General features: G+C 47.5%; 1 protein-coding gene across 6 annotated transcripts; it reads left to right on the top strand.

The window, feature by feature from the left end:
* Positions 1-29,567: 29,567 nt before the first annotated feature.
* On the top strand, positions 29,568-67,482 carry FAM107A (family with sequence similarity 107 member A). 6 transcript variants are annotated; one of them, XM_055414210.2, is made up of 4 exons: positions 29,568-29,756; positions 62,377-62,551; positions 64,472-64,628; positions 65,122-67,482. In XM_055414210.2, the coding sequence occupies exons 1-4, from the start codon at positions 29,678-29,680 to the stop codon at positions 65,227-65,229; spliced, it is 519 nt and encodes a 172-aa protein (XP_055270185.1). In that variant the 5' UTR covers positions 29,568-29,677; the 3' UTR covers positions 65,230-67,482. The 6 variants fall into 6 exon arrangements, with proteins under 6 accessions (XP_055270185.1, XP_055270187.1, XP_055270186.2 ...); XM_055414212.2 differs by lacking the exon at positions 29,568-29,756 and adding an exon at positions 44,808-44,958; XM_055414211.2 differs by lacking the exon at positions 29,568-29,756 and adding an exon at positions 45,022-45,733 and having other exon boundaries at positions 66,360-67,482.
* Positions 67,483-71,472: the final 3,990 nt, after the last annotated feature.

The raw sequence follows: 71,472 nt of genomic DNA, 5'->3' as shown, positions 1-71,472 counted from the left end.
TCCAATACAGGCTACTCAATTTAATGAAAAATAAGAAAACTTCATACCCGCCATGGCACTGGTCACATTTCAAGGTCTGAACAGCCACATGTGACTTGTGGCTGCTGTATGATCAGCACAGATATGGAGCATTCCCACCGCCATACAAGGTTCTCCTGGATAGCACTGCCTCATCATGGGTTTACAGCCAGGCAGACCTGGACTCAGCGTGCTCTTCCACTTACGAACAGAGTCAGCTGAGAAAGTTATGTAACTTTCGAGCCCCTGTATTATCTGTAGCAGAGGATGGCACTATAGCTACTTCTTAGTTCTTATGGGCTTCCCAGGTGGCTCAGTGGTAAAGAATCCACTGCCGATGTGGGTTCAATCCCTGGGTCGGGAAGATCCTTTGGAAAAGGAAATGGCAGCCCACTCTGGTTTTCTTGCCTGGAGAATCCCATAGACCAAGGAGCCTGGTGGACTGCAGCCCATGGAGTCACAGAGTCAGACACACATATACACATAGCTACTTCACCGGCTGTTGCAGGGACTGAGATCATGCCTGTTGCGTGGTTAGCCAAGGCCTGTCACAGTTCAGTTCAGTTCAGTTCAGTCGCTCAGTAGTGTCCGACTCTCCGCGACCCCATGAATCACAGCACGCCAGGCCTCCCTGTCCATCACCAACTCCCGGAGTTCACTCAAACTCATGTCCACAGAGTCGGTGATGCCATCCAGCCATCTCATTCTCCGTCGTCCCCTTCTCCTCCCGCCCCCAACCTTTCCCAGCATCAGAGTCTTTTCCAGTGAGTCAACTCGTCGCATGAGGTGGCCAAAGTATTGCAGTTTCAGCTTTAGCATCAGTCCCTCCAATGAACATCCAGGATTGATCTCCTCTAGAATGGACTGGTTGGATCTCCTTGCAGTATAAGGGACTCTCAAGAGTCTTCTCCAACACCACAGTTCAAAAGCATCGATTCTTCGGCGGTCAGCCTTCTTCACAGTCCAACTCTCACATCCATACATGACCACGGGAAAAACCATTGCCTTGACTAGACGGACCTTGGTTGGCAAAGTAATGTCTCTGCTTTTTAATATACTATCAAGGTTGGTCATAACTTTCCTTCCAAGGAGCAAGCGTCTTTTAATTTCATGGCTGCAATCAGCATCTGCAGTGATTTTGGAGCCCAAAAAAACAAAGTCTGACACTGTTTCCACTGTTTTTCCATCTATTTCCCATGAAGTGATGGGACCAGATGCCATGATCTTTGTTTTCTGAATGTTGAGCTTCAAGCCAACCTTTTCACTCTCCTCTTTCACTTTCATCAAGAGGCTTTTGAGTTCCTCTTCACTTTCTGCCATAAGGGTAGTGTCATCTGCATATCTGAGGTTATTGGCCTGTCACAGGAGCAGCTTAAATGGTAGCAAGGAAGGCAGAGCTCTGCAGTCAGACAATTTCCTGACCTTGGGCAGGTCCCCGCGCTGCTCCCAGCCCCTGCCTCCTAAACTATAAAACAGGGTGGACGTCACCTACCCTGAAAGGCTGCAGGTAGTTGTGCCCAGGGAAAGCCAAGGTCCTTCTCTCCTCTGTCTGAGAAAAGGCAGCTTCTGTCAGGTAAAGCGTTCTCATGAGCCTTGGGAATAAAGGATTCCAGAAGAAGGAATCCAGAAGACCAATGTGCCAACAAAGGAAGGCTCTACCTTCAAAATAAAACAATCACGGGATGCTGTTTTGTCACTCATCATATTAGGGAGGAGAGGAAATAGTTCGAACTTTTCATTAAAAGATAACATATAGAAACTGCAACCCTCATAAGTATACCACTCAATGAACTTTGAGAAACTGCAAGTATCTGTTTAACCACTCCTCAGATCAAGAAACAGGACATCAACAACACCCCAAAGCTCCCATTGTGCCCCTCCCAATCACTGTCACCCAGCTGCTACCCTAACTTCCAATACCGCAGATGAGTGTTTATTTATTTATATTTAAATATTGGGCTTCCATTGTGGCTCAGCTGGTAAAGAATCCGCCGGCAATGCAGGAGACCTGGGTTTGATAAAATAAATATTTTATTTATTTACATTTAAATATTTGTTTTTATTTGGCTGTACCGGATCTTGGTTGCGACACACGAGATTTTTAGTTGTGGCACGCAGACTCTTTAGTTGTGGCATGTGGGATCTAGTTCCCCAACCAGGGATCGAACTGGGGCCCCTGGCATTGGGAGCGTGAAGTCTTAGTTGCTGGACCACCGGGGAAGTTCCCATAGATTAGATTAGTTTTTAGTAGACAGACTTAGATCCCTAACACCCAGAGTTAGGGTGCAGACCGTCCAGTGGTCTCAGACAGCAACAGTGGGCATTTGAAATGGTACACACGTGCTGGAGGTGTTACCAAACCAAAACTTGGGTCCACTTGCTCACAGTAAAGCCAATCAACTGATGCTGGGGTGGTGAAGGAAAGTTCTGTGTTTATTGTAAGGCACCATACCAAGAGTCTGGAACAGCTAATACTCAGAAAGCCCCAGCTCTTCTGATGGGTTTCAGCAAAGGATGTTTAAAGGCAGCGTGAGGGAGGGGAGTCCTGGGGTATGTGACCAACCTGTGCACAGTCCTCTGGCTGATGGTGAGGCAGCAGGGCAGTGTCACGGGAGTCAACATCATCAGCCCTTAGGCTGCATAAGCCTGGGGGCTACGTGCTCATGGTCATCAAGTACTTGGCTTCTTCCCTTTGGTGGGGGTTTTAGCATCTGTGAAACAACGCTGGAAGTGTGCAGAGATAGTGTTATCTAGGTGCTTCAGGGAGGAGCTGCAGCAGAGGGGATGGGGCAGATAGGATCCAGCTCGGTTCCAATTCCCCCCTTTGCTTTGATACTTCTCAGTTCTGAGAAGGAGAACGGGGCAATGAGAGCTGTGGCTGCTTCGTGCTGAACAGGGTGAAGTCAGTTTTCCAGGATTAGAGAAGAAGAAGCCACTGACTTTCAAAGAATTCTTGAATCCCACCCTCAGCATCAGTATTTTGTATTATGAAAATGTTACCTCTGATTTTCATGGCTTTGTCATAGCACCCAGACCAGCATTTGAAAATTAATAAACATATCACAGTTAGGATAACGATAAGCATGTACCCTTGAGGTGTTTCCCAAAGGAGTCTTCCTATTCCATATGGCACCCAGGACAGCAAGTTATGGAGAGGGTCCTCTCTGCAAATGTCTTGTAACCCAAGCAGTGTTTTGAATTACTCTATTTATTTGGGTTTCACTTTTTCCAGGGTATTAATATATACCTAAAGAATCTGGTGCCTTCTGCTAAGAGTCTATAGTTTGAGCCCTCTTGTCACTACTGTTCCTAAAGTTAAGGGAAAAGGTTCACGATTATAAGAGGAGACCTTCAGACAGCAAGGTTGCTGTTGGCAGCTGCTAGCAGATGCTGTTTTGAGAATGCTTTCCAGTGTCTGTAAGTCCCGTACAGTTCAGAAGATTCAAGTTCTCAGCCATACACAATCATGTCTGAAATCACGTCCACAACAGCCACCTTCTTTTACCTCGGATGCCTGAGCGAAAGACTGTTTTGATTGGTAAATGCGTCCTTCTCCTCAAATGGCCAAACCAGATGTACAATGTATGGGTTTTTAAAAAATACTTCTTTGTTTTTGGCTGCGCTGGGTCTTTGTTGCTGCACAGGCTTGTCCCCAGTTGTGGCACGGAGGGGCTGTTCTCCAGCTGCAGTGTGCAGGTTTCTCATTGTGGAGGCTTGTTTCAGAGAACAGGCTCAAGGCACTTGGACCTCCGTACTTGGGGTGTGTGGGCTCAGTAGTTGAGGCTCCTGGGCTCTAGAGCGCAGGCTCGGTAGGCATGGTACATGGGCGTAGTTGCCACGAGGCTTGTGGGATCTTCCCAGAGCAAGGATTGAACCTGTATCCCCTGCATTGGCCTGAGGACCCCTAACCACTGGACCACCAGGGAAGCCCAACAATGTATGTTCAATAAGCCACAAAACAGAGCACTCTGGTCGGTAAAGTTAAACGATATATAAAGCCAGAATGACATTCCCATGCCTCAATACGTGAAGAGTTTTCCCCATCTTTTCCCCTTTTGATAACTAAAGTATTTGACCCCCGACGCCACAGTGGCCCCCACCGGCCCTGATCCCATTATGTCCCTCAGTGCTAGGCCTGTTTTTTGTTTACATATATTTTCCCAGTTGTCCACATTGGGGGAAACTAATCAGACATAGTCAATAGCTCAGAGGTTTGTTATCAGGGAAAGATTATACAGGCTGTACATTTTATCAGTCATACCCAACTGTCGCACGAACACTGTGCGTGTACTGTCAGGAACAGACTTACAGCAAGCAGTATTCTAGTGGGCTGGCCAAAAAGTTTGTTAGGATTTTCCCATAACGTCTTAAGGAAAAACTTGAATCATCTTTTTGGCCAATCCATCATACTCTGCAACAACTCTACTTGTTTCCCCGTTGTGAATACTGAGGACAACAGTGTGGTTAAAACTAAAACAGTAACTCTCAGGGTCGACAGGGACTGCAGCCCACCAGGCCTCCCTGCCCCTCACCATCTCCCAGAGTTTGCCCGAGTCCATGTCCATGGCATCGGGGATGCCATCCAGCCATCTCATCCTCTGATGTCCTCATAAGACAAAACAAAGTACCTGATAGGTGGCCTTTAATCCAGGTTGGAGACAGTTCTTTATGATGTCCTTTCCAACGTGCACAGCCCCCTGACTGCAAGTCATGGGGCATCCAGTCCTCATCCAAAGAGAAACTTGTGATAAGTTTCAGAAACAAACTTGGAATATCCTCTGAGTAACTCAGCCAAACTTGACAATAATAAAGCAACAAAGAGCCATCTGGGAAGGGAGTCTTAACGCACTGACCGGTCTTAAATACCGATCTCAATTAACAACACTAGAATCTGAGGTCCACTGAGACATAATCTTTTTATAAAATTACCCTGATTTTTACCAATATGCCCAAGTTAAGGGTGTTGTTTGCATAATAAGTCTGGTTAATAGATCACATCAGTTCAGTTCAGTCACTCAGTCATGTGTGATTCTTTATGACATCGACTAGAGCACGCCAGGCTTCCCTGTCCATCACCAATTCCCAGAGGTTGCTCAAACTCATGTCCATCAAGTGGGTGATGCCATCCAACCATCTCATCCTCTGCTGTCCCCTTCTCCTCCTGCCTTCAATCTTTCCCAGCATCAGGGTCTTTTCAAATGAGTCAGTTCTTCACATCAGGTGGCCAAAGTATTGGAGCTTCAGTTTCAGCATCAGTACTTCTGGTGAATATTCAGGTCTGATTTCCTTTAGGATTGATTGGTCAGATCTCCTTGCAGTCCAAGGGACTCTCAAGAGTCTTCTCCAACACCACAGTTCAAAAGCTTCAATTCTTCAGTGCTCAGCTTTCTTTATGGTCCAACTCACATCCATACATGACTACTGGGAAAGCCATAGCTTTCACTGTACCAACCTTTGTCGGCAAAGAAATGTCTCTACTTTTTAATATGCTGTCTAGGTTGGTCATAGTTTTTCTTCCAAGGAGCTAGCATCTTTTAATTTATTGGCTGCAGTCACCATCTGCAGTGATTTTGGAGCCCAAGAAAATAAAGTCTGTCACTGTTTCCATTGTTTCCCTATCTATTTGCCATTAAGTGATGGACCACTTTCTATAAAGAAAGGTGAGCATCGAAGAATTGGTGCTTTTGAATTGTGGTGTTGGAGAAAACTCTTGAGAGTCCCTTGGACAGCAAGGAAATCCAACCAATCCATCCTACAGGAAATCAGTCCTGAATATTCACTAGAAGGACTGATGCTGAAGCTGAAACTCCAATACTTTGGTCACCTGATGTGAAGAACTGACTCATTTGAAAAGACCCTGATGCTGGGAAAGATTGAAGGTGGGAAGAGAAGGGGACAACAGAGGGTGAGATGGTTGGATGGCATCACTGACTCGATGGACACGACTTTGAGTTAACTCCAGGAGTTGGTGATAGACAGGGAAGCCTGGCGTGCTGCAGTCCATGGGGTCACAGAGTCGAACACAACTGAGCAACTGAACTGAACTGATGGCAACGGATGCCATGATCTTAGTTTTCTGAATGTTGAGTTTTAAGCCAACTTTTTCACTCTCCTCTTTCACCTTTATCAAGAGGCTCTTTAGCTCCTCTTCATTTTCTGCCATAAGGGTGGTTTCATCTGCATACCTGAGGTTATTGATATTTCTCCTGACCATCTTGATTCCAGCTTGTGCTTCATCCAGCCCGGCATTTCTCATGATGTACTCTGCATATAAGTTAAATAAGCAGAGTGATAACATATAGCCTGGATGTACTCCTTTTCCTACTTGGAACTAATCTGTTTTTCCATGTCCAATTCTAACTGTTGCTTCCTGACCTGCATACAGGTTTCTCAAGAGGCAGGTCAGGTGGTCTGGTATTCTGATCTCTTTCAGAATTTTCCACAGTTTGTTGTGATCCACACAGTCAAAGGCTTTGGCATAGTCAATGAAGCCTATGTTTTTCTGGAATGCTCTTGCTTCTTTGATGATCCAACAGATGTTGGCAATTTGATCTCTGGTTCCTCTGCCTTTTCTAAATCCAGCTTCAACATCTGAAAGTTCTTGGTTCATGTACTTTTAAGCCTACCTTGGAGAATTTTGAGCATTACTTTGCTAGCGTGTGCTGCTGCTGCTGCTGCTGCTAAGTCACTTCAGTCGTGTCCGACTCTGTGTGACCCCATAGACGGAAGCCCACCAGGCTCCCCTGTCCCTGGGATTCTCCAGGCAAGAACACTGGAGTGGGTTGCCATTTCCTTCTCCAATGTGTGAAAGTGGAAAGTGAAAAGTGTGTGAGATGAGTGCAATTGTGTGGTAGTTTGAACATTCTTTGGCATTGCCTTTCTTTGGGATTGTAATGCAAACTGACCTTTTCCAGTCTTGTGGCCATTGCTAAGTTTTCCAAATTTGCTGGCATATTGAGTGCAGCACTTTCACAGCATCATCTCTTAGGATTTTAAATAGCTCACTTGGAATTCTATCACTTTCACTAGCTTTGTTCGTAGTGATGCTTCCTAAAGTCCACTTGCACTTGCACTCCAGGATGTCTGGCTCTAGATGAGTGATCATTCCATTGTGATTATCTGGATCATGAAAATCTTTTTTGTACAGTTCTTCTATGTATTCTTGCCACCTCTTCTTAGTATCTTCTGCTTCTGTTAGGTCCATGCTGTTTCTGTCCTTTATTGAGCCCATCTTTGCATGAAATGTTCCCTTGGTATCTCTAATTTTCTTGAAGAGACCTCTAGTCTTTCCCATTCTATTGTTTTCCTCTATTTCTTTGCACTGACCACTGAGGAAGACTTTCTTATCTCTCTTTCCTATTCTTTTGAACTCTGCATTCAGATGGATTTATCTTTCCTTTTCTCCTTTGCCTTCAGTTTCTCTTATTTTCTCAGCTATTTGTAAGGCCTCCTCAGACAGCCATTCTGCCTTTCTGCATTTCTTCTTCTTGGGGATGGTCTTGATCCCGGCCTTCTGTACAATGTCATGAACTTCTGTCAATAGTTGTTCAGGCGCGCTATCAGATCTAATCCCTTGAATCTGTCACTTCCACTGGGTAATCGTAGGGCATTTGATTTAGGCCATACCTGAATGGTCAAGTGATCTAATAGATCACATGGGCTCTTTTAAATTGATTATGTTGGAACTTTTCATAAGGAATTTCAGATTAAACTTTCAAAAGGCCTTTCAAGGCCAGGAATGCCACACCAAGAGCTTGTCAAAGATTGCATCTTATAGCTTTGGGTGAATTTCTCCCTTCCTAAGTTCCCCAAAATATCTTACAATTCTTGCATCTATTAGGAGGTGGCCTTCCTTGTTTACCTGATAAAGCTGCTGGGAACCTAAAGAGTTTTCCAGTCTCTGTAGGATTCAGGTAGAAAAAAAAGATCAATGTTTCAGTTCTACTTACAAAGATATAATTGACCAAGTTTCTACAAAGCATAATTAGCTTAGGCAAAAAAAGGTTTCCTACATTTGGAAAACACAGATTAAAAGCCAGTAATATTTCAGATAAAACTAAAAAATTACAACCACATTTCTTTAGTTTGGGCTTCCCTGGTGGCTCAGATGGTAAAGAATCTGCCTGCAATGCAGGATACCCAGGTTCAATGATCCCTGGGTCAGGAAGATCCCCTGGAGAAGGGAATGGCTACCCACTCCAGTATTGTTGCCTGGAAAATCCCATGGATAGAGGAGCCTGGCAGGCTACAGTCCATGGGGTCACAAAGAGTTGGACATGACTTAAGGACAGACTTTTCATTAGTTCCGCCAATCCCAGGTAATGAAATCAGTTCAGCAGCATGATCTTAAAGTTACCAGAAACCTGTACTCATCAGAAAGTCCTTTCTATGACTCTTGAAGATGAAACATGTTTGCAAAACATCAGCGTAACTAGCTGTGAATCACACAAAGTACTTAGAAAAAAGCAAGGTTAAAGATATGATTTCAGTGTTATTGACAAAAGAAGCTTAAACAAGTTGCTGACACACAGCATTTTAAGATAACTAGGATTATGACTGGTAACATTACACCAGGACGTGTCCAAATTTCATAAACATCCTGTAGTTTCTAGAATGTGTCAACTAAAAAAAATGTACCACCTGAGAGTTGTGAGTCAAGCTTTATTTGGGGCAATGTAAGGACTGCAGCCCAGGTGACAGCACCTTAGATAGCGCTGAGAAACTGCTCCAAAGAGGCAGTATATATGTTATTTTGGTGAAGGGGGAGTTCATGTAATCAAGCTCATGTTTTTCCAAAAAGTTTCTACTAGTCTCATGAAGCTTCTGCTAGTCACGAGAAATAGTAATCACCATGAAGCATTTTAGTGGATTTCTAGATAAGAGGAGACACAAGAACTGAGCTCATAAAATCAATCCCTAAGAATATCTGACTCTCTGAAGACCTGTTTTTCTGCCAGTTTTTCCCTGAGCACAGAGTGCCTCATTTCTGCTTTCCACCCTGAACTCCTTTCAGTGCGTGTTGAAGGTCAGCAGCTACAGCAGCTCATGATTTAATCCTTGTCGAGGTAGATGGCAAGTGCCCATAGCAAGTGCCGATTTGTAGTTGACATATATTGATAACATTTACCTATAAAGTATAATCTGAGAAGGCTTATCACTCACCCAGCAATGCTTCCTGTGTAATTTAACCTACCACAGAATCCTAGTTACATATTTCTCTCTGAGATGACTTAGATGTAGCATCCCAAAGTTAGCTGAACTTTGCGTTCAGTAATGAATTTTATAAATCATTAAATTCATACGAAGTTAATTTTTTTTCCGACGAACTCTGTAACAGAAATAACATGAACTTATTGGCCAGTAATAAACCTCAGTAAAGTAAAACATGTCTGTATTGATTAAACAAGTGAGTTTAAGCTAGCTTTAATATCAGATGTTAATTTCATATTGAATATTTCCTAGATCATGTGAACCTGAAACTTTTTCTGGCCAGTTTCTATTATACTTGCTGCTGCTAAGCTGCTAAGTCACTTCAGTCATGTCCGACTCTGTGTGACCCCATAGACGGCAGCCCACCAGGCTCCTCCGTCCATGGGATTCTCCAGGCAAGAGTACTGGAGTGGCTTGCCATTGCCTTCTCCGTCTATTATACTTAGAAGTATTTAATTAGTAAGAGCTTGCTTTTAAGTCAATTAAATAGAGTTCATTTACAAGTTTATTTTTACGTAAAGACAGAACCAGAAATCTTACAGGTTTTCAGCTTCAGATTATAAAGATCTCTCGGTTTTTTCCCCTCAGCTTCAGAGACTAGAGAAGATCAGTAAGTTCCTCAGAGTCCAGGCAGAACATTTTCATTTTAAAAGCACAGAGAGAGAAATGCAAGTTCCTCCTTGGAAACAGGCTCCTCTGTCCATAGGATTCTCCAGGCCAGAATACTGGAGTGGGTTGCCATCCCTCCTCCAGGAGATCTTCCCAACCCAGGGATCGAACCCAGGTCTCTCACATTGCAGGCAGATTCTTTACCATCTGAGCCACCATGGAAGCCCAAGAATACTAGAGTGGGTAGCCTATCCCTTCTCCAGGAATCAAACCAGGTCTCCTGCATTGCAGGAGGATTCTTTACCAGCTGCGCTACCAGGGAAGCCCAAGCAAAGGACAGTAATAGACAATAATACATACTATTCACTTTCACATGCTTCACTTTCAGAGGAACATGAATCCACATTCAAGTCACTAGGACCTTTAATGAAGGTCAAAACCAAACAGCAAGCACACAGACCAGACCAATGCAGAATGGCCTCTGAGGATCACAGTTGTTTAATCCCAGAAAGGGAAATTCCCAGCCCGTGCCCAGAGAGTCAGAAACAGCCAAAAGACTATGCTTGAGGCCAAAGGGGAGAACCCCTTCCGGTGTCCCTCAGAGATGAAGCCAGCGGGACCGACTCTCAGTCCAAAAGGGAAAATCACAGCCAGTGCTCATGGTCGCCATTTGTTGCAGGAAGGGGGACCCCTTCCAGAGCCCAAAAGGGGTTCTTGCCTAACACTGGGAAATAAATTATCCGAGGAGATGCACGCGCTGACAAAATGAGAGACTTTATTGGGAGGGGAGGCCCGGTCAGAGAGCAGCAGGGTGCTCTGCCTCCTGGCTCACAGTCTTGGGTTTTATGGTGATGGGCTTAGTTTTCAGGTTGTCTCTGGCCGATCATTCTGACTCAGAGTCCTTGCTAGCAGTGCACCCATTGCTCAGCCAAGATGGATTCCAGTGAGGAGGATTCTGGGAGGTTAGTGGGACGTGTGTTGTCTCCCTTTGACTTTTTCCGAATTCTTCCAGTTGGGGGTGGCTTGTTAGTTCTGTGTTCCTTACCAGGACCTCCTGTCATAAAAGAACTCATGCACATGGTTATTTTGGTGCTTGGCCAGGGTGGGCAGTTTCATTGTGTTTCCCCTAACCCTCTGCCATAGGCAAAAGCAGCGCAATAGGGAAGAACACCCTGGCATTGTCACATGGGAGCCTCCCATCACTTACTGGAGATGTCTCAACCCGCCAATGTGAGCGCCTTGCTTCCTTCACCACAAAAATCAGAAGCGCCACGGGCCAAGGACACCAGTTGGCCGCGAGTGCTCGGGGCTGTCCCTGAGTCACAGGTGCTCGGGCAGGTGCTAGACGGGCCCTGGGAGCTGCCACCGGTCAACAGCCCGTGTGCCACAGGAAAGATGTCCACTCAGGACTGCAGCCCCACACTGGGCACCAAAACTGTTACTGAACCAAAGCTTGGTCTGCTTGCCAGCTCGCAGTAAAGACAATCTAAGGGGTGAAGGGATGTGCAGTGTTTATTGTAAGGTGTAAGCCCCAACTCTCCGATGGGTTTCAGCAAAGGATGTTTAAAGGCAGCGTGAGGGAGGGGAGTTCCGGGGTATGTGACCAGCCTGTGCAGCTCTCTGGCTGATGGCGAGGCAGCAGGGAGGTGTCACGGGAGTCAACATCATCAGCCCTTAAGCCGTGTAGGCCCGGGGGCTTCCTGCTCATGGTCACCAGGTACTTGGCTTCTTGTTCGGGTTTTAGCATCTGTGAAACAACGCAGGAAGTGTGCAGAGATAGTGTTATCTAGGTGCTTCAGGGAGGAGCTGCAGCAGAGGGGATGGGGCAGGGGTCTGTCCCACAGGGTCCTGCTTGGTTACAGGCATAATTTGGTAGCATCTGCTGAAACTTAAAACATATGTACCCTTTAGCCCAGCACTTTCTACCTTACACAGTCCGCCCAAAGGAAACACATCCAGAAAGAGAGGCAAGCTCAAGGGTGTTTGGAGCAGATTTAATTGTAATAGGGAGGGACCAACTGGAAACAACCTAAATGTTGACTAAAGGGGATTTGTTTAAAAACAAATGAACTATGGCATCATGCTATGTTATAAACTCGGTAGATCAAAAGAGAAAAGCAGATCTATATATATTAACATAGAACTAACTACAAGACATATCATAGAGCTTAAAAAACAAGCTTCAAAAAATGACCAAAACACACATAGGTCATCAAAAATAGTGGTAACTCTGGGGAAGGGGTGATGTTGAGGTTGAGAGGGGCTAGAAAGGAGAAATGTTTTATATGCAGTTGGGTTGTTCCAAATGTTTAAAGCAGCATGGATCTGTATATTCTTGTGGGAACTATTTTACAAGGCTTTAAGGTGAACTAGATAGCAACCCTGCCAACTGCAGGCAAGGAGCAGAAGGCTGTCCCTCTGCCTCCTGGGTGGGGGGCAGCTCCTTGTCCAGGGCCTCAGCCTGGTTCCAGGAGGGCAGTGCTCTGGGCCTCTGAAGCCCTAGGGGCTGGAATGGACAGTGAGCAGACCCTGGAGACGGGGACCCTGGGGGCTCTCTTTGATGAAAGGTGGTGCCCTTGAGGATCCAACACTGGTACAATGTAAATGGACCCCTGGAAAGGAACAGGTCCCAGGATCTGGCACTTCTCCAAGCAGTGCCCAGCACTGTAAATAAAGGGTGGCTGGCTGTGATTCTCCCTGTCCCTGGGGAAGGAAGCGAGAAGCAGCAGGTGTCACCTCATACACCATAGTGGCTCTGTGACAGCGAGGCAGTGGCTCACGGAGGGCCCTGCGAGTCCTGTGTTCATGAGCTCAGGAATGGGGAACGGGACAGGATGGGCAGGAGCCAAGGACCATGTTAGAACTACTCCATCTTTAAAAAGTAGCTTGCGGGAATTCCCCGGTGGTCCAGTGGGTAGGACTCCGCACGCTCACAGTCGAGGGAGTTGGTTCAGTCCCTGGTTGGAGAACTAAGATCTCGTAAGCCACTCAGGGCAGCCAAAAAATTAATAATAATAATAAGAATAATTAGCTTGAGAGGACACTGGTCCAGCTGAATTCACAGAAAACTGTTCCTTAATCTCTCTGAGCCTCAGGCTCCTTTTCAGTAAAATGGGGTAGAGTCTCTTTTCCACCACACACACACTTACTCACACCTGATTTGTGAATATGACTAGGGCCCAGGCTCCAGAGTCAGACTGCCTCCAGTCTAACTGCATTGCTAACACTTTCCAGCTGAGTATCTTAGCCTGTCCAAGGCCTCGGCTTCCTTCCTTATCCACAAAACAGGAACCCAGCTCTTCCCTAATCTCAAAACCTGAGGCATTTAAGTTATTTATCTTATGGGTTTTTAATTAATTGTACAGTGATCGAAAATGTCTGTATCATATCAACATTTGGTGCTTACTGAGTTGGCTTGATGCCACTGTACTTACTTTACTTTGTAAATATTCACTATATGATTTAAAAATAACAAACTATGCGTTATGAGATTTAAGTGAGACCGTATAGGCTTCCCTGGTGGTTCAGATGGTAAAGCATCTGCCTGCGATGCAGGAGACCCAGGTTCCATCCCTGGGTCAGAAAGATCCCCTGGAGAAGGAAATGGCCACCCACTCCAGTATTTTTGCCTGGAAGATCCCATGGACTGAGGAGCCTGGTGGGCTACAGTCCATAGGGTCACAAAGAGTCAGACACGACTGAGTGACTTCACTTTTACTTTCATACAGGTCCATTCTTAACACAGCACTCAGCTCTGAGATGTGCTCAGTAAACATCTGCTACCATATTAAGGTAGTTTTCTTTACTAAACACCTACGTACCAGGAACTGTGCTGGACTTTTTGGTTTTTGTTTTTTAATTTCTTTCTCACTTAAGTCACCACAGAGCATTGAGTAGAGTTCTCTGAGCTATAATTTCTCATTCGTTACCTATTTTATATATAATATCAATAGTGTATATATGTCAGTCCCAATCTCCCAATTCATCCCACCCCATCACAATTCATAATTTGTTCTCTATGTGTGTGTCTATTTCTGGTTTGCAAATAAGATCATCTGTACTGTTTTTCTAGATTCCACATGTATGCATTAATACATGATATTTGTTTTTCTCTTTTGGACTTATTTTACTCTCTATGACAGCCTCTATGTCCATCAGCCTCTCGACAAATGACCCAGGTTTGTTCCATTCCACTGTTGATGGACATTTAGGTTGCTTCCGTGTCTTGGCTATTGTGCCTAGCGCTGCAGTGGACACTGGGGTGCATGTGTCTTTTGGAGTTACGGTTTTCTCTATGCCTAGGAGTGGGATTGCTGGGCCGTGTGGAAGTCTTGAGTTTGTTAAGGACCCTTCACATTGTTCTCCATAGTGGCTGCATCAGTTTACATTCCCGCCAACAGTGCAAGAGGGTTCCCTTTTCTCCACACCCTCTCCAGCATTTACTGTGTCTAGATTTTTTGATAATGGCCATTCTGACCCGTGTGAGGTCATATCTCACTGTGGTTTTGATCTGCATTTCTCTAATGATTAGTGATGCTGAGCATCTTTTCACGTGTTTGTTGGCCATCTATATGTCTTCTCTGGAGAAATGTCTGTCTAGGTCTTGCATGCATTTTTTGATTGGGTGGGTTGTTTTTCTGATACTGAGTTGTGTGCACTGCTTATATATTTTGGAAAGTAATCCTTTGTCTTCTGCTTTGTTCGCAAATATTTTCTCCCATTCTGAGGGTTGTCTTTATGTCTTATTTATGATTTCCTTTGCTGTGCGGAAGCTTGAAAGTTTAATTAGGTCCTATTTTTTTTTTTTAATGGAGTATAACTGCTTTACAATGTTGCATTAGTCTGTGCTGTGTAACAAGGTAACTATTTCTGGGCCCGATATCTTCCCCCTTATCGCCTCCCTCCCAGCCCCCATCCCACCCTTCTCGGACATCACCCAAGCACTGAACTGAGCTCCCTGTGCTATGCGGCAGCTTCGCACCAGCTGTGTTTTACACGTGGCAGTACACGCATGTGAATGCTGCTTCCCAATTCGCCCCACTCCCCCTTTCCCTCACTGTCTCCGAATGTCCATTCCCTACAGGTGTGTCTATTCCTGCACAGCAAATAGCTTCATCTCTACCATTTTCCTAGATTCCATGTGTATGTGTTAATATACAACATTTGTTTTTCTCCTCCTGACGTACTTCACTGTGTATGAGAGACTCTAGGTCCATCCACATCACTATCAATGACCCAATTTCATTCCTTTTCGTGGCTGAGTGATGGTCCATTGTATATATGTCCACACCTTCTTTATCCATTCCTCTCTTGATGGACATTTATGTTGCTTCCGTGTTCTGGCTAATGGAAACAGTGCTGCAACAAACATTGGGATATATGTGTCTCTTTCAAATTATGATTTTCTCTAGGTATATTCCCATTAATGGGATTGCTGAATCATATGGTAGTTCTGTTTTTAGTTTTCCGAGGATGCAGGAGGCTTCCCTTTTCTCCACACCCTCTCCAGCATTTATTGTGTCTAGATTTTTGATGATGGCTGTTTTAACCAGTGTAAGGTGATACCTCATTGTCATTTTGATTTCTATTTCTCTAATGATTAGTGATGTTGGGCATTTTTTCGTTTGTTGGCCATTTTTACATCTTCTTTGCATAAATGTCTATTTAGGTCTTCTACCCATTTTTTGATTGGATTGTTTGGTTTTTTGACATTGAGCTGCATGAACTGTTTGTATATTTTGGAGATCAATTCTTTGTTTGCAAATATTTTCTCCCATTCTGAGGGTTATCTTTTTGTCTTGCTACAATTTGCTTTGCTGTGCAAAAGCTTTTAAGTTTAATTAGGTCCCATTTGTTTATTTTTGGTTTTATTTTCATTACTGTAAGAGATGGGTCACAAAAGATCTTGCTGTGATTTATGTCAAAGACTGTTCTTCCTATGTTTTCCTCTAGGAGTTTTATAGTATCTGGCCTAACATTCAGGACTTTAATCCATTATGAGTTTATTTTTGTGTATGATATTAATGAGCATTATAATTTCATTCTTTTACATGTAGCTGTCTGCTGCTGCTGCTAAGTCACTTCAGTCGTGTCCGACTCTGTGTGACCCCATAGACAGAAGCCCACCAGGCTCCCCCGTCCCTGGGATTCTCCAGGCAAGAACACTGGAGTGGGTTGTCATTTCCTTCTCCAATGTGTGAAAGTGAAAAGTGAAAGTGAAGTTGCTCAGTCGTGTCTGACTCTTAGCGACCCCATGGACTGCAGCCCACCAGGCTCCTCTAACCATGGGATTTTCTAGGCAAGAGTACTGGAGTCTAGTTTTCCCTTATTAAAGAGGCTGTTTTTTCTCCATTGTGTAATCTTGCCTCCTTTGTCATAGATTAGTGAAAGTCACTCAGTCCTGTCTGAGTCTTTGTGACCCCATGGACTATAGCCTGCCAGGCTCCTCTGTCCATGGAATTCTCCAGGCAAGAACAGTGGAGTGGGTTGCCATTCCTTTCTCCAGAGGATCTTCTTGACCCAAGGATCGAAAGTGAGTCTCCTGCACTGCAGGCAGATTGTCATAGATTAGGTGACCATATGTACATGAGTTTATCTCTGGGCTTCCTATCCTGTTCCATTGGTCTATATTTCTGTGCCAGTACCATACTATCTTGATGACGGTAGCTTTGTAATATAATCTGAAGTCAGGTAGTCTGATTCCTCCAGCTTCATTTTTCTTTCTCAAGATGGCTTTGGCTATTCAGGGTGTTTTGAGTTTACATACAAATTGTAAAAATTTCTGTTTAGTTCTTTGAAAAATGCCATTGGTAATTTGATAGGAATGCAGGAGACCCAGGTTCAATCCCTGGGTTGGGAAAATCTCCTGGAGAAGGAAATGGCAACCCACTCCCGTATCCTTGCCTGGAAAATCCCATGGACAGAGAAACCTGGTAGGCTATAGTCCACGGAGTAGCAAAGAGTCAGACACAACTGAGTGACTTCACTTTCACTTGTAGATTGCTCTGGATAGTATAGCCATTTTCACAATACTGATTCTTGCAATCTAAGAACATATGTATCTCGCCATCTGTTTGTGTTATCTGTGATTTCTTTCTTCAGTATTTTATAGTTTTTGGCATACAGATTTTTGCCTCCTTCAGTTCAGTTCAGTTCAGTCGCTCAGTCATGTCCGACTCTTTGTGATCCCATGAATCACAGCATGCCAGGTCTCCCTGTCCATCACCAACTCCCGGAGTTCACTTAAACCCATAGGTAGGTTTATTCCTAGGTATTTTTTTCTTTTTGTTGCAGTGATTAATGGGACTGTTTCCTTAATTTCTCTTTCTGATATTCCATTGTTAGTGTAAAGGATGCAAGAGATTTTTGTGTATTAATTTTATATCCTGCAACTTTACAAAATTCATTGATTGGCAATAATGATTTTTCTGGTGGCATCTTTAGGATTTTCTATATATCAGTTCAGTTTAGTTCAGTCGCTCAGTCATGTCCGACTCTTTGTGACCCCATGAATCACAGCACACCAGGTCTCCCTGTCCATCACCAACTCCCAGAATTCACTCAAACTCACCTCCATCGAGTCGGTGATGCCATCCAGCCATCTTATTCTCTGTTGTCCCCTTCTCCTCCTGCCCCCAATCCCTCCCAGCATCAGAGTCTTTTCCAGTGAGTCAAATCTTTGCATGAGGTGGCCAAAGGATTGGAGTTTCAGCTTTAGCATCAGTCCTTCCAATGAACACCCAGGACTGATCTCTTTTAGAATGGACTGGTTGGATCTCCTTTCATCAAGAGTCTTCTCCAACACCACAGTTCAAAAGCATCAATTCTTCGGTGATCAGCCTTCTTCACAGTCCAACTCTCACATCCACACATGACCACTGGAAAAACCATAGCCTTGACTAGACGCTGGAAGAAGCACAAGCTGGAATCAAGATTGCCGGGAGAAATATCAATAACCTCAGGTATGCAGATGACACTACACTTATGGCAGAAAGTGAAGAGGAACTCAAAAGCCTCTTGATGAAAGTGAAAGAGGAGAGTGAAAAGGTTGGCTTGAAGCTCAACATTCAGAAAACAAAGATCATGGCATCTGGTCCCATCACTTCATGGGAAATAGATGGGGAAACAGTGGAAACAGGGTCAGACTTTATTTTTTTGGGCTCCAAAATCACTGCAGATGCTGATTGCAGCCATGAAATTAAAAGACGCTTGCTCCTTGGAAGGAAAGTTATGACCAACCTTGATAGTATATTAAAAAGTAGAGACATTACTTTGCCAACCAAGGTCCGTCTAGTCAAGGCAATGGTTTTTCCCGTGGTCATGTATGGATGTGAGAGTTGGACTGTGAAGAAAGCTGATCGCCGAAGAATCGATACTTTTGAACTGTGGTGCTGGAGAAGACTCTTGAGAGTCCCTTATACTGCAAGGAGATCCAACCAGTCCATTCTAAAGGAGATCAATCCTGGATGTTCATTGGAGGGACTGATGCTAAAGCTGAAACTGCAATACTTTGGCCACCTCATGCGGCGAGTTGACTCACTGGAAAAGACTCTGATGCTGGGAAAGGTTGGGGGCGGGAGGAGAAGGGGACGACGGAGAATGAGATGGCTGGATGGCATCACTGACTCTGTGGACATGAGTTTGAGTGTACTCCGGGAGTTGGTGATAGACAGGGAGGCCTGGCGTGCTGTGATTCATGGGGTTGCGGAGAGTCGGACACGACTGAGCGACTGAACTGAACTGAACTGACTAGACGGACCTTGGTTGGCAAAGTAATGTCTCTGCTTTGTAATATGCTATCTAGGTTGGTCATAACTTTCCTTCCAAGGAATAAGCGTCTTTTAATTTCATGGCTGTAATCAGCATCTGCAGTGATTTTGGAGCCCAAAAAAATAAACTCTGACCCTGTTTCCACTGTTTCCCCATCTATTTCCCATGAAGTGATGGGACCAGATGCCATGATCTTAGTTTTCTGAATGTTGAGCTTCAAGGCAACTTTTTCACTCTCCTCTTTCACTTTCATCAAGAGGCTTTTGAGTTCCTCTTCACTTTCTGCCATAAGGGTGGTGTCATCTGCATATCTGAGCTTATTGATATTTCTCCCGGCAATCTTGATTCCAGCTTGTGCTTACCGTTATCTGCAAACAGTGGCTGTTTTACTTCTTTTCCAAGTTGGATTCCTTTTATTTTTCTCGGATTGCTGTGGCTACTAGGACTTTCAAAACTATGCTGAATAATAGTGGCAAAAGTGGATCCCCTTATTTCATTCCTGATCTTAGAGGAAATACTTTCAGTTTTTCAGCACAGAGAATAATGTCTGCTATGGGTTTGTCATATATGGCCTTTATTATGTTGAGGTAGGCTCCCTCAGTACCCACTCTGTGGAGAGTTTTTATCATAAATGGGTGTTGAATTTGGTCAAAATCTTATGGTTTTTATTCTTTAAGTTGTTAATATGGTGTATCACATTGATTGATTTGCATATATTGAAGAACCCTTGTCTGCCTGGGATAAATCCCACTTGATCATGGCATATAATGCTTTTAATGTGTTTCTGGATTCAGCTTGCTAGCATTTTGTTGAGGATTTTTGCATCTGTGTTCATCAGTGATATGGGCTTGTAATTTTTTCTTTTTGGCTGTGCTGGGTGTTCATTGCAGTTCCTGGGCTCTTGGCAGCATGCGGGCTTCTCTAATTGTGGTGTGCAGGCTTCTGCAGTTGCTTCACACAGGCTCCAGAATGCACAGACTATGCAGTTGCGGCACATGGGCTTCTCTAGTTGAGGCATGCGGTCTTTAGTTGCCCTGTGGCATGTGGGATCTTGGTTTCCTGAGCAGGAATCAAACCTGTCCCATGAGTTGGAAGGTAAATTCTTAACTACTGGCCACCAGGGGAGTCCTGTTTTTGGTGATGTCTCTGTCTGGTTTTGGTATCACGCTGATGGTGGCCTCATAGAATGAGTTCAGGAGTGTTCCTCCCTCTGCAGTTTTTTGGGAACAGTTTCAAAAGTATAGATGTTAGCTCTTCTCTGAATGTTTCCTAGCATTTGCCTGTGAAGCCATCTGGGCCTGAACTTTTGTTTGTTGGAAGTTTTTACGTCACAGTTTCATGACTTGTGATTGGTTTGTTCATGTTTTCTGTTTCTTCCTGGCTCAGTCTTTGTACTTTTCTAAGAATTCGTTCATTTCTTCCTGGTTGTCCATTTCCTTGGCATATGGTTGCTTATAGAAGTCTCTCTTGATCCTTTGTATTTCTGCAGTATCAGCTGTAACTTCTCCTTTTTCACTTCTAAGTTTGCCTTGCTTCCACACCGTGCTAGACTTTGAAGACACATTCCTGAATGTCAGAGTCTCTGTTCTCAAGGTGTTTACAGTTTAATGGAGGGGTGGGCAGGGGGACAGAAACAAAGACGCACAGAGACATACCTCCATCTGGATTCACCACGGGCTACAAGGACCAATAGTCTGCGGTCCTACCCTCGTCTAAGGTCAGAATTCAGACTCTTGTACATTTATCCAAGTGAAAGTGAAAGTTGCTCAGTCATGTCCGACTCTTTGCGACCCCATGGATTACAGCCTGGCAGGCTCCTCTGTCCATGGGATTTCCCAGACAAGAATACTGGAGTGGGTTTCCATTTCCTTCTGCATGGGATCTTCCTGACCTGGGATCAAACCCAGGTCTCTTGCATTGCAGGCAGACTCTTTACCATCTGAGCTACCAGGGAAGTCCCATATTTATCCAAGATGCCATTTTTTCAGTTCTCCCTTCCTCTCCCACACCAGCCCAAAGGATGGTGCACAAGAAGGGGAATCAATGTGTCAAAAAACCCTGTTGTGAAGATACCAAAAGCACAGCACACACACTGATAAACTCAGTGCAGACAGAATCTACTGCGGTCAAGCGTTCACCTACCTCAGGACCCAGCACTTCCACCCCTGGCTATTTACCCAACAGAAACGAGCGCTGTGTTCACCAAACAGCTAACAGGAGGGTATTCAGAGCAGCCTTATGAGTCATGCCCTGACCTGGAAGCTGAAGAAGAGCAGACACGCACACCACGATGCAGCAAGGGAACAGAGCAGTGACGAGTGACCTGCTGACAGAGGTGACAATGCTGCTGAAGCTCACACAGGCTTTCCAGCGACAGAAACCAGACCCCAAACACGAGCCCATGGTGATAGGGGTCAGAATAGGGTTTACTCTGGGAGAAGATGGGTGTTGACTGAGAAAGGGCTCAGAGGAGCCCTCCGGGGTGCAGAGAATGTTTTATGGCTTGAACTTGGAGGTGGTTGTAAGGGTGAACACACATGTAAACCTTCACTGGGCTACTTAAGGTAAGTGCACTTCATGGTTGTGTGCTTGATGTCTAAAATGCTTATAGACAAACAAAGCAAGGTCCCAGAGGTGCTTGTATGTATTTGCTTATTAAGTTTTTGGCTGCACTGGGTCTTCGTTGCTGTGTACAGGCTTTCTCTTGTTGTGACTAGAAAGGGCTACCCTCTGATTGCAGTGTGCAAGCTTCTCTTATTGCAGAGCACTGGCTCTAGAGCACGGACTCAGGAGTCGGGGGCACAGATTTAGTTGTCCTGTGGGATCTTTCAGGCCAGGGATCAAACCTGTGTCTCCTGCATTGGCACGGGGATTCTTAAGCACTGGGCCACCAGGGAAGTCCCCCAGAGGTGTTACTTGGCGCATGTGTCATCCTGTGGGGAAGGCTGGAATGGATGAGTGATGGGGTTCAGGTCTTCTCGGCGCTCATCAGATAGAGGCATCAGCCTCCGGGGGAAGCACTGGAGCAAAACAGAGAAAAGGAGACTAGACATAGGCTCGCCCAAGGTCCCCAAGGACCCACCCCGAGAGACTGTTCTCAGCAATCGAGGACAGGAAAGGAAGCAGGCGGCGGCCACAGGAAGGACGGGGAATGCAGACGTCTTCGCACTGAGTGGAGCTCAGTCATAGTTGGGTATATTGTACAATATATAATGGTGTTTCCCCTGGAAATTTTGTGCTAACTTTCACTAACCTTAGAAGTAGGCCAGCATCTTCCAATCCCTCGGTGATGTGAGCAAATGAGAATTGGCTGAATTTATCAGCACAGTCCTTGGAAAAGACTATCAGTTACCTGCAATACGTCAGCAAAGGTCCAGGTGACTTTTCAAATCGGCTTTGCCTTGGCAAGTGGCTGCGGGCACGTGGAATGTTTTCTTCATCAGCAAACTTCAGTGACTGCAGGGAGAGACTGTTTCGTAGTCACTGAGCTTTTACTGGACACAAGTTGGCCTGACTTCCAACAAATCTGTTGTGCAAGGGAGGTTGGCAAGCGTGCAAGGGACCCTTGTTTGAACTCAAGAGTCCAGGGAGCTGCTCCTTAGGAAAGCCTGGCTCTGTAATGCTCACACCACCCTTGGGACTTGGCCTCCCTCTCCAGGTGTGTGTGGGGAGATGTGAGAAGCTCCGATCGCCCTCCCAAGCCTCTGGAGAAGGTCATTTTTCTGTTCTTGGATTTTCTTCTAGCGATGAAGTTACTGGTCCTCTTACTCTTTTTGTTTAAACCATGAAAGAGGCTTGGCCAGATCTCAAACACCCTCTCTTTTCTGTGCCCTCCTTGATGACAGAGTTCAAAATGGCAGAGCGCCCCAGGGAAGCGTCAGGACCCCAGGCCCCTGTCCCCGCTCTAATCTCTGGGCCAGCAGCAGCAGGCCTCCCTCATTCCAGCCCTGATTTACTCACCGTGGAATCACACACTTTCCTCATAGAGCCCAGGGCTCACCGTGTGGGTCCATCCATCCAGTCACTCATTCACTTCACTCATATTTATTTTACTGGAATATAATTGCTTTACAATGTTGTGTTAGTTTCTGATGTACAACAACGTGAATGAGCTGTAGGTGTATCTATATCCCCTCCCTCTAGAGCCTCCCTGCCACCCCACCCATCTCGGTCACCACAGAGCTGAGCTCCCCGTGCTGTACAGCAGCTTCCCACTAGCTGTGTTTCGCACACGGCGGTGCTTATATGTCAGTCCCCACCTCTCAGTTCATCCCACCCTCCTCTTCCCCTCTGTGTCAACAAGTCCACGGCCTGTGTCTCCATTTCTGCCCTGAAAATAGGTTCGTCTGTACCATTTTTCTAGACTCCATATATACACATTGATATATTGTTTTTTTCCTTCTGACCGACTTCGCTCTGTATGACAGACTCTAGGTCCATCCACTTCTGTCCAGTTGACCCAGCTTGGTTCCTTTTTATGCCTGAGTAGTGTTCCATTGTGTATATGCACAGCTTCTTTGTTCTCTGGTGATGGGCATCGGGGTTGCTTCCATGTCCCGGCTATTGTAAACAGTGCTGCAGCGAACACTCACCGGGGTTCATGTGCCCTTTTGAATTATGGTTTTCTCAGGGTATGTGCCCAGGTGTGGGATTGCTGGGTAATACGGTAGTCCTATTTTAGGTTTTTAAAGGAACGTCCATCCTGCTATCCACAGTGGCTGTATCAGTTTACACCCCACCAACAGTGCAGGAAGGTTCTCTTTTCTCCACATGCTCCGCAGCATTTATTGTTTGCAGACTTTTTGATGATGGACATTCTGATGGATGTGAGGTGATCCCGCGTACTTTTGACTTGTATGTCTCTAACAATTAGGGGTGATGAGCATCTTTTCATGTTTGTTGGCCATCTGAATACGTGGAGAACAGTCTATTTAGGTCTTCCACCCATTTTTTCATTGGGTTCTTTGTGTTTCTGACCTTCATTCTTTTAATAAATCATTATTGGGCATCCAATCCAAGCCCAGCTTTGGACCAGGCCCTGGGGAGACAGCCATGAACAGGTCCCAGTGCCCCTTCAAAGTGAGTAGTCCGGTGGAGGAGACAGGCCTCAGACAGTCATAACTGAGTGGTGAATAATACAGGGGAACTCGGGGGTGCCGTGGGGTCACGTGATCAGTGGGACTTCAGCCGAGACTTATAAAAAGGAATAGTCAGGCAGAGCTGAGGAGCGGCTCCCTGGGTAGAGGGGCAGCTTGTAAGAGAGTGGGAAAGTGAAAGACAGCATGGCTTTCAGGGAACGCAGGTGGCCCCTGGCGGCTGGAGAGTGCGGTGGGAGGAAGGTGGCCCTGTTCCTCGCTGACCTCCCCTCATGACTATCCCTGCACAACCCTCACCTGGGCCCCTGCTGTCCCTGGCTGTCCGGCGCACTCCAGCCCCAGGACTCTGGCTCTCACTGCTTCCTCTGTCTGCCGCCCTCTTCCCTAAGATACCTGTGTGGCTAACCTCCACTTCCTGCAAGTCCATGCTCCCATCTCACCTCCTCCATGAGCACCCCCCCCCACCAGCAGACATTTATTATCACGTGGACCCCCACTCCCCGCTCCTCCCCAGCTCTGACCTTCCTTCTCTACAAGGGCCTATCACCTTTTAACAGACTGTCTACATATTCATCATGCCTATTTTCTGTCTCCCTCACTATTAATAGAATGTCAGTGCCAAAAGGTCAAGGACCCCCGTCTGTTTTTTTTCAGAGACGCATTCCCAAGTCCTTGAACATACGAAGGAACAAATAAATGAGGTCTGAGAGGTTGGCAAGGAGGGGGTCAGATTGCAGGAGCCTTGAAGGTCAGGGGAAGGCATGTGAGTTTGGTTTCAAGTGCAGTGGGAAGAAGCAAAGGGTCTCGAGTAGGGGCAGTGTCAGAGGCTGCATCACATTTTAAAGCCTTGCTCTAGAATCTGTGGAGAATGGTTTGAAGGAGGGAAGGCTACTTCAGGCATCAGTCATGCAGTGAGGGTGCCTGGACTGTGGTGGGGGCAATGGATGGATTGAGGAGATCGCAGGAGGCAGAGTTGATCATGCTTTTGTGATCCGAGCTGTTGGAGGAAGACAGGGCAAGGCAGCCTCAGGCTCCCACCTGAGCCACAGGGCTGGAATGGAGGCCCCTGCTAAGATGGCGTGATGGGGAGAAACGAGTGGGGGCTGGAGTGGTCAGGAATTCCATGTGGGCCGTGGTGAGTTGGGCCTCTTAGACTTTCGAGTGGAGATGCCAAGTAGCCTATTGGATGGAGTGTAAGCTCAGGGTGAAAGTCTGAACTAGGAATAAACATTTAGGAATCCCTGACTTAAGAGTTTTTTAAAGTGATGACAGTGTAGAGGGAGGAAAAAAGATGTCTAAGAACCGACGTTGAGTACTGAACTCTGTTGCCTTCTGAAACTGCCCTTGAGGGATAAGGAGTTTGCCAGGAAGGTAGGGAGAAGGCAGGCCAGGTAGAAGAAACCTCACATGAAAGAACGCGGCTCTCAGTCATCTTCAAAACCATCAAGTTCCTCCAAAAGAGAGTCTGAGAAACTATCACAGCCAACAGGATCCTAAGGAGACAGGACAACGAAATGTAACATGGCATCTTGGATGAGATTCTCAGACACAAAAAAGAACATTAGGTAAAAACCAAGAAACTCTGAAAAGGTCTTGTTGTTGCCGTTCCGTTGCTAAGTCGTGTCCAACCCTGTGACCCCATGGACTGCAGTACGCCAGGCTCCTCTGTCCTCCACTATCTCTTGGACTTTAGTTAATAATAATGCTGTCAGCAATATCATATGATATCACTTACATGTGTAATCTAGAAAACAAAAAAGGATACAAATGAACTTATTACAAAAACAGTTACAGATGGAGAAAACTTATGGTTACCAAGGAGTGAAGGGGGAGGGATCAGTTGGAAGATTGGGGCTGACATATGTACATCACTGTATATAAAGCAGATAACCAACAAGGACCTGCTGTACAGCACAGGGAGCTGAGCTCAGTGCTCTGTAGTGGCCTATGTGGGAAGGAGTCTGAAAAGGAATGTGTGTGTATATATATATATACATATATATATATATATAGCTGATTCACTTGCTGTACACCTGGAACCAACACAACACTGTAAAGCAACCAAACTCCAATTTGAAAAAAAAAAAAAGAAAAAAAAAAAGAATATGCATCTTCACAACCAAGTCAGACTCAATAAAGTGGTTTCCATCCTGAATTGGGGGGAGGTGAGAGTTTTTTTAAATAATGTTATTACTTAATAATTAGTTAACAGTCTAATAATTAGTTTGTTAATTAGAACAGTATATGTACATACTATGTACATATATATCTGCATACATGTAGGATGTTAACAACAGAAATAATAGAGAATCTGCATGCAGGGCACAAGGAATTATCTCCATCTTAATTTTTCTCTCAATCTAAAACTGTTCTAAAAATAGTTACTTTTCTTTTTAAGTGAGTCTCATAAAAAAAGAAGCGAGTCTCATAAATGATGCCCAAACACACACACTCTCCAAGGATTCGAGTGCTTTGTTTCTCTGCAGAGGACTCTGATCCTGGCCAGTCGCATCTGTGGTTGGAAGACTCAGGGAATCTGTGAATTATCTCTTCACTCCTCCCCCTGCCAAGGAACAGAGGGTCCTCACTGCCATTTACTTTCTCTCTGTTCACAGAAGGAATACTCTCCCCAGGCCATATTTCATAATGAAAATGAGAAGCAGAGACTAAATGGCTCAGGTAAGTCAGATTCACCTAGAATTCCTTGGGGATGCAATTAATGTTAATCTCTTTGTAATCCTCTGTAAAAGCACATTCTTAGTCATAATTTTCCCGAACCCACACCTTGTTTGACACCTGGCTTGGTTTTCCTCCTTCAGTAAAAGCTTTGGCACCATCTGGGTTCAAATGCCTTCTTCACTACTTGAAATATTAGAAAGAGGTAAGTTTTGTATATGCATTTTTTATAAGTCTGGAAAGAGAGTCACCAATATAATAATATTGATCACGTCTGGTTGGAAAGTTCATGAATCACATTTACTTCATTCTTTACTCCTTTATATGTCATTTCAACATATTTTACAGGATAATGAGATAAAAAGTGATCACTTGAACCTTATTTTCCTCATCTCTAAAATGGGTATAACCATACTTAATCAAAAAGTGGGTTACATGAGATACAGTTTCCTCTGAAGAATGGATACGAGATAATGAATGCCCAGTGTCTGGCATCATGCCTGGCTTTCACGGTGGCTGGTTGTTGATGAGAAACATGACCAGTCAGGCCGATGACTAGGTCTCCAAAATCAAAGTGTGTCACTTGGGTCCTTAGGGTCCTGTGTGGTCACAGGGACCTCTGAGTCACAGCAGAAGCTGGGCCTGGGCAGTGGTCAAGGGAGAGAGAGAGGCAAGTTGGCTGTTGGCCTATGTGGCACCAAGGCCAGAGAGGATGCCGAGGCAGAGGTAGATGGGACTGTGTGGCCATGGTCGCAGCAGCCGGCACAAGACTCTCTGGTCCACAGACACAGCCATAAACAGGCTGTTCAGGAGCCTGGACAGCTCTGGGGGTGGGTGGAGGTGAGTGCTGGGATTCTATAGATTGCAAGGGCATTCATTTTGCGAGTGGAGAACTGAATTGGGTGCTGGCTCCTCCAGCTAGCTCTGAGCATGAGCAAGCCACCTCACCTCCCTGAGTTTCAGCTGCATCATCTCTAAGGTGGTATCTTGAATGGGATTCCTACATTCATGTTACCATACCTACCTTCCAGTGTTTGCATGAAGAGTACAAAAAATAACAAAGAGGCAGGAGAGTGGCCCATTTCTGAGGTCAGGCCCCCTGAGTTTGTATGCCAGCCCCACACTGTGTGACCTCAGATAAATTGCTTAACTTCTCGGAGCCTGTTTCCTCATCTGTAAAATTGAAAGGAAGGCTGCTGCTGCTGCTGTCGCTTTAGTCATGTCCGACTCCGTGCGACCCCATAGACGGAAGCCCACCAGGCTCCTCTGTCCCTGGGATTCTCCAGGCAAGAACACTGGAGTGGGTTGCCATTTCCTTCTCCAATGCATGAAAGTGAAAAGTGAAAGTGAAGTCGCTTAGTCATGTCTGACTCTTAGCGACCCCATGGATTTCAGCCTACCAGCCTCCTCCATCCATGGGATTTTCCAGGCAAGAGTACTGGAATGGGGTGCCATTGCCTTCTCCGGAAAAGAAGGCTGCTGCTGCTGCTAAGTCGCTTCAGTCGTGTCTGACTCTGTGCGACCCCACAGATGGCAGCCGACCAGGCTCCGCCATCCCTGGGATTCTCCAGGCAAGAACACTGGAGTGGGTTGCCATTTCCTTCTCCAATGCATGAAAGTGAAAAGTGAAAGTGAAGTCGCTCAGTCGTGTCCGACTAGTAGCGACCCCATGGACTGCAGCCCACCAGGTTCCTCTGTCCATGGGATTTCCTAGGCAAGAGTACTGGAGTGGCTTGCCATTGCCTTCTCCAGGAAAAGAAGGCTAATAGACCCTAATTCATAAAAGGATTGTGAAGATGAAACAGAACAGGACATAAAGCACATAAAGATTAGTTTTTGTTTTAGAAGAAATATAGCACAGCAGCAGTCACAGGGTAGATAATTAAAATGGTTGTTTTCTTACATCTTCCAAACTGCCTGGTTGACCTTGCCCATCCACCTTTAGACTCTTGGGAAAACAATGAAAACAGTGACAGACTATTTGGGGGGGGGGGGCTCTAGAATCACTGCAGATGGTGACTGCAGCTATGAAATTAGAAGACGCTTGCTCCTTAGAAGAAAAGTTATGACCAACCTGGACAACTTATTAAAAAGCAGAGACATTACTTTACCAACAAAGGTCCATCTAGTCAAAGCTTTGGTTTTTCCAGTAGTCATGTATAAAGAAAGCTGAGCGCCAAAGAATTGATGCTTTTGAACTGTGGTGTTGGAGAAGACTCTTGAGAGTCCCTTGGACTGCAAGGAGATCCAACCAGTCCAACCTAAAGGAAATCAGTGCTGAATATTCATTGGAAGGACTGATGCTGAAGCTGAAACTCCAGTACTCTGGCCACCTGATGTGAAGAATGACTCATTTGAAAAGACCCTGATGCTGGGAATGACTGAGGACGGGAAGAGAAGGGGATGACAGAGGATGAGATGGTTGGATGGCATCACCGACTCAATGGACATCAGTTTGAATAAGCTCCAGAAGTTGGTGATGGGCAGGGAAGCCTGGCATGCTGCAGTCCATGGAGTCGCAAAGAGTCGGACATGACTGAGTGACTCAACTGAACTGGTCCTCCCATTTCTGGATGTTAAAGGGATTCCACGAAGCCAGAGAAGGAAATCTTGTGGCATCCCAGGGGCCTCCCACCACAACTTACTTCCCCCACTGAAGCCCCCACTTCTCAGTATCACCCACCCCAGGATGACTTGGAACACTGAAAAAAACAAAAAATAAACACAATATATTGCATTTGTTCTGTGCCAGCCACTGTTCTCAGAGAAAATGTGTTGGTTACCCTCAGAACCCTGAGATGAGTTCTATGGATATCCCCATTTTACAGATGAAAAAACTGAGGCTCTGTGAAGTTAGATAACTGAATCGTGGGGTCACACAGCTATGAATTAGTGGCGCTGGACCTGATCCCAGAGATGGCACTCTAGAACCCCACACCTGCTTGCTTGCAGTATTCAACAAGGCCGGCAGCCAGGGAAACAGAGAAGAGTAGGTAGGAGACCAGGCTGGAAATCAGGCCCGGGGTTCTCGCCGTGGCCCTGGAACCGTGAAGCCAGGAGTCCTCCGGCCAGAGGCTTATGCGTGCCCAGCCTGGGCAGAGACACCGGCCTGGCCCCGGCCTCCCGTCCCTCCCCCGCGGGCGCCTCAGGGCCTGGCGCTCCTGCCCTGTGTAACCTGATCTGCGGCGGGGTTTGGATCTCGGGCGAGTCGCGGTTGTGAAGGTGCTCCGACAGAGGCCTGCGCTCCGCGGTGCGCTCCCAGCCTGCGACCCCAGCTCCGCAATCCAGCGCATCGGCGCATGGCGCAGAGGCTGGGAGAGCGGGTGCGGGGGCCCGCTGAGGCCACCGGGCTCTACCGGGCGGTGCTGCTCCGGTCCGGTAAGTGGCGGCAAGTCTCCCGGGCCCCCCGCCTCCGGGAGAGCGCGAGGCGGGCACCGCGGGCGCACTGCGCTCAGCCTCTGGCTAGCTGGGCTCCCTGGTCCTTCACTGCTGTGCTTTCCTTCTTGCCTCCGGTCTTTCTTTTTAATTATTTTTGTTTTTCTTTCATTCCTTCCTTTGGGGATCTACTCTTAGATATATTGCTTTATCCTTTCATATGATCGTGTGGTACGAGAGCACACACACACACATATAATACAGACACTCACTGTTCAGTTCAGTTCAGTTCAGTTCAGTCGCTCAGTCGTGTCCGACTCTCCGCGACCCCATGAATCACAGCACGCCAGGCCTCCCTGTCCATCACCAACTCCCGGAGTACACTCAAACTCATGTCCACAGAGTCGGTGATGCCATCCAGCCATCTCAAAAGTTGCTGCACTCGCACAAGGGCAGGATGGCACTGGTAGGCATGGGAGGACAGATATGGGTAAGACTGGCAGCCTAAAGACGCACGCGCCAGCTAGTGAAGGGCTTCCACTGTTCTGTGAGGGGAAAGTGTGTGTGTTTGGTGGGCGGGATCGGAGGGCAGGGGACGGCGAGGACAAGTTCCAGGAAGGTGAGGAACCAGTTTTCTTGATGTACACATTTAAAGGAGAAAACGACTTGGAAAGAAACACATGATGGTTGTTTCTGAGGATTCGAGTTTGGGTGTTTTTTTCTATTTGTGTTTTTGCTCACTTGCAGTAAACACATACTGCTTTTCTACTCAGGACGATAGTTTTTTTGTTTTTTACTTTAGGAAAATAAAACAAATGTAATATAGGGTCAGTGTGAAAATAATTTGGAAAATACAAGGATGTGGAAAGAAGAAAAAGAACTCCCGCAGTAAGAGTCTAGGATGTTTCATTCCTAACTTAGTGCTTGGAGACAGGCGTTCAGAGGAGGTGAAAATCGGTCCCCTGCCGGCTCCCTGCCAGCCAGGCGAGAAGAAAATGTGAAGGGACTTAGGCTGCCGAGGCAGCTACCCTCTGCCTTGGGCAAGGAGCCCACCCCACCCGATAGTTCTGGGCGCGCAGCCCTGCGGCTGAAAGCGCGGCGAGCAGAACGGTGGCAGCGGAGCTTGCCCCTGCCCCACGAAGGCTGCTCCCGGACTGAGATGGGCCCCGCCCCGGGGAGATTTCGCCGCGGAGTTACTGCTTGGGAACTTTGAAACAACGGTTCTCTGAGTCCAGAAGCACGGTCTGGCCAAGGTCTGCGGCGCCTTCCGGAAGCGGGGTGGAGGGGCACAGGGGTGGGTACCTGAAATCTGGCTGAACCAGAGCGGGCAGAAAGCGATCTCTGAAACTGGAAGAAGCTGATTGCAAACCTCAGCTCCAGGGATTTCCCTACAAGACACCTATTCCTTTTTTTTTTTTAATTTATTTTATTGGAGGCAGATTACCTTACATTAATATATTGGTTGGTTTTGCCATACATTGACATGAATCCGCCCCGGGTGTACATGTGCTCTCTTTCTAGAACCCCCCTCCCACCTCCCTCTTCCCCATATCCTCCCTCCATGTCATCCCCGTGCACCAGCCCCAAGCATCCTGTATCATGCGTCGAACCTGGGCTGGTCACTTATGATAATATACATGCTACAATGCCGTTCTCCCCAATCATCCCATCTTCACCCTCTCCCACAGAGTCCCAAAGACTGTTCTATACACCTGTGTCTCTTTTGCAGTCTCCTATACAGGGTTCAGGTTACCATCTTTCTAAATTCCATATATATGCGTTAGTATACTGTATTGATGTTTTTCTTTCTGGCTTACTTCACTCTGTATAATTGGCTCCAGTTTCATCCACCTCATTAAAACTGATTCAAATGCATTCTTTTTGATGGCTGAAAAATACTCCATTGTGTATATGTACCAAAGCTTTCTTATCCATTCATCTGCAGATGGACATCTAGGTTGCTTCCATGTCCTGGCTATTATAAACAGTGCTGCAATGAACATTGGAGTACATGAAGACACCTATTCCTAAGGGCCTCTATCCAGTTCCTGCCTGCTCACTAGGGTGAGAAGAGGGTAGCTCTAATCTGAAGCTCCTGTATTCTCTAGCCTGGAACCACAGCTATGAGCCCCACTCAGACAAGGACATTTTTCTCCTGGCCATACATCCAGAGTGGCAGACATGCCAGAGTCGTTCTGGGGGCCACACTGCCCAGTAACTCACAGCTGTAAGTCAGGAAGGGAGCAGAGGCTGGTTCCGCGGGCCCCACAGAGGGTGCGCTTGCACTGCGTTAGGCTCTGTGCCACTGGCTTAGTCTTCACAGCCCTACAAAGTCACAGCTGTTATCCCCATTTAGTAGATGAGGAGACTGAGGCTCTAGGAGCTTAAGCAGCATTCCCATGGTCCTGAGAGGGGAAATTTTCTATTCCACTAACGCACATCTCAGAACAGTCGTCATGGTGAATGACTGCTGTGTGTGTGTGTGTCTGTGCTCAGTCGTGTCTGAGCAACCCCATGGACTGCAGCCTGCCAGGCTCCTATGTCCATGGGATTTCCCAGGCAAGAGTCCTGGAGCGGGTTGCCATTTCCTCTTCCAGGGGCTCTTCCTGACCCAAAGGATTGAACCCCCATCTCTTGCGTGTCTTACACTGGCAGTGAGATTACCACTAGCATCACCTGGGAAGCCCTAAATGATTGCTGGTCAGTCTATTGCCACTCTGCCAAACGCCGTAGATCTGCCGTCATCAACTTCATTTATTCATCCAGCCAGTGTGTACTGACCACTGTTACACACTAGGCCCTGTGAAAGGCACATGTGCTGATCCACAGAGAAGTCCCTCCTCTCGGGGAGGTAAGTGGTATTAAGCTCTATTTTAAACATGAGGAAACCGAGGCTCAGAAGGTAACATGACTTGTCCAGGGTCACATAGCCAGTCAAGGGTGGGAGCTAAGATTCAAACCCAGGGCCATGTGCCTCCAGGGCCACTGCTCTAGCTGTCTCCCACAAAGAAGACGTAAGGGTTGGGGGTGAGGAGCCAGCTGGGCCATTGAGTGAAAGAGGCAAGAGCCCCCTCCTGTTAGAAGCCCCCTGAGGATCGGTATGATAGGATCAAACCCAAGATGGCCACCATTTTCATTTACACCAGCCTCAAGTAATGGAATACTTATAGAAAATGTCTCATTCCAAATTATTTGAAAATAATTTCTCAGTATTAAGAGTAATACAGGTTCATCATGGATATTCTGGAAAATCAAGAATGAAGACAGGGAAGGCTCACCCACAATCCCACTAACCGTAAAGCAGCCACTGGTAGTCTAGGGGAGGTCTCCTGGTCTATGCTGTGACTCTAGTTTTCAGTCCCATCTTTCTTCACTTGAATAAATATCTTCTATCTTCCTGTTTCTAAATGGGCTAGTGAGACAACAGCTACCACTCTGGAAGCACCGTGTGCAGTGGTTCCTGTGCCATGTCCCCCTTATTCCCCCAAAGAGTGTCTGTCCCAGTTTAGAGATGAGGAAGCAGGAAGTTGAAGGTCACCGAGCTGCCCAACAGTGGAGCCAGGATTGGTATCTGGGTCAACACCAGAGCCCATGTTCTTAACCACTGAGCTGGAAAAGGTCACCTCTGGGGAACAACTTATGCTTGGGCACGCCTGGTAAGCTAGGCGTGCTGGAGTAAGGCTCCACCTGAGGCTATTCTCCCACCTGGAGCTCAGCCCGGGTTCCTGCGAGGGAGGGCGGCGTCTCCGTGGCATGGACAGAGGGACACCTTCCCAGATGCCTGTGAACGGCAGCGTCTGTGCTTCTCTGCGCCCAGATGATGGCCATCCTTTTCACTGCTGCCTGCCAAGCAAGGCTGCCAGATAAAAGTTAAATTACAATGGTTACATTTGAATCTCAGATACACAATGAATAACATTTTAGTGCAGTTCAGTTCAGTTCAGTCGCTCAGTCATGTCCGACTCTTTGCGACCCCATGAATCACAGCACGCCAGGCCTCCCTGTCCATCACCAACTCCCGGAGCTGACTCAAACACATGTCCATCGAGTTGGTGATGCCATCCAGCCATCTCATTCTCTGTCGTCCCCGTCTCCTCCCACCCCCAATCCCTCCCAGCATCAGAGTCTTTTCCAGTGAGTCAACTCGTCACATGAGGTGGCCAAAGTATTGGAGTTTCAGCTTTAGCATCGTCTTTCCAATGAACACCCAGGATTGATCTCCTTTAGAATGGACTCTGCATTCAGATGCTTTTTCCTTTTCTCCTTTGCTTTTTGCTTCTCTTCTTTACACAGCTATTTGTAAGGTCTCCTCAGACAGCCATTTTGCTTTTTTGCATTTCTTTTCCACGGGGATGGTCTTGGTCCCTGTCTCCTGTACAATGTCACGAACCTCCGTCCAGAGTTCATCAGGCACTCTATCTATCAGATCTAGTCCATTAAATCTATTTCTCACTTCCACTGTATAATCATAAGGGATTTGATTTAGGTCGTATCTGAATGGTCTAGTGGTTTTCCCTACTTTCTTCAATTTAAGTCTGAATTTGGCAATAAGGAGTTCATGATCTGAGCCACAGTCAGCTCCTGGTCTTGTTTCTGCTAACTGTATACAGCTTCTCCATCTTTGGCTGCAAAGAATATAATCAATCTTATTTCGGTGTTGACCATCTGGTGATGTCCATGTGTAGAGTCTTCTCTTGTGTTGTTGGAAGAGGGTGTTTGCTATGATCAGTGCATTCTCTTGACAAAACTCTATTAGCCTTTGCCCTGCTTCATTCCGTGCTCCAAGGCCAAATTTGCCTGTTACTCCAGGTGTTTCTTGACTTCCTACTTTTGCATTCCAGTCCCCTATAATGAAAAGGACATCTTTTTTGGGTGCTTTTGAACTGTGGTGCTGGAGAAGACTCTTGAGAGTCCCTTGGACTGAAAGGAGATCCAACCAGTCCATTCTAGAGGAGATCAATCCTGGGTGTTCATTGGAGGGACTGATGCTAAAGCTGAAACTGCAATACTTTGGCCACCTCATGCGACGAGTTGACTCACTGGAAAAGACTCTGATGCTGGGAAAGGTTGAGGGCGGGAGGAGAAGGGGACGACAGAGAATGTGATGGCTGGATGGCATCACCGACTCTATGGACATGAGTTTGGGTGAACTCTGGGAGTTGGTGATGGACAGGGAGGCCTGGCGTGCTGTGATTCATGGGGTTGCAGAGAGTTGGACACGACTGAGCGACTGAACTGAACTGAGAATGGACTGGTTGGATCTCCTTGCAGTCCAAGGGACTCTCAAGAGTCTTCTCCAGCACCACAGTTCAAAAGCATCAATTCTTCGGCGATCAGTTATCTTCACAGTCCAACTCTCACATCCATACATGACCATGGGAAAAATCATAGCCTTGACTAGACGGACCTTGGTTGGCAAAGTAATGTCTCTGCTTTTTAATATGCTATCTAGGTTGGTCATAACTTTCCTTCCAAGGAGTAAGCGCCTTTTAATTTCCTGGCTGCAATCAGCATCTGCAGTGATTTTGGAGCCCCCCAAAATAAGTCTGACCCTGTTTCCACTGTTTCCCCATCTATTTCCCATGAAGTGATGGGACCAGATGCCATGATCTTCGTTTTCTGAACGTTGAGCTTCAAGCCAAACTTTTCACTCTCCTCTTTCACTTTCATCAAGAGGCTTTTTAGTTCCTCTTCACTTTCTGCCATAAGGGTGGTGTCATCTGCATATCTGAGGTTATTGATATTACTCCCGGCAATCTTGATTCCAGCTTGTGCTTCTTCCAGCCCAGCGTTCCTCATGATGTACTCTGCATAGAAGTTAAATAAACAGGGTGACAATATACAACCTTGATGTACTCCTTTTCCTATTTGGAACAAGTCTGTTGTTCCATGTCCAGTTCTAACTGTTGCTTCCTGACCTGCATACAGGTTTCTCAAGAGGCAGGTCAGGTGGTCTGGTGTTCCCATCTCTTTCAGAATGTTCCACAGTTTATTGTGATCCACACAGTCAAAGGCTTTGGCATAGTCAATGAAGCAGAAATAGTGCAAATATGTCCCAAATATTGTATGGGTTTGCTAATCTGAAATTCAAATTTAACTGGACCTGCCGTGTGGTGTTTTTTTTTTTTTTACATATACATACATTCTTTTCTAAAAAACTATTTTCCGTTATGGTTTATCCAGGAGATTGGATACAGTTCCCTATGCTATACAGTAGGACCTCATTGTTCATCCATTCTATATGCAATAGTTTGCATCTGATGAGCCCCAGTTCCCAGGTGATCGCTTGCCCTCCAGCCCTCCCCCTTGGCAACTGTAGGTCTGACCTCTGTGACTCTGTATCTGTTTTGTAGGCAGGTTCCTTTGTGTCATACTTTAGATTCCACATACAAGTGATATCGTGTGGCATTTGTCTTTCTCCTCCTGACTTACTTCACCTAGCACGATAATCTCTAGTTGCAGCTGTGCTGCTGCAAGCGGCATGATTTCGTTCTTTTTTATGGCCGAGTAGTATTCCATTGCATATCCGTACCACATCTTCTTTATCCATTCATCTGTTGATGAGCATTTCGGTTGTTTCCATGTCTTGGCTGTTGGGAATAGTGCTGCTAGGAACACAGGGGTGCATGTTTATCTTTCTGAATTGTAGCTTTTTCTGGATATATGCCCAGGAGTGGCATTGCTGGATCACATGGTAATTCTATTTTTGGTTTTCTGAGGAATCTCCATACTGTTTTTCATAGAGGCTACATCAACTTATATTCCCACTCAGTGTAGGATTCTCTTTTCTCTACATCCTCTCCAGCATTTGTTATTTATAGACTTTTTAATGGCAGCCATTATGATCAGTGTGAGGTGACACCTCATGGTAGTTTTGATTTGCGTGTCTCTAATAATTAGTGATGCTGAGCATCTTTCATGTGCCTACTGGTCCTCTGTGTGTCTTCTTTGGAGAAATGTCTTAGCTTAGCAGTCCCCAACCTTTTTGGCAGGAGGGACCGGTTTTATGGAAGACAGTTTTTCCACGGGTAGGGGAGGAACTGTTCTGGCAGTAATGTGAGCTACAGGGAAGGGCAGATGAAGCTTCACCTGATCAGCCTGCTGCTCACCTCCTGATGTGCAACCCGGTTCCTACGGGTGCCAGTAGCAGTCCGAGGCCTGGGAGTTGGGGACCCCTGTCTTTGATCTTCTGCCCATCTTTCATTTGGGCTGTTAATTGGTGTTGAGTTGTATGAGCTGTTTGCATATATTGGAGATTAAGCCCTTGTTGGTTACATCATTTGCAAATATTTTCTCCCATTCTGTAGGTTGTTTTTTTCTGTTCCCCCCACCCCGCTGTTTTTTAATGGTTTCCTTTGCTTCTGAAAAGCTTTTAATTAGGTCCGTCTTTTTTTTTTTTTCCTTAATTTCTATTGCTTTGGGAAACTGACCTAAGAAAACGTTGGTACTACTTCTGTCAGAGAATGTTTTTGCTTGTGCTCTCTCCAAGGAGTTTTATGGTATCATGTCTTAGGTTTAAGCCTTTAAGCCATTTTGAGTTCATTTTTGTGCATGGTCTGAGGGTGTGTTCTAACTTCACTGATTTACACATGTTGGGATGCTGCATTTTTGTTGGCTGTCATACATTTGGCAGCCCCTTTGCCAGGCATCATGGAAGTTTGCTTGGCTTGATAAGCCATGGTCTGTCCTGGTTCCCCTCAACACACAGACACACACACTCACACCCCCTTTCTGGTATCCGTGTCTACTGTCCATATTTTGTCTGGCTGCAAGTGAGTTAAAATATGCTGGAGGTCTGGGGCCCCTCCGGGTCCTTCGGCAGCTAAGAGACCAGATTCAGCACGCCTAACCACGGCTGGGTTGAAAGCCAGCTTTCTGAAACAAGCCCCTTGGTTCTTCCCCCTCCCTCCGGCTTTCCTGTTTTCCTGCTTCAGTCCCTCCACAGGGTACATTCTTCCTGCTTCAAATTGGTTGTAAAGGCGACTCTCATTCCTTTTATAATCTCTCCAGGGATCCCATGACAAGTTTTTCTGCCAGTACAGCTTCTCCTGCCATGTCCTTTCAGCGGAGCAGGTTGGGGGTCAGGGTGCTGGGGATGGGTGGAGGTGAGGTTGGATCCTAAGGCTGTTTTGTGGGTGGCTTCTCAGACACCTCCCTGAGGCCTTGAAAAGGGGGCCTTGGAGATTTAGACTGAATACAGAGCTGAGGAAGTTTGCAGTTGCCATGGAAACTTCTTGTCTGGTGTTTGTGGGCCCAGATAAGCTGTTCCAGGCGTCAGTCTGCTTGAGGGGGTGGGGGTCAAAAAATCAAAGGAAAAGGGGCTTTTGGAGTTTTTAGTACAAGCTGCAGCCCCAGCCCACTAGAGATGTAGGAAAATTCCTCAGCTCCCACTCATGACTGCCTCTCCTGGCCTTAGATTAGTGAAAGTGTTAGTCAGTCAGTCATATCCGACTCTTTGTGACCCCATGGACTGTTCCTCACGCTTCCCTGGTGGCTCAGATAGGTCTTCACTACCCACCTTCTTTTTAGCTCATCTATTTCCCAAGAAAACAGATTTCAGAGGGACAGGAAGGGGAGTGTGGGAGAGGTGTGCTCAGCCTCTGGAATCCCCCTCGGGTCCTCCATGGGACTGAGCAAAAACTCCAGTCCTGAGGCCCCTGTGTTTCGGAGTCCTGCTGCATAGGAGAGTGGGAAAGCCGCTCAGACCGAGGCAGGAGGCAGCATGTTGGCCTGAGTCTGGCCACTGCCTGGAGTACACTCTTAACAGGCTCATTTGGCCCAAAGGCCTCTATTTTTCTGTATGTAAAATGTCCCTGACTGAGCCAGATGTGAACTTTACCTATGGTTGGCAAAGGTTACTCTTTCCCCATATTTTTCATCTTGTTTTTTTTTCTGATAACAAAGGCAATATATGCTTTTTTTTTTTTATGGCATAAACATTATAGAAATACTGGGACCAGAGAAAAGCCCGTGATTTTATGCTGCAGAATAGTGGTTCTTAGACTCTCAAATATAAACAGACCCCCGAGGGGAACTTGCCAAAATTCCAAATCCCTAGGCCCTTCCCTCTTAGGTTCTAATACAGGAATCCAGAAACATGGCCCAGTTGTTTGACTGCAACACTCATGCCCAGTGAAGGCTAGTAATGCCACCTGAGATACGCTGCTCTAGAACTGACCTCTGTCAACAGCTTGTGTATATGCCTGCAGACTGGTTCTCTGTGTATATACTAACTTTATCTTGGAGGGGAAAAAAGATAGAGGAATCAGACTATGTATGATGTTGCCCTTTGATTTTTCACCAGATATGCAAGTAGACATCTTTCTTCAGGTTAATCAACGGATACGGTATTGATGGCATCTCGTTATAAGACGTAGGGTAGTTTCTCACTGATGAGGTGTGACTTGGGAAACGGTGGCTGCTGACTTCACACAGCTACATGCTCACACGTGTGTGCACACACACAGCAAGACGGTGCTGTCCCAGGTTCGGGGATATCCTCGTCTTTGGTGTCTGCAAGCCAGCAGCGGGGGCTGAGCAGCTGGTCCAGCACGGGGATACTGAGAAGCATATGGTGAGGCCCTGCCCTCCACTGACAGTCGGTGAGCGAGCCTGAGGGGTCTGTACACAGGCTGGACTGGAGGAGCTTTAGTGGAAGAAGCACAGTGGGCCCCAGCTGCCTGGGGAGAAGGGCACCCAACCTGGGGGGTTTCCTGACCGACATTCCTTGGCTCTCGATCGCTCTGGTGCTGCCCTCAGAACCCTCCGATAAAGGGAACACAGCGTGGGGGTGGGCGGCTGGAGCCCGTGCCTCTGGGGTGAGATGGGCTGGGGGTGTCCCTGCCCCGGGTGGTGAGCAGACACTCAGCAGGTCCTCCTGCCCCAGCGTCCATGTTACTCTTCACTTGTCAGAGGACACTGGGGTTGCTTCAGACAAGACACCGTGAGCCCTGAGAAACGCCGCCCCAATACTAGTTGTCTGTACAGCAGGACAACACGTGGTGAGGACCAGTGACAGCGAAGAGTGGTGGGACAGGAACCTGGCTATGGTCTCCCACTGTCAGATTTCACCAAGTTAAGCCACGGCAGGATGGGAAGCGGGAGAGGCACTACTCAAGAGGACGTTAAGAAACAATTTAGGAAGAAGAAATAAAAGGAATGCATCGTTTCCAGATAATTGTTTAACACGGGCAAATCTGGGACCCTGTAAGTTGAAGTGGCTCCAGAATGGCGGGTTTGGCCAAAGCTCCCAGGACACGCAGGCCTGCCTGTCCCCACTTCCTTCTCACGCCCAGCCTCCACCCCAGTGGCCTCCTTGCATCCTACCCTGGGGCCTCTGCTCTAGCTGTCCTCACTTTGGGACGCTCTCCTCCCCACCACTCCAGCCTCCCGAAAATGTCACCTCCCCACTCTTCACTCTTCCTGAGGTCCCGAGCTTTCCCCTCTATCTTGCCCAGCCTTGCGTTCATCAGAATGTTCACCGCAGCTTGGCATTTTCTTGTTTGTCTCATTTTTTGGTCTGAACCCCATCTTGAAAGCAAGTTACCTGAGCACAAGGATATGGTCTCATTTACACTGGACCTCCAGCACTGGGCAGTAGAAGGAACACAGTAGGTACTCAGTAAATGTTGGTTACCTGAGTAATACAGGCCAAAGAGGATCACACTGCGTTTTTTTAGGAGTTTATTTATAATATTGTGTTAGCTTTGTTGTACAGCAGAAACTAGCACAATATTGTAAAGCAACTGTACTCCAATTAAAAAACAAATAATATGTTAGTTTCGGGGTACAGTAGTGATTCAGTTTTATATACATATATATGACTGCATACACATACACATATATATAAATCTATTCTTTTGCAGAGTTTTCCATTATTATTATAAGATATTGAATATAGTTCCTGTATTATATAGTGAAACTTTGCTGTTTATTCATTTTATATATAATAGTGTGTATCTGTTAATCCCGTACTCCAAATTTGTCCCTCCCTACCCCCTTTGGTAACCATAATTTTCTCTGTGAGTCAGTAAGTCCATTTGTGTTATTTTTTTTAGATTACACGTTTAAGTGATACAATATAATATTTGCCTTTCTCTGACTTACTTCAGTTGGTATGATAATCTCTAGGACCATCCATGTTGCCACAAATGACAGCATTTTTTGAATTACTGGAGTATAATTGATTTACAGTGTTGTGTTAGTTTCAGGTGTATAGCGAAGTGACTCAGCTGCACATAAACATGTATCCACCTTTTTTGCAGATTCTTTTTCCATATAGGCCATTACAGAGTACTGACTAGAGCCCCCCATGCTTTACAGTAGGCTTTATTAGTTATCTATTTTATATATACTAGTGTGTATATTTCCATCCTAGTCTTTCCATTTACCCCTGCCTCATCCTCTAAATTTGTTTTACACATTTGTGACTTGACTTCTGTTTTGTAAGTAAGTTCGTTTGCACCCAGTTTTTTTTGGTCCCACCCCCATGTCAGTGACAGCATGTGTTTGCCTTTCTGTGTCTGACTGGCTTTGCTCAGTATGAGTCTCTAGGTCCACCCATCTTGCTGCAAATGGCATTGCTTCCTTTTTGTGGCTGAGTACTGTTCCATTGTGTATGTACCCCATCTTTATCCATTCCTCTGGCAGTGGGCCTTTATTTTCTTTTCGTTGTCATGGTAAACAATCTCATCCTCTCAATTTCTCTTTCCGATCTTTCATTGCTAGCCTCTGACGATGGACATTTAGGGTTCCTTCCACGTCATGGGTATTGTCAATAGTGCTGCAGCAAACATTGGAGTGCACGTGTCTTTTTAAAAAATGATCAAAATTTAGTCTTTGGAAGTTATGGAGGACAGAAGTTGGAAATCATTTGTGTCCTAGAAATAAATGAATTTTCCTAAGTATTCATGTGATTCTCATCAGATAAAAAGGCACAGTGTATTTATAATTGAATTCACTGCATCATTGATGTTATTCCTGACTGAAGAGAACGTCCGGTTTGTCTAGATATTAGTGAAAACCAAAATATTAAAATTTTTGCTGAAGTGTAACACCCCTACAGGTAAGTGCACAGGTCTTCCATGGTCAGCCTGATGTATTTTTTAAAATGGAATTCACCTGCACAGTCACCTGTCTGATTAACACTATGCAGTCAGTATTCACTATTCTGACTTCTACCACCATGTGTTCTCTGTGTTGAAATGTGTATAAATAGAATCACTGAGTATGTATTTTGTGGCATCTGACCCTCAACATCCTTTTTGGGCATCCACTGTTGGGGCAATCTGAGTGCAGGTTGGAAAAGAATTTCCAGACTCAGTATTGCAGAAGGCAGTGAATTTATTAAGAACAAAGAGCAGAGATAATGTGGACGGCAAGGGCAGCAGGCTGACCTCCTGACAGACCAGCGAGAGTCGATGGTTTTCCTGAGTTAATAGCCAATTTTGTGAGTTTATAGGCTCAAGACAAAGAAAATTCCTGCTGGAAGGCTGGCATTAGATGATTGGTTAGGGGGCTAATAGCGTGTTTACTGGAGTGGGTATATTTGCCAACTTGAAGTCAGGAAGCTTGTTAGAGATGATCAGGGGCTTTTGGCAGTGGTTACAAAGGGGCTTAAATAGCTCTGGAGGTGTCCTTGGTTCTGGGCTCCACTTCTGCGGTCTTGGTACAGGGACTCGCACCTTGGCCTGGGGCAGGACTCAACATCCATGTTTTGCAACAGTAGTTTCCTCTTTCTTTATTGTTTTATAGGGCTCCATCTGTGAAGACGTCACTCTCTATGCTTCTGTGTGGGTTAAGCTTTCCTTTCCCTTCCGGAGGTCGGAGGTCTTCTGCCAGCATTCAGTGGTGTTCTCTGCCAATCACTCCACTTGTACCTCTGACGTATTTGTGGAGATCAGTGAGCTCCACAGCCTACCTTCCGCCATCTGGGTTCTGCGTTTATTTATTTTGCATTGGGAGACTAAGATCTTGCCACAATTTACGTCAGAGAATGTTTTGCTGATGTTCTTTTCTGTGAGGTTTTTTTTTTGGTACTTTATGTTGGGTCATGTTTTGTGCTTCAGTCTTTAAGCCATGTTGAGTCTGTCTTTGGGGACGGTTCTCCTCCAGACTCCCCTTCCATCCAGGCAGCCACATAACCTGATTATCCATTTTAAACATAGCCCTGTGTACATGTCCATCCCAAACTCCCTAACTGTCCCTTCCCTCCACCCTCCCTGCCCTTCTCTCCAGCAACCAAAAGTTCATTCTTTTAAGTCTGTGAGTCTGTTTCTGTTTGTAAGTTCATTCACATCATTTCTTTTTGGATTTGACACCTCAGGGATGTCATACGCTATTTCTCCTCCTCTGGCCGATTTACTTCACTCAGTGTGACAATGTCTGAGTCCATCCGTGTTGCTGCAAATGGCAAGAAATCCAACAGATTACTGTGTGTCAACCTTGTGTCCTGCTGCTTTGATGGATTCAGTTGATCAGTTCTGACACTTTTGTGTGGAATCTGTAGGGTTGTCTAGATCATGTCACCTATATATGAGATTTTACCTCTTCCTTTCTGATTTGGATGCCTTGTATTTCTTTTTCTTGCCTGATTGTCATGGCAAGGACTTCCAATACCATGCTGAATAGAAGTGGTGAGAGTGGGAATCCTTGTCTTGTTCTGGATTTTAGTGGGAGGGCTTTCAGCTTTTCACTGTCGAGTATTATGCTAGGTCTGCCATCAGTGGCTTTTATCATTGAGGTATGTTCCCTCTGTACCCACTTCAGTGAGAATTTTCATCATGAACGGGTGCTAAATTTCATCAAATGCTTTTCCTGCGTCCACTGAAGTGATCATATGGTTTCTGTCCTTTGTTGATATGGGGTACCACACTGACTAGTTTACATATGTTGACCCATCCTTGTGGACCTGGAATGGATCCAACTTGATCATGGTGTATGATCCTTTTATGAATTGTTGGATTCAGTTTGCTAATATTTTACTGAAGCAAAACTGCATTTTTAATTCTGGCATTCATGCTGGTTGTATGCCCTGGGTCTAACCACTTCCCAGCCCACCCAGACTCTTCATGAGAAAGTAGAGGTGGGAAGGGGGCCATGTTTGAGTGGAGGTCAGCTTCCTCACTGGGGGATTAAGGAATGACAACACAGGCTAGAAAACACGTCCACGCTTCAAGTGAGCCCTGACTGTGAAACTAGGAGAATGCCTCTGTTATCTGTAAACACCCACACAGGCCTTCGGTACCTACATATGCTCTTTATTTTCACACTCGTACACTGACTTCTTGAGAGGAGACCTACGGAGCACAGACTCCACCAGGCATGGCACTGCACGCTGGGCCCTGCACTCTGTTCACGCCGAGTCCAGCTCTCTCCGCAGGAAAAGTACTCCTTGCCGAGCACTGACCGCCTGCTTCCCCTCGTGTCAGCTCATCTGTGTTTCTTCTCAACCACTGTTGTTTTCCACACTTGACAGACACAGAAACCAAGGCTCAGGGGTTGCCGACTGGCTGCCCAAGGGGCTCATGCCCGGGCTGAGCAGGGAAGAATACAAGGGCTGGTGTGGCCCACAGCCGGTCAGTGGCCACTCACCCACCTCCCCTGGGCACCATCCTGTGGCTCCTCACTGAGGTTCAGGGTACTGAGGAAACACCAAGGATGGAGTTGTTGGCCTGTAAGTGGGTGACTGCAACTGACCCAGCCTAGTTTCCCCTCCTTTTGCACCAAGAGCCGCTTTCCCCGGGGGAGTCGCGCTGGGCAGCAGGAAGCCGAACCCCCCATGCTCACCAGGTCAAGGAGGTACCAGAAGGCATTCTGGCTGACCCTCCCATCAGAAACAAGGGAAATGCCTGTGCCTGAGCCAGCCGGCTCAGAACAAAGCTTGGCATGTCCTTGCTCCTCAACGATCTGACCCAATCGATACTTATTTGTGCCTCCCTCCCCGGCAGTGTGCCTTGGACACAGTGTTCCGCATGGAGGAAGTGGCCGAGCACCAAGTGTAATACCCGTTACTATAGTAACAGTTCCTTTCTAGATACCAGAATAAACAGGAACGCAGAGCCGCCCCACTCGCCGGCTCTCTTCATCCCCAGGGCTTGGTGAACTGCCCTGTGGAGGCGGCCGCTCCTGGCTCACCCGGGACTCTGGTGCAGCGAGGACCAGCAGCGCTGCGCTCGAAGTTCTCTTCCCAAGGACCCGGGCTCAGGTGAGGAGTAAGACCGTCTCTCTTCTGTCCCTGCTGCTGAGCTGAGGGGCGGTGCCGAGGAGGGGTGTGGCGGGGGAAGGAGGGCAGCCTCCGAGCGCCAGGGAGGCGGCAGGGGGCAGAGCTCTTCGAGCCCGGGTACTTCACTCTGCGAAATGACTCGGGCTGCCTCCGGGCACCTGGGTTTGGGAAAGGGCTCGGAGGGGGCGTGCAGGCAGCACCTGGATGCAGCCTCCGCCGCGCCCCGCTCTGGCTGATCTCTTCCAAATGCTCAGATGCATCTGAGTTCATGCGTGGTGTGACCTCACCCACCAAGTCCACTTCCACACAGCGTAGCAGCTGTAGTTCTCTTGAGAACCAGCAGGTCAGGGGCCAGCCGAGACGGCTCCAGGCAGACAGCTCAGCTCAGGCTCCGGAGCCTTCACTTGCTGGCTCTGTCATTAGGGAAAGACCCCTCAGCCTCGGTGTCGTCATTGGCACAAAGGGGTCTCACGAGCACCACCTCCTCAGTCTGTCGTAAGGATTTCATGAGGTGCGGCCGCGATGCTGAGCACAGCTCATGGCGCAGGCTGAGGGCACGGCCGTGCGTTGCCGGCCTGGATTTGGCTTTGGCGCTTTGCAGTGTGAGGCAAGGCTGGTACTGGGCAAAAAATCAGGGGGCTATGGGATCGGATGTGCCACTTTTTTGAACTGCTGCTAAACCCAGTGGTTTCCCAGCTGTGGGGCAGCCCCCGTACCTGCGTCTCTAACCAGCTTGGACCTCTTCGCTCCACTGGTGGTAAGTCCTGCTGGGATCCCCCCACCAGAGGCATTGGTCAAGTGAGGTGGCTGGCATCATGCCACTGGTGGGCCGACACTGTGCCTTGATCAATTGCACAGGACTCTCCACCACCAGCCCCCGCCCCGACTGAGGACCTTCCACGTCCAGCCCTGGACTCTGCTATGGAACTGATTGGAAACCCTGGGTACCCACCAGACCATCTCACAAACGAGGAGGTCACGGGAGACCCAAGCAGAATGTTAAGCAAGTTTGTCTTGAGTCAGTTTGGTTGGGGGAGGCTGCGTCCTAGTGATCGAGCCGCTCTGGCGGGGGCTTCCAGGCATCGGGGGCGGGAAGTGTGGAGGAGACCCCCAGATATGCCACGCTGTGGCTGCAGGCCAGGGAAATACAAATGGGTACTCTGCCCACTGGGAGAAAAGAGGTACAAAGTTTCGGAAGTGCGATGGCCACGCTTGTCACTTTTACCGAATGCCTCTTTCTCCTTGGTCAGTAATTTTCAAAGGTTCCCTTCTCCTCTGTGCCTCCATCCCGTGAAATGTTGAACCAAGGAGCTCACTGGCTGTGCTGTAAAGGCAGCAGCTCGAACAGTAATGAGGAACAAGGGCAGGGGGAGGGCGGGCAGAGGAGACACCCGGACAACACCCGGAGGCACGGCCACCAGCGGGGCTCTCCTAACAGCCCAGAGCGGGGCAGACAGGCCGATGGATTCTGGCTTAAACCCAGCGCAGCGAGGGCCTGGCCCGGGCTGCCCAGTGAGAGGGCACAGAGTTCCCCAGTTACCAGCACCAGTTTCTCACTATCAAAGGGCTCCCACTGCCTCTTTACTGGGGTTTCTTGAGTGTCCAGAGAGAAAAGGGATGTAAACCTGCTTGGCGATGCCTTGCACCTGAAAGACACTGCAGTGGTAGCAAGGGCACTGACTTTGGGGCCCAACGCTTCTGACTTTGCTGTTTATTTTGCGTATCTTTGGACAAGCAGCTTGGCCTCTCTTGAGATTCAGTTTTCACATTTAGAAAATGGAAATAATAAAACAGTACCACTGGCTGCCTCCTGGGGGCGACTGTGAGCTCCACATGCAGGCGAACGAGCCCTCATCAGAAGGGAGGCGCTCAACACGGGGCCCCTTGGCGGCGGTGGTAAAGAACCCGACTGTCAGTGCAGGAGACATGAGAGGCGAGTTCGATCTGTGGCTCAGGAAGATGCCCTGGAGGAGGGCATGGCAACCCACTCCAGTATTCTTGCCTGCAGAATCCCATGGACAGAGGAGCCTGGCGGACTACAGTTGCAGAGTCTGTAACTCTCTGTGGCTGCCTCTGCCCCACCCTCACCACTTCAGCCTGTACGGTCTTCACAGCCTCTTGATTGTAGAGATGAGAAGGGTCCAGGAAGTTAAGTACCCATCCAAGGTCACAAAGCTGCCAAGCACACTGACCGTAATCAGACCCGCCCCCAAGAGCCAGTCCAACCAGTCTGCTGAAATCACTCAGGTCAAAGCAAAAAGTGCTTGTTTGTTTTCTTAAAACTCTGTCACCAAGTTGTCTGACTAATAGAATCACTTCAGTTCAGTTCAGTCGTGTCCGACTCTCCGCGACCCCATGAATCACAGCACGCCAGGCCTCCCTGTCCATCACCAGCTCCCAGAGTTCACTCAAACTCATGTCTATGGAGTCGGTGATGCCATCCAGCCATCTCATTCTCTGTTGTCCCCTTCTCCTCCCGCCCCCAATCCTTCCCAGCATCAGAGTCCTTTCCAGTGAATCAACTCATCGCATGAGGTGGCCAAAGTATTGGGGTTTCAGTTTCAGCATCAGTCCTTCCAGTGAACACCCAGGATTGATCTCCTTTAGAATGGACTGGTTGGACCTCCTTGCAGTCCAAGGGACTCTCATAGAATCACTTAGGACGCTTTTTTATTTTTTATGTCATGTTGAACTATACTTACTGTTGATTTAGTTTCAGGTGTGCAACAAAGTGATTTAGTTACACACACGTGTGTGTGTACGCTTACTTCAATTTATCCCTACTCCCCACATTTACCGGCTGGCAACCATAAGTTTTCTAAGCCTGACTCTGTTTCTGTCATTTTGACATAAAGTTCATTTGCGTCATTTTTTTTCAGACTCTGCATGTAAACAATATCATATGGTATCTGTCTTTCTCTGACTGACTTCACTTAGTATGATAATCTCCAGGTCGATCCATGTTGCTGGAAATGGCATTGTTTGGTTTTTATGGTTGAGTAATATTCCCTTGTATTTATGTACTACATCTTCTTTATCCACTCCTCTGTTAAATGGACATTTAGGTTCCTTCCATGTCTTGGCTACTGTAAATAGTGCTGCTATAAACATTTGGGTGCATATATCTTTCTGAATTACAGTTTCCTTCCATTTCCCAGGAGTGGGATTGCTTTTTCATTTTTAAAACTTTTTAGTTTTTTTCTTTCAGAACTTCCATACTATTTTCCAATTTACATTCTGTAAATTGGTACATACTGTAAATTGGCATTGCACCAATTTACATTCCCACCGACAATGAAGGAGGGTTCCGTTTTCTCCACACCCTCTCCAGCATTTATCGTTTGAGACTTCATGATGGCCATTCTGACCAGTGTGAGGTGGGTGTCTCATTATAGTTTTGATTTGTATTTCTCTATAATCAGTGGTGTTGAGTATCTCTTCATGTGCCTTTTAGCCATCTGGATGTCTTTGGAGAAATGTCTCTTTAGGCCTTCTGCCCATTTTCTGATTGGCTGGTTTGCTGTTTTGATATTGCGCTGTAGCGCTGTCTGCATATTTTGGAGCTCAGTTCCTGTTCAGTTCCTTGGCAGGTGTTTTTCCCCATATTCTGTGGGTTGTCTTTTGGTTTTCTTTACGGTTTGCTTTACTGTGCAAAGTAAAGAGGTCCCATTTGTTTTTACTGTCATTGCTCTACAGACGGGTTGAAAAAGACGCTGCTGTGATTTATGTCAGTGTCCTGCCTCTGGTTTCCTCTAAGAGTTTCATAGTCTGTTGTCTTACCTTTAGGTCTTCTGTCAATTTCGAGTTTATTTTTGTCTATGGTGTTAAAGAATGTTCTAACTTCATTCTTTTACACGGAGCTGTCCAGTTTTCCCAGCACTGTTCATTGAAGAGGCTTTATTGCATCGCATATCCTTGCCTCCTTTGTCGTGTTAGTTCACCATATCTGCGTGGATTTATTTCTGCCCGTTCCAGCCTGTTCTGTGGATGTATTTGTTTGGGCACCAGTGCTGGACTACACTGATTGTAGCCTTGTAGTCTAGTCTGATCAGGGAGTCTGATTTCCTCCTGCTCCATTTTTCTTTCTCAGGATTTCTTAGGGTATTTGGGGGTATTTTGTGTTTCAATATAAATTTTAGAACTTTTTGTTCTAGTTCTGTGAAAAATGCTATTAATAATAGGAATTGCATTCAATCTGTACATTGCTTTGGGTGGAATGTTTCTCTTTCTGATCTTTCATTGTTAGTGTACAGATGCAATGGATTTCCGTGTATTAATTTTGTATCCTGCAACTTTACCACATTCATTGATGACCACTGGTAGTTTTCTGGTACCCTATAGTGTCCTGTCATCTGCAAACAGTGAAAGTTTTACTCCTTTTAGTTCTTTTTCTTCTCTGATTGCCATGACTGTAACTTCCAGAACCACGTTCAGTAAAAGTGACAGAAGTGGACAACCTTGTCTCATTCCTTATCTTAGAGGAGCTGCTATCAGCTTTTCACTGTTGAGTATGATGTTGGCAGTAAGTTTGTTTTGTATGTTCTTTACTATGTTGCAGTAGGTTCCTTCTATATTCACTTTCTAGAGAATTTTTATCATAGATGACTGTTGAATTTTGTCAAAAGTATTCTTCAGCTTCTTACTGTGATGTATCACCCCGACTGTTTTGTGGACATTAAAAAATCCTTGCAACCCTAGGATAAATCCCACTTGATCATGCTATATGATCCTTCTTAATGTATTGTTGGAATCAGTTTGCTGGTACTTCGTTGAGGATTTTTGTGTCTGTGTTCATCAGTGATATTGACCTGTGATTTTCTCTTGCTGTGATATCTCTATCTGCTTTTGCTATTAATATCAGGCTGGCGGTGGCCTCACAGAACAACTGGGCATGTTCGTTGCGCTGCCGTGTTTGGGGGAATTGCAGAGTCACAGGCATTAACTCTTCTCTAAATGTCTGACAGAAGGCCTGTGAAGCCATCTGGCCCTGCACGTTTGTGTGTTCGGAGTTGTTTAATCACAGTTTCAGTTTTAGTGTCTTGGAAGGTTGTACTTTTCCAAGAAGTCCATTTCTTCTAGGTTCTCCATGCTGTGGGCATACAGTTGCCTGCAGTAGTCTCCTGTGATCTTTTTCTTATTTCTGTGGAGTCCACTGTAACTTATTTTTCATTTCTAATGTTATTTATTTGAGTCTTCTCTTTTTTGCTTCTAGATGATTCTGGCTGAAGATTTATAAATTTTGTTCATCTTCTCAAAGAGCCACTATTTTTTAAAATTATTTTTTATTACAGTTGCTTTACAATGTTGTGTTTCCACTGCACAGCAAAGTGAATCAGCTCTGTGTATCCATATATCCCCTCATTTTTAGATTTCCTTCTCAGTTTAGGTCAACACAGAACACTGAGTTCCATCTCATTCTTTGCTGTTTTAAATACAGTATGAAGAGTGTAAAGATGTCAGACCCCATCTCCCAGATCATCCCACCACACCTCTTCCCTCCTTGGTGTCCATTTCTTCGTTCTTTACTTCTGTGTCTCTATTTCTGTTTTTCAAATAACATCATCTATACCATTTTTCTTTATTCCATATATATATGCGTTTATAAACAATACTTAGTTTTCCTCTTTCTTACTTCACTTGTGGTAGTCTCTCAGTCCAACCAACCTCTATAAATGACCCCATTTCATTCTTTTTTATGACTGATATTCTATTGTGTATGTACCACATCTCCCCCCGCCCCAAACTGGAGTATAATTGCTTTACAATGTTGGGTTAGTTTCTGCTCTACAAAAAAGTGAACCAGGGACTTCCCTGGTGGTCCAGTGGTTAAGAATCTGCCTTCAAATGCAAGGGTTCAAGCCCTGGCCAGGAAACTAGGATTCCACGTGCCACAGAGCAAGGAAGCCCACGAGCTACAATGAACCACAGCGAAGACCCAACAGATAATAATACAAACAGTGCAGCAGCTGTATGTATACATATACCCGCTCCACCCTGAGCCTCCCTCCCACACCCCCACCCACCTCTGGAGGGCATCTCAGAACCCTGAGCTGAGCTCACTGTTCCATATGGCAGCCTTTCACGAGCTGTCTGTTTTATACATAGTGGTGTATATATGTCACAGCTCCTCTCTCAAATCCTTCAACCCTCTCCTTCCCCCGGTGTCCATAAGTCCATTCTCTGTGTCTGCATCTCTATTCCTGCCCTAAAAGTAGGCTCATCAGTACCACTGTCTAGATTCCATATGTATGCATTAATATAAATACCGTTTTCCTTCTGAATTACTTCACTCTGTATGACAGACTCTAGGTTCATCTGCATCACTGACTCAATTTTGTTCCTTTTTATGGGTAATATTTCATTGTATATAGGACCACATCTTCTTTATGCAATCATCTGTCAATGGATGTTTAGATTGTTTCCATGTCCTGGATATTGTAAATATTGCTGCAATGCACACTGGGGTACATGTATCTTTTTGAATTATGGTTTTCTCTGGTTATATGGCCAGTAGTGGGATTGCTGGGTCATAGTTCTATTGCTGGGCGTAGTTCTATTCTTTGTTTTTAATGAACCTTCATAAAAACATCATTTTTTTTAAGAACCTATTTATTTTTTAATGAACCTTTATACTGTTCTTCATGGTGGCTATATCAGCTTTACATTCCCACCAACAGCGCAAAAGGGTTCCCTTCTCTCCACACCTTACCAGCATTTGTCTGTAGATTTTTAATGATGGCCATTCTGACATATGTGTAGGTACTACCTCACTGTAGCTTCAATCTGCATTTCTCTAATGATTAGTGATGCTGAGCATCTTTTCATGTGTTTGTTGACCATCTGAATATCTTCTTTGCAGAAATGTCTTTTTAGGTCTCCCACCCATTTTTTGATTGGGTTTTTTTCCTGATATTGAGCTACGTGAGCTGTTTGTATAGAGACTAATCCTTTGTCAGTTGTTTTGTTTGTAAATATTTTCTCCCATTCTGAGGGGTGTCTTTTCATCTTATTTGTGGTTTCTTTTGCTCTGCAAAAAGCTTTTAAGCTTAATTATGCCCCACCTGTTTATTTTTGTTTTTATTTTCATTACTCCAGGAAGTGGGTCAAAAAATATCTTGGTGCAGTTTCTTTCAGTGTTCTGCCTGTGTCTTCCTCTTAAGAGTTTTACAGTGTCTGGCTTTACATTCAGGCCTGTAATCCATTTTGAGTTTGTGAATGGTGTTAGGGAGTGTTCTAACTTCATTCTTTCACATGGAGCTGCCCAGTTTTCACAGCACCACTTACTGAAGAGACTGTCTTTTCTCCACTGTATTCCGTGCCTCCTGTGTCATGTATGAGGTGACCATAGGCCCATGGATTCATCTCTGGGCCTTCTATCCCGTCCCACCGATCTATATTTCTGTTTTTTGTGTCAGTACGGTACTGTCTTGACTCTTGTAGCCTTGTAGTAAACTCTGAAGTCAGGAAGCCTGATCCCTCCAGTTATGTTTTTCTTTCTCAAGATTGCTTTGGCTGCTTGGGTATTCTGAATTTCCACACAAATTATTTTTAAGTGTTATGAAAAATGTCATTGATAATTTGATCAGATTGCAATGAATGTGAAGACTTCTTTGGCTAGTATAGTCATTTTCACAATACTGACTCTTCCAGTCCAAGAACACAGTATATCTCCCTGTCTGTGGGCGTCATCATTTCTTTCTTTCATCAGTATCTTACAAAGTTATCTGCGTACAGGTCTTTGCCTCCTTAGGTAGTTTACTCCTAGGTATTGTATTCTCTTTGTTACAGTGGTAAACTGGGATTGTTTCCTTAATATCTCTTTCTGATCTTTCTTTGTTACAGGAATGCAAGAGATTTATTAATTTTGTATCCTGTGACTTTATAAAAATCATCAATTAGATCTAGTATTTTTCTGGTGGCATCTTTAGGATTTTCTATGTATAGTATCGTGTCATCTGTAAATAGTGACAGTTTTACTTTTTTTCCAATGTGGATTCCTTTTATTTCTTCTGATTGCTGTGGCTAGGACTTGTTGAATAATGGTGGACATACTTGTGCTATTCCTCATCTTAGAGAAAATGCTTTCAGTTTTCCACCTTTGAGAATGATGTTAGCTGTGGATTTTTCATATATGATCTTTATTATGTTGAGGTAGGCTCTCTCTATGCCACTTTCTGGAGAGTTTTTAATCATAAATGGCTGTTGAATTTTGTCAAAAGCTTTTTCTGTATCTAATGAGATGATCAGTCCTGAAGTACTGGAGCTTCAGGACTGATACTGAAGCTCCCAATACTCTGGCCACCTGACATGAAGAGCTGACTCATTGGAAAAGACCCTGAGGCTGGGAAAGATTGAAGGCAGGAGGAGAAGGGGAAGACAGAGGATGAGATGGTTGGATGGCATCACCGACTTGATGGACATAAGTTTGAGCAAACTCAGGGGATAGTGAAGGAAGGACAAGGAAGCCTGGCATGTTGCAATTCATGAGGTTGCAGAGAGTCAGACGCGACTTAGCGTGTCTGAACAACAACGAGATGATCATATGGTTTTTATTCTTCAATTTGCTAAAACGGTGTATCACATTGGTTGATTTGCACATATTGGAAACTTCTTGCCCCTCTGGGATAAATCCCACTTGATCATGATGTATGATACTTTTAATATGTTGTTGGAAATGATTGCTAGTATTGAGGATTTTTGCACATGTGCTTAATCAGTGATATTGTAAATTTGTGTGTGGAGTCTTTGTCTGGTTTTGGTATCAGGGTGATGGTGGTGGACTCATAGAATGAGTTTGGGAGTGTTCTCCCTCTGTAGCTTTTTGGAACAGTTTGAGAACGAGAGGTGTTACCTCTGCTCTAAATGTTTGATAGAATTCTCCCGTGAAGCCATCTGGTCCTGGACTTTTGTTTGCGGGAAGCTTTTTCATCACAGTTTCAGTACTTGCGACTGGTCTGTTCATATTTTCTATTACTTCCTGTCAAAGAACCAGCTTTTAGTTTCACTGATAATCTGTATTGTTTTCTTTGACTCCATTTATTTCAGCTCTGATTTTTCTTTCTTACTTTCAACGAACTTTGGGTTTGCTTGATTGTTCCTTCTCTAGCTTTAGGTGTAAAGTTAGGTTTTTGAAATTTTTCTTGTTTCTTGAGGTAAGATGGCATTGCTCTAAATGTCTTTTTTAGAACTGCTTTTGCTGCATCCCACAGGTTTTGGATCATGTTTTCACTGTCATTTGTGGATATTTTTGTATTTCCTCTTCAAGATACATTGATTGCTTAGTAACATACTTTCTGTCCTCGATGTATTTCTATTTTTAAACGTTTTCCTGTAATTGATTTGTAATACGGTAATTAGATTTGTAATATTAGAATGATTTCTAATTCTATAGCATTGTGGTTGGAAAACATGCTTGATGTGATTTCAGTCCCAAGATGTGATCTATCCTGGAGAACGTTCCATGTGCCCCTGAGAAGAAAGTGTATTGTTTTTGGATGGAATGTTCTATAAGTAACAATTAGGTCTGTCTGCTCTAATGTGTCATTTAAAGCCTGTGTGTCCTTAATGATTTTCTGTCCGCATGATCAGTTTGTGTAAGTGGGTGTGTTACTATCAATCCCCCCTTCTATGGCTATTAGCATTTGCCTTATATATTGAGGTGTTCTTATGTTAGTAGTTAGTAGTTTAGTCGCTAAGTTGCGTCCAACTCTTGTGACCCCATAGACTGTAGCCTGCCAGGCTCCTCTGTCCATGGGATTCTCTGGGCAAGAATACTGGAGTGGGTTGCCATTTCCTTCTCCAAGGGATCTTCCCAACCCAGGAATGGAACCCGGGTCTCCTGCATTGCAGGCAGATTCTTTACTGACTGAACTATGTATGTTTCAACTGTTATATCTTTTTCTTGATCTCCTGAGCATTATGCGTGTCCTTCCTTGACTTTTGTAACAATCTTTAAAGTCTATTTTGTCTGATATAAATACTGCTATTCCAACTTTCTGCTGATTTCCATTCGCATGAAAACCTCTTCCATCCCTTCCCTCTCAATCTGTATGTGCCCCTGGGTCTGAAGTGGGCCTCTCACAGATAGCACATGTGCAGGTCTTGCTTTTGTATCCATTCACCCAGCCTATGTCTTTGGTTGAGGCACTGAACATAGAAATATGTATGTTCCTATTGCCATTTTCTTAATTGTTTTGGGTTTGTCTTGTAGGTTTTTTTCCTTCTCTTTATTGTTCTCTTCTCTTGTGGTTTGATGACCATCTTGAGTGTTCTGTTTGGGTTGCTTTTTTTCCTGTGTGTACGTACCTATTGTAGGTTTTTTTTTTGCTTGCATTTCCCATGAGCGTTTGATAAAGCAGTCTGCGCACGCACACACATGGCTTTCCTGGTAGCTCAGACAGTAAAGAATCCACCTGTGATGCAGAGACCTGGGTTCGATCCCTGGGTCAGGAAGATCCACTCCACTGTTCTTGCCTAGAGAATTCCACTGACAGAGGAGCCTGGAGGGCTGCAGTTGCAGAGCTGGACATGACTGAGTGACTCACACACTATACATACCCACACACACAAAGACACACACACAAAGACACACACACAGACAAGACTGTTTTAAGTTCCTGGTCTCTTAATTTCAAAAGCAGTTCTCATTTCCTACAGTTACTGGTTTGCTATCATATTTCCTCTTTGCAGAACTGTAGTTCTTGCTTCTGCTGTGTATCCCCTGGTGGGGGAGGCTGGTTCAGAGGCTTGTGCCGTTGTCCCTTGATAGGGGGCTTGGGGGTGGTGTGGTGACCGGAGCCTGCCCTCTGCTCTCTGGTTGTCACTGCCCTGTCAGGGGTGGGGTCTGCTCCCCAGTCGTGGGAGTGGAGCCCCCTAGGTCTGTGTCTTAGCTGTGATGCTGATCTGCGGGGCCCAGTAGCTGGGACTGGAGCACCGTGACGGGGAGAAGCCACCGAGTGTCCCTCCTCAGAGCTGCTCACCTGTGAGTGAGCTCTGCTGTGTGGACTCAGCAAGCACTCTGTTGCTGGCACTGCCCTCGGCCCCGCCGTGACTGTGGGGGTGCCAGCAATCGGCTCTGGTGACCCTCAGGTGTCATTTTCACCAAGCCCCCGGCGCAGGTCCCCTGACTGAGGTCACGTCCCAGGACTGCAGTGGTCGTGCGCCTGGGCCCGCTGCAGGACCTGGGGAGGCGGCTCAGCCTCTGGCCTGGCCCGACGCCCCCCGAGTGTGTGTCCAGAGACCGAAGCTGCAAAATCCAGACCTGTTCCAGCTGCGGGAGGACAACTCCTTCAGGTGTTTCACAGGTGCCCATTTAGGAAACCATCGCAGAGGAGTGGCTCCGGGGGCTGCAGCTGTTCCTCCCACCGGACTCTGCTCCGGAGCACACGAGCCCACCAGGCAGGAAGGAGCTGGGGACCAGGGGATCAGGGCGAGCGGGACCCCCAGGGGACGGCCCCGCACAGCCCACAGCTCTCAAACTCCATGTCCCAGCCCCCGTGGGCACCCATGTCACACTGGGACCACGGGCGTGGCTCTCACCCTGTCCTGACGGCCACAGCCTGGTTGCTGGGCTCTTCTCCAAGCCCGCCTTCTGTCCCAGCCCATCTCCCCACCTTCTGCTTCCTCTCCTCTTCCTCCTTCGACCTCCCGCCTTATCGGGGGATCTTTCTTGTCCTCTTAGGGGTCTGAGGTCCTCTGCTAGCTGCCTCCCAGGTCAGTTAAGTCAGACTCCAGGGTAGGACTCAGGCACTGACATTTATTAAAGTCCCTCGGATGATACAGCCAGGGTTAATATCAACCGATTTAACCAGTACAGCCCCCCGACTCCACCCCCAGTCTGGAAATACTTTAAAATGTACAAGCCAGTACTTATCTGGACAAGGTAATTGCCTCTGTATTGGAGCATATATAGGAAGGCTTTACAAGATTCAAATAGTTTTTTAATATCAGTTCCATGGGAATATTGACAAATATGGGCATGCTACCAAATAGTTTAAGTATGTTTCTGGCAACTCACTTTCTCTTCTTTTCCTGATTTTTCTGTTTTTTATTTTCACTGTCAAATCATTTTTCAGTACAATGAAATCTTAGCCTAATAGGGCTGTTGCCTGCTCTTTACCTTTCGTGGTCAGAATAGTGCAGAAATGTTAGCCAGAAGTGAGCACATTACTTCACTGGAAATCAGTGACACTGGGGAAGTGTGCACCTACTTTATTAAGACTCCATTCTCCCTCGTGGCTGCGGTATGTGGGTGGTTAAAATTTTAACACAAACAAATAACCGGTACAGTTTTTAAGAAGACTGAGAAAGCTCAATCTGAGACAAGTGGAATATTTTATTACTGTATAATTTTTTTTAAATTGGAGTATAATTGCTTTACAGTGTTGTTAGTTTCTGCTGTACAACAATATGAGTCAGCCATATGTATACATACATCGCCTTGGGAGCCTCCCTCCCACCCCACCATCGCACCATCTGGGTCATCACAGAGCACCAAGCTGAGCTCCCTGCGCTATACAATAGCTTCCCACTAGCCGCTTGACACATGGTAGTGTGTATAAGTCAATCAACTCTGTCAGCTGGAGAAGTGGGATCTTTTCATGGTGATTATTAATAACACCGAATGCAGTGGCCCCACTCAGCTTCCTCTCTAGGAGTGAGGCCCTGGCAGCTAGCACTCACTGAGTCCTCAACTTAGTCGCCAAGCACCACCTCCAGCCTCACGAGGAAGGGCGCTGACCAACAGCAGCTGCCACACCTCATCACTGCTGTTCTCTCGGAAGCAGCCGCACACAGTAAGTAATGAGTGGGCACGGCTATGTTCCGGAGGGGTTGCGTTTCAGCCAAAGGCTGGGGTCTTGGACTCCTGCTGCAGACACTTGCCCAAGGCTAGGAAGGGGCTGATCCAATGTTCAGTCCAGGTTCTAATGGCTCCAACATCATTCTCTCTTACTTGACAACCAGTGAAGGACACGCATTAGCGTGCTTGCTAGCTCCTCAGAGATTCACCTCTCTCTCTTCAGAGATGACCTTATGCTCACCTCACCTCACCTCACATTACTGACCCCCCATCACGGCCACCTCCTTGCGAGACCAGGCCAGAGCAGCCCTGGAAATGAACCCCTCCTCTGCTCAGGAGGCCGAGCTGACCCCCAGGAAAGCTGGATTTTCCTGGCCTACCTCCTGTGCTTTGTTGAGCAGCCTCTTTTACTCCAGCAGTTATGTGAGGATCTTCTACATGGAGGCCTCTTTTTAAAAAAAAAAAAATTTAATTGGAGGATAACTGTTTTACAATGTTGTAGTTTCTGCCATACATCAACAAGAGTCACCCAGCGGTATGCATATGTCCCCTCCCTCTTGAATCTCCCTCCCACCCCCTCTGGGTTGTCACAGGGCACCGATTTGACCTCCTGTGTCATACAGCAGATTCCCACTGGCTATCTATTTTACAGATCGTAATGTATGTTTCAGTGTTACTCTTTCAATTTGTCCCCCCGCCCCCCCCCCCCCCGCCACTGTGTCTGAGGCCTCTTTTAGTTAAACTAAAGGCAGGATGGTTGGCTCTGCAGCTCTCTAAATCCTAGGACAGGGACACACACACACCACCCACGGATCTCACATGTGTTTACTGGAGTTCAGAACATTAACTGGCAGAGGCAGCAGTTTTCCCAGCTTGCAGGTCTGAGCTGAAGAACCAGTCACATCCTTCAGACTCCTGCCTCAAGCACACCACCCTGGTCTCAGCAAAACATCATCTGCCACACCTCACCACCGATGCTGTTTTTTAAAAGCCTAGAGCTGGTCACTGATTGGACCTGGGGTGCCGGGCTGGCCACATAATTTGCAGGAGGTGGCCCTGGTGCTAAAGAACCTGCCCTAGAGGAGGGATTGGCACCCCTGCAGTAGTCCTGTCTAGAGAATCCCATGGACAGAGGAGCCTGGCGGCCTACGGTCCTTGGGGATCGCAGAGAGTCAGACACTACTGATGCGACTTAGCTGGCAGTGCAAACTGGGAACGCAGGGCCCGCGGGTAAGCGCGATTCCGGGTGGGCCCCGCTAGGGCAGGGACTAGCCCCGGGCAGCCCACCCATTGGCTCGCTGCTGACCTATGGGGTGAAAGGGCCTCAGCCCGGCCAATCGGATGTTTTTCCTCTGGAATTTAACGGGAAAGACAGAGGCTGCCCATTCCGAGTTGGACACGACTGAAGTGACTTAGCAGCAGCCCATTGCAAGGAAAAGAAACCAAAGTCGTATAAAGATTTCCCAAACCTGCTGACAGTTTCTCCCCACACAGCGGCAAGAATGACCTTCTCAAAATCAAACCCGACGCGATCTTTCCGCCATTTGAAACCACCCGTCCACCCTCACTCCAAACACGGCCCCGCTCCGTCACTCGCTCACGCCACTCTGGACACACTGTGTCTTTTTGTTTCCTGAACAGACCGAGCTTGTTCAAGGTCCATGAGTCACACAGGCTGTTTCCTCTGCACCCCCAGCCTCCCTCTTCCTTCTGAGCTCTTAAAGGTCAGCTGCCGAGAGGCCCTCCCACCGCACCTGGCTGAGGGCGGTCCTCCGCTCAGTCCCCTGCATTCGCTCCTCTACAAGTGCCATCGTTTATTTCTGTTTGTCTGTGTACACGTTTGCTGTCTGCCTCCCTTGCAGAATCTCAGCTCTGGGGGCGGCGGAGCCTTGCTTGCTTAGTTCATCTCTGTCTACCACCCTACCTGGTAAATGACAGGAACTCCAACATACTGTAGGATAAATGAGTAATTGTGTGATTGTGTACTTTCTCAATGGTCGTTCCTGTTACACAGGAACCTCTTGGTTTTATGTGTTTGTTTTGAATCTGGGCACTCTATTGAATTTCCTCATTAGTTTCAAATGCTTCTCTGTTAATCCATTTGGGAATTCTGGGTATAGATAATGACATTTTACAAAGATGTTCATTCTCTCTCCCAAAGTTACATAATTTGTTTCTATTTCCTGTCTCATTTCTTTGGTGCCATAGTTAGTTGATTTCAAGACAGTGTGACTGATGACAATTATGAAGCTCTGAGGGCATACAGGAAGTTACAGCAGGACGACTAGCTGAGGAGTGGAAGCACTTATTTTAAGCATGGTGTGATAAGGGACTGTGCTGAAGACATAGGAAGGAAAGAGTGTGGCTGGGAATTACTCAGATAAAGGGACTGGTGAGACTTGATAATGGGAAAAGGCAGAAGGGGAACATTCTCCGAACTCCAATCTGAGTCAAGACACTCAATGCATTGGCTCCCAGACAATTTAATCTCAGACCAAAAGAATATCCACATTTTTTAATGGCAGAAGGAGTTGATACAGCCAACTGTTTGTCTAGTGCCCATTTTTAACTACTAAACACTACCACGGTCATTTTTTCAGGCCCCCCAAATTAAGGCTATACCTGAAAATCAATGGCCTTATGATTTAAGAAGCGAGAAAATTAGAATTCTCATTGTAAATGAGAAATTGTTTTGAGAATGGGAATTGAAGAAAACTGGCAACCATGGCTCTAGGTTCTGACACAGTCTGTCTACATCCAGAATATAACAGTTTTCCCAGCATCTTACAAAGGGGGGGGGTCTCACTTAGTCATCCTAACAGCACCCTGTAGTAGGTAACAGACACGCCAAACATGTGTCTGGAGCGCTACCATTTGCAGAGCTTTGATGCCCACATTCCCTAACACATCACCTTGCAATTTACAGCCCATCAAACCCTCTCCTCCTGTTTTCTCCACCCCGAACCTATTACCCACCTCTAGGTTCTTGCACAGACCTCCGTTCCAGTCTAGTTTACTTGGAGAACTGCTGTTCATCAAGCAAAGAATGGCATTCATCCTCTTCCCAGAGGTAGGGAAGAAGGCCTGTCCACAGGCAACATGGTGGCTGGTGTGGTGAAAGTCACATAATATAAAACACACTATTTTAACCATACTTACCCGTGCAGTTCAGAGGCACTAAGTCATCCACACTGCTGTGCAACTGGTACCATCATCCATCGCCTGAATTTTTCACCTTCGTAATCTGAAACTCTGTCCCCAGTCCCCACCCACCCAGCCCCTGGAATCAACCAGTGTACTTTCTGACGCTCTGAATTTGACTACTGTAGGTCTCTCACAGGTAGAATCAAACAGTATATGTCTGCACCTAATCTATACTGGAATGCGTTCTTAAGGTTGATTTGATATTTTTCCTAGAAACAGACTGTGCTTCTCTTTCCCCCTGGGCTGTATACACAGGGCATAGTTGTGGAAATGTGTCTGGGGGGATAAATTGGGAGAATGGGGTAGACACATATACACCACTATGGCTGGTGGTGTTTAAACAGGGGAACTAAAGCCTGGTGTGTGCAGTGGGGACACACCCCCTCAGTTCCAACGTGGAAACCACATGCGTTAAGGCACTGGTTCCCCGAGACCAACCACCCTGAGCCTCAGTTTCCTCATCTGTACAACCTTAAAGGTTTAATGATCAATTACCAAGCCAGACATTGCCTATGCCTAGTGTGTAGTAGAGGCTCTGCCTCAGAAAAACAGGACTCATGAAGAGGTCAGAACCAGTGCCTAAAGTTTCACTCAAAATACTGTATGCAGCTCATAGCCAGCCTGGGTCATTCTCTAGGGGAATTTTAAGTCTCTCTCTCACCTTCACCCTCATAGTTGCTTAGTTGAGGGCATTTCAAGGATATGGAGCCCACCTGGAGAGAAGTGAGCCCTTCTGCCGAATTTCAAACACACAGACAGATTTCAAGCTACTGTGGTGGAATTGAGGCCATGAAGAAGGCAGCTATCTGCATTAAAGATGACAACCATCCCTTTGTAATTAGACACGGCAGTCCTGGGATTTCATACCCTTCTCTTTGATCTGGAGAAACTGAAACGCTGGACGCGTCTGTGAGGAAACTACAGACAGGAAAGTAAGGAGCGCTCTTTCCTGTGCGTCGCTGCATTTGTCCAAGTCACCTTCACCAAGCACACACTGCTCTGTTTATACACCTTTCCTTCTCTGATGCAAGCTCCCTGAGACTCAGAAACTCAAACAGAATTCCTCTTACAGGAGGAAAAAAATTTTTTTCCTCAAAGGTTAAAAACATTTGCATGTGTCAACCCACGGACTTTGTGATCCAGTACCACTTTTCAGTACCCTACTTTACAGCCATGATCTCCAGTCCTTACACCCTAGGCACAGGCTATTATTTCATTCTCAAACGAGGAAATCTAGGCTCGGAAAGTCAGGTAGCTTCCCCAGGGCTGCAGAGTAGCTGGTGGCTAAGAGTCATCAAACACCAAAACCCTTGCCCTTCAACTCTGCCCCAAGAATGGCTGAGACTGTGAGCTCAGCTCTGACCAGCTCCCCTGTCACTGCTGTCTTGTTTCCACAGCCTCCATGTACTCGGAGATCCAGAGGGAGCGGGCCGACATCGGAGGCCTGATGGCCCGGCCAGAATACAGAGAATGGAACCCAGAGCTCATCAAGCCCAAGAAGCTGCTGAACCCTGTGAAGGCCTCCCGGAACCACCAGGAGATGCACCGCGAGCTGCTCATGAACCACAGGAGGTGGGAGAGCAGCGTGGCTCTGAGGCTCGGGGAGGTGCCCCCGTGACAGGCAGGCCTGGTCATCACCCTGGGGCTCTGAGCGACGGGGCAGGTCTGAGGGCCCATGTGGTCAGCAGCGGCCACCGGGGAGGTCCGGAAGCCCCGTCGTCCCGCCTAGTCACCATGGGGGCCTGCCCTCCATGTACATCTGCTGTGTGGCTGCACTGTGCCCAGACCTGGGTGTACACAGAGGAATGGGACCCAGTTCCTGCCCTCACAGAGGAGACAGATGTTTGACCAGATGGTGGGATGGGTGCTTTGAGGGAGGCACGAATAGCCTGCAGCCCCAGAGGAGCCACCAGCCTGGGCTCCAAGGAGGAAGTGATGCCTCAGCTAGGGCTGGAAGGGTGGGTGGAAGTCAGCCAGGGTCGGAGGTGGGCACTGGCCGCGAGAAGCGGATGGATGAGAATGTGAGAGTGCAGAGGAGCCTGGAGGAGCTCAGAGTGACTGAAAATTGTGAGGGGGCCAGAGGAGAATGTGGGCCTGTGAAGGGTCCCAGCGCTGGGGTGTCACTGTGTCGAAGGAGGTACCAGCGGAGCAAGAAGGCCGGGAGCATGCAGTGAGCAAGGCTGGCTGGAGGTGTCAGGCCTGGGACTACCGGGTTACTGAGGGACTGTGGTGAAGGGCAGGCTTCCCAGATGGCACAGTGGTAAAGAACCTGCCTGCCAATGCAGGAGACACAAGAGACGCAGGTTTGATCCCTGGGTCAGGAAGATCCCCTGCAGGAAGAAATGGCAACCCACTCCAGTATTCTTATCTGGAAAAATCCCATGGACAGAGAAGCCTTGCGGGCTACAGTCCATGGGGTTGCAAAAAGTCACACACGACTGAGTCAACTGAGCACGCATGGGAAGGGGAGAGGGAGGCTGAGCGTCCCTGCCTCCCTAAGATCTCTGCTCAGCAGCACCAGGACGAAGATTGCAAAGCCGCAGCACCTCCCTCTAGTGGTCGTTTTTGGTATTGACGCTGGCTGTGGTTGTCCTTATTTTCAACTAACATCCCTTCCAGCAGATCTCCTTTTTCATCCTGGGCTGTCCTCCTGCCCCTCAGTTACACTAGTCTCTCTGTATCTGCCGGGACTGGTTCCAGGACCCCACCCCCCACCGAGCCCCAAAATCCAAGGCCCTTGTATAAAGTGGCATTGCACAGCCCGCCCTCGGTATCCACGAATTCAATCTGTGGAAACGGAGGGTTGACTGTGTATTGGAAGTACTTTGTCAAGATCCCTTTTAGAGTCGTCCCTTTTAAAATCACCACAGTTTAAAAAACAGAAGCCTAAGGACAAATCAGGGCAAGTGTTTGCAACAAAAAATGACAAGAATATGTCCGTTATCTCTTACAAATCCGTGAAGAAGAAATGAACAGAAGACAGGTACAGTTGATTCACAGAACAAATGAAAGTAGCTGCACCCATCTCCAAACTGCTCCTCCAGACCTTTTGCCTCCCAGATTCTGCGATACAAGAAGACTGGACAGTAAGGAGAAATAGATGCTCTTAAATACTGTTGACAAAAGTTATAAATTGGATAACCTTGTCTAAGGAGCAGATGGGAACATGTAACCAAAATCTTTGAAGAGAACCTGACCCAGCAATTCCTCCTCTAGAAACTGACCCTGAGAAAATAACCAGTAATATCCTACAGCCTGGTCTCTGCACTCAGACAGGCCCAGTACAGATCCCCTTCAGTCTGTTCACACTTGTGATGGGGACTGGAGTCTCAAGTCGAGGGGCCTCCCCTCCCTGTACCCTGGGACAGAAATGCTGTCCCATCCCGGGGCTACCAGACTGTACGAGGTACTAGCTGACCTCAGTGCAGGGTGCAGCCATGGGTGCAGAGCGGTGGGAGTCTCCTAACGCCTCCTCCCAACTCCCCTCCCCAGGGGCCTGGGCGTGGACAGCAAGCCAGAGCTGCAGCGTGTCCTGGAACACCGCCGGCGGAACCAGCTCATCAAGAAGAAGAAGGAGGAGCTGGAGGCCAAGCGGCTGCAGTGCCCCTTTGAGCAGGAGCTGCTGAGACGGCAGCAGAGGCTGAACCAGGTGGGTTGGGGGCCCCCAGACCCAGCCCCTGCTTCCTCCAAGACCACCTGCTGGCCAGGGAGGTACTCGGCCTGCAGTCACATGAGCCAGACGAGAACTGGACCCAGGGTCCAACCCTGGCCTGTGTCCTCACTCGGCCACTCCCTTCACTGTGTGACTTTGGACCAATGGCTTCCCCTCTCTGAACCGGTTTTCTCATTGGCCCAAACTATTGCATGCTGACTGTGATTATCTTCTCGCTGCTGCCCTGTGAGCCCAGTGGAGTTACCACTTTAGAAATGAGGAACCCAGGGCTCAGGTGAGGTCTGCAACTTGAAGCAGGCTTTCTGGGGAGAACACAGTCCCGTGCGCTGTCCCCTCAGCTTCCAAGCTGGTGGGAGAACTGATCCTGGTTGTTTCCCCAGAGAGGACCCTGGGTCCAAACCCAGTGGCTTTTTTGAGTGGGAATCTCCCTAGCCCACCCACCTCACATCTCTGCTTGTCTCTCCTTCAGCTGGAGAAACCACCAGAAAAGGAAGAGGACCATGCCCCTGAATTTATTAAAGTCAGGGAAAACCTGCGGAGAATCACCACTCTGACCAGTGGAGAGAGGGCGCTGTAGAGCTCACTGCCAGAGCTCCAGCTCCCCCGGCAGCCCGCCCCGGCCCCCCACCATGCCCTCCAGCCCTCCTGTACCTGGCAGCCCTGGCCCCCAGACTCAGCTCTGCGGTGTTCATGCTCGCTCCTGGAAAGACACATCGCCCCAGAGGGCTTCCCCCCACCCGACCCCCAGAAGATGGGGGATCCTGAATGCAGGCTTTTCCTTCTAGTGCTCATTGCTCCTGCTCCAAGAAACAGTCGCTGCTTAGGAACTTTCCCCAGACTCCCTCCTTGAGGGGCTGTTGAGCCCTGCCAAGATGCTTCGGGCAGAGCTGAGAAGGGACAGGTGCCCCTCTGGCTGGATGAGCCGTCCATTCTACCCAGGCCCCATTGCTTCTCTGGACAGCCCAGGTCCAAAGAGCTGCCCTACTGTGGTCTCTGCAGCCAGGTGTGGGGCAGCTAAGCAGAGCATCTTGGGGGCACCTACCTTGAAAGCCTGAGGGGAGAATGGTCTGTCCTCAGTAAGGAAGGGCGGGGTGGCCCAAGGCCGCCCTCCAAGGTAGACGCGCACTCACAAAGACAGCTTCAGATGGTCTGCCAGTCTCTCCCCACCCCTTCACCCTACCCCGTCCAGGCCCTGTAACCACAGCAGCCCAGGGCTGCAGCCACTCCGCTTCTGGAAGTTAGAACAGTGCTGCTTGAACTTCACTGTGCCTATGAATTACCAGGGCCCTTTGCTAGAAGATGGCTTCTGATCCCGCAGGTTGGGGTGAGAGCTGAGAATCTTGTTTCTAACAAGCTCCTGGACCACCGCTCTGAGGCCCACACTGTCCCTGGCAAGGCTGGAGCATACAGGGGTGGCGAATAAAAGCCCTCCCTGCTCCCCAGCTCCCGTGCCCCCATCCTGGAGACTCCCATCTGCCTCCACAGCCCCAAGGCAGTCTTTATTTTCCTCCCACCCCAGGGGCCCCGGGCCCGGGAACACCCCCAGCTAGGAAACAGTGTTGGTTGTGTGACCAGAGATGCATGTAATTGCCAATCTGCCCTTCTCACCACACTGACACAATTCTAGCCAAAAAAACTCACAAAGCTTTTTTAAAAGAACCTTTCCCCAAAGCCTACACAAAGCAAATATATAGTGATTTTCAACAGGCTTTGGGAAACATGAGAAACCAGTCTGAAGACCCCAGCAGCAGCCTGACACACTGGCCCCGCTGAGTGCGCCTGAGGCCCACGCCTGACTCGCCGGGGCCAACTCCGTGAACAAACTCACCCATTCTTCCTCAGAACTCGCCTCCCAGCACGAGACCAGATGTTTGAACCTTTGCTCCTGTCCCATATTTAAAGATCTGGAGACCCACCAGGCCTTTTCCTTTCCCCCTGAAGAATAAAACCCCTGCCCCATAGCTCAGTTGGTAAAGAATCCGCCTGCAATGTGGGAGACCTGGGTTCAGTTCCTGAGTTGAGAAGATCCCCTGGAGAAGGAAATGGCAACCCACTCCAGTGTTCTTGCCTGGAGAATCCCATGGACAGAGGAGCCTGGCGAGCTACAGTTCATGGGATCGCAAGAGTCGGACACAACTTAGTGCTATTTTTCTTTCTTTCTCTGGCTTCATAAACCCATCCTTCAGGGTAACCAGGCACTAGTATAAAAGCATTTCCTTTCACCCCTCATCCCACCCACTAAGACTGCTGGACAGAGCTGCTGCTGGGATGCAGCCAGCACCTGGACCGCAGGTGGGAGGGAAGGGACCGCCCCGGTGCTGCTCCTCCCTGGGTGGCTGGGAGGCTCTCAAATGTGACCATTTTGGTGAGAAGGAGGGAACGCTGTTACATGTCTGTCTGGCAAGGGTCATGCTAAAAATGCACAGTTCAGTTCAGTTCAGTCACTCAGTCGTGTCCGACTCTCCGCGACCCCATGAATCACAGCACACCAGGTCTCCCTGTCCATCACCAACTCCTGGAGTTCACTCAAACTCATGTCCATAGAGTCGGTGATGCCATCCAGCCCCTGGGCAAAGACCACCACTTCCCCAAAGACGTCGCCCCATGTGTTTCAGAGCTGGGAGGAGAACGAGCCTATGGCCCCACCCTTCTCCCTCCCTTGATTGAGGCTGGGACGCCTGGAGCCACAGCAGCCATGTCGCTGCTATGAGAAAATGGCCAAGAGCATCTCCGAGACAGGGGCCTGATTGTCATGTGACCAAGCCAATGCCGGCAACCATCCTCCTCCAGGATTCTTGTAAATACAAATAAATCTCCCTTGTTTAAGCTACTGTTGGTCGGTCTCTATTCTGTGGAAAAACATTCCTAACAGAAGCTCAGCTCTGCGGCCCAGAGTTACCTGCAGGCTGTCCTGAAAGTCAGATTCCCCTCTGTCATCATCAGAAACCTACTGGATCAGGACCCCCAGCAACAGTACCAGGGACCTGTTTCTGCACCTCTGCTGGGCAGGCTCACGGCACGGGTCTGCGACCAGGTGCTTGGGCAGCACCACCTCACAGATCGCAAGCATGTGTCGAGAGTCTGCTCTGTGGCAGGAAGCGTGCCATGCATGGGGGACACCACCCCCTCCAGTTCTCCCTGCTTGGGCCCCGCCCCCCACCAGCTGTTCTCAACGGAGCAGCTGAAATGTTAAAACTCCTGTTAAAACCTGCGGCAGATCTCGTCGCTGGTCTGGCTCGCGGTCGAGTCCTTCCTGTGACCTAGAAGGTCCTGTGTGTCCTGCTCTTCCTCTCACCTCTGCCCCACCTCCCAGCGCCCCCTCTTCCCCACCCAGCTGCAGCCAGGCCGCCCCCTGCCCCGCATGCCCTGCCTTTGCACCTGCTCTTCCACGGCCAGGACCGGCCTTCCTCCCAGAGCCACACAGTGCACTCCCTCACATTCTTTGGGTCTTTTTCATGCTCTTCCTAAACCGGGTCCCCTTGGTCACCCCTTCTAGAATCTCAACATCTCTGACACTCTTCCCGTCCCTTCTTTCCCTCCTTGCCACTTATCCCCATCTACCATGTACTTCGCTTCCCTTGTGTGTCTCTCCTAACGATAACATTGGCTCCACGAGGGCAGAGATTTGTCTTGTTTACGGCTGAATCTCAAATGGCCATCCTCCTTCCCTGCCAGCAGGTGGCCTCCCTGGTGCCACTCTGGCAGCTGGGCCCCAGGGAAAAGGACCCCAGTCCCTCCCGCTCACGGCTCAGAGCATAGGCACTGTACACTGAGGGCACAGGGCACACAACAGGTGCTCGATCATGTCCGCTGAATGAAGGAGCGAGAACCCCCTTCCTGCTCCCGCTTCTTTTGCCGCAAGGCATCCAGCCTCCTCCAGGTGCAGGGTGCAGCCCCTCTCCTCACCAGCACCCGCCTGCACCCGCCTCCGCCGTGCTGACCCTCACCCAGAGTTGTCAGCTTGATCCGGAAGCTCTCCTCCGGCTTCCTGGGCTTCTGTCGGCACGCTGGGGTCCTACCAGCACTTGTACCTTCAGGATGCCCGTTGGAGCTGCGTGGCTCCCACCACCCCACTTGCTGGGCCCCCACAGAGTTATGTCATCCCTGAAGGCAAAGGTCAGGCATCACCCTGTCCTAGAGATCTTGGGGAAGGAGAGGCCTGAGGCTGTAGCTGAGATGGCAAACTGTGCCCTAAACGGGGAGCCAAGAGCAGCGAGCCCTGTCTGCACTGAGCCACACTCATGCCCACCAGACCTCAAGCCCCGGTCTGGGTCTGAGACACCCTCCTCAATGGCAGACCGGCTGCGACGCCGGTGGTGAAGACTCTGCCTGCCAATGCAAGAGACACAAGAGACACGGGCTTGATCCCTGGGTTGGGAAGATCTGGAGGAGGAAATGGCAAATCCAGTATTCTTACCTGGAAAATCTCATGGACAGAGGAGCCTGGTGGCTACAGTTGCAAAGATTTGATACAACTAAGAGCACACACACACACAACACTAAACACAAAACCTGGGGGACTTACCTGCTGCTCCAGTGGCTAAGACGCCACACTCCCAATGCAGAGTGCCCAGGTTCAATCCCTGGTAAGGGAACTCCACAATTCAGACCCGGAGCAACCGAAGAAATATTAAAAAAAAAAACAAAAACAACCTTGGGAGAGAGATGGGAGAGCTCAGGAGGTGAAGGGATGCTTCCCGCCTGGTTTACAGGCCAAGCTCACCATACTTGACATTATACAGACTCCAGGCCTCAGAGAACAGGGACCCATCTGACTGCTCCCCCCTACCACTCCCAACCAGGGCTCTGCACACAGTACATGTTCACAGAGCTGTGACTAGCTATCATTTATGACCATCCATGAATGTGACACCTTATCCATACTGTGACTGCCTTTATGGACAGCCAGCAAGGTCATCACCCATAACAACTTGGTATCACCCTTCCTCTTACACAGATGAAGAAACCAAGGCTCAGATAAGTCAGAAGACCTGATTGTTGCTGCTCAGTCATGTCCGACTCTTTGTGACCCCATGGACTGTGGCACACCAGGCTTCCCTGTCTGTCACTCTCTCCCGGAGCTTGCTCAAACTCACGTTCATTGAGTCGGACCTGATAGAAGTCACAAAACAATCCCTGGTGGGGCAGATGAGATTCACACACAGCCATCTTTCTGAGAAGTCTACAGTTTTCCCACCACAGCCAGGCCGTGCTCCTAGAAAGGGCTCACAGGGGGCCCCCATGCCGTCCTTGGCACAGGATTCAGGAACCAAGCTCACCTTCCATTTGTCCATCTGAACTTGAGGATTCCTTTCCAACCACAAACACAGACGCAGGCCAGCATACGCCAACCCGAGTCCTGCGGTGCGGAATGTGCGCTGAGTGTAGACATGGTCCCACCGCCAGCACCACACCTTTGCTCCAAAGCCAGCCAGTCTCTGGGACTGACCAGCAGGTTAACATCTACCATCACGGCGGGATTCCTGTCCCCTTGCAGAAGCAGACCTCTGGCTGAGCAGTGGTCTACACCGTTTGATGTTTCGTTGCTCCCAGCAGGGCCTTGTCTTACAGCGCCCCCTTTTCCTCAAACCCCCTGCTCCCAGCAGGGCCTTGTCTTACAGCGCCCCCTTTTGCTGGGTCTCTTGAGAAGAACCCTTTCATCCCTGTGGGTGCTGTCCTCACCTCAGCCTGTCAGTTATCCTCACTGATGATCAGCCGGCACTCCCCAGAGAGGACGAGGGGCTGGGCTGTTTTCCAGTACTGGCCGCCTCACTAACTCTGCCCATCCATTTCCCAGAAAGCACTTGGGAGAGACGAGCAGGACTGCCCGGGGAGAGGCCCTGGCAACCCCTGGCTGCTGGGCAACGGTTAAGCTAGCCAGGCACCCCCTCCAAGGGAGGGCTTCACACGGGACTGGGGCACCCAGCTCTTCCGTGTTTGCCTGATCTGAACTGCTCAATTCCCCCTGCAAGGTCAGTACCAGGCTTGCTCTGTAAAGAGGGTTAGCTCTGGGCCCACCTCTGGATTCAAGCTCTGCCAATCATTACTTGTCACAAGCCTGGGCAACTCAACTGAACCGTATTTTCCACAGCTGTGACACAGGCAATGGTACCTGTGCTCACTGAACATTAGTGTCTGTGCCAGGGACTGGGCTAAATACTCTGTGTGAGTCTCCTCGTTTAATCCCCCAGGACTGAGAATCCAGGGTTTAGAGGCAAAGCGACCGCACAAAAGCACGCCGCCAGCAGGTGGCAGGAGCGAGACGTGAACTCTCTGCCCCGCCCGCCGCGGCCCCCGCTGCCTGCACGTCTGTCTGGCGTTAACAGCATCTGCGGAGAGAGGCTGCAGGACAATGTTCTGCAAAGCACCCACACTCCAGCCTTCACCATCTGTTGCCAGAAACATCCCGCAAGCCTACCGAGGCCAAGTGGCCTTCTTCCTTCCTCCTCTCCCAGCAGGTGGCCCAGCCCAAGCCAATCTAAGAAGGAAGAGCAGCCCTGGGACCAGGATCCCAGCCCCATCCCATTCACAGCTTTGAGATCAGATCGTCCAAACGGGGCACAGGAGTCCACATGCCTGCTCTTGGCCCAGGAAGCTCACAGAAGGAGCAAGAAAGAGGAAAACAAGCATTAAACACCTACTATATGCCTGGCAGTTCTTAGAACACAAGGGAACAGACACAGGGTACTGTGCCCAGGGCCTGGCACATTTCAAGGAGTGGAAGTTCCTTCTCCCCCCATTTCTGTCGCCCCTTCTCAGTAAACCGTGACGGGGGGGCACAGCATGGCTGGGAAGAGTCCAGGCCGCAGAGTCAGACAGA

Source organism: Moschus berezovskii, chromosome 24 (genome assembly GCF_049115385.1).
Source record: "Moschus berezovskii isolate FMDL1 chromosome 24, NW_MosBer_1.0, whole genome shotgun sequence".
Lineage (NCBI taxonomy): Eukaryota > Metazoa > Chordata > Mammalia > Artiodactyla > Moschidae > Moschus > Moschus berezovskii.
This window is presented reverse-complemented; position numbering and strand designations above follow the sequence as displayed.

Excerpts from the sequence above, each read along its gene's own strand:
- FAM107A (XM_055414209.2), top strand. The coding sequence starts at position 45,628 with ATGTGCCACTTTTTTGAACTGCTGCTAAACCCAGTGGTTTCCCAGCTG. Across the intron at positions 45,734-62,376 it reads ACCTCTTCGCTCCACTGGTG|CCTCCATGTACTCGGAGATC; the intron begins GTAAGTCCTGCT and ends TTGTTTCCACAG. Across the intron at positions 62,552-64,471 it reads CTGCTCATGAACCACAGGAG|GGGCCTGGGCGTGGACAGCA; the intron begins GTGGGAGAGCAG and ends TCCCCTCCCCAG.